At 48.0% G+C, this 71,186-nt stretch overlaps 1 protein-coding gene and 1 long non-coding RNA gene across 2 annotated transcripts; one reads left to right on the top strand and one right to left on the bottom strand.

The window, feature by feature from the left end:
• The first annotated feature begins 10,568 nt into the window (after nt 1-10,568).
• Nucleotides 10,569-25,337, top strand: LOC122455542. Its single transcript, XR_006273782.1, has 3 exons — nt 10,569-10,623; nt 15,459-17,055; nt 25,207-25,337. It is a non-coding gene; the product is annotated as an uncharacterized LOC122455542 (long non-coding RNA).
• TNFSF4 (TNF superfamily member 4) lies at nt 17,660-29,663 on the bottom strand. The gene is made up of 4 exons (XM_043490918.1): nt 29,288-29,663; nt 21,224-21,260; nt 19,527-19,978; nt 17,660-19,489 (listed from the first exon to the last, which is right to left on the bottom strand). The coding sequence occupies exons 1-3, from the start codon at nt 29,453-29,455 to the stop codon at nt 19,617-19,619; spliced, it is 567 nt and encodes a 188-aa protein (XP_043346853.1). The 5' UTR covers nt 29,456-29,663; the 3' UTR covers nt 17,660-19,489; nt 19,527-19,616.
• Nucleotides 29,664-71,186: the final 41,523 nt, after the last annotated feature.

Below are 71,186 nucleotides of genomic sequence, written 5' to 3'. Positions count from 1 at the left end.
TGACACTGTCAGAAAATACAACAGCTGTGTGAGGAAGCTAGTCTTTGTTCATACTTTTCAAGCCTATTATGCTTTTTCAGATACAAGTATTTTATCATATACTATATATGCTTTTGAAGTGTGTATTAATGTTTTGATTTCAATTCAAATTTCCAACCAATGACTACATTGGCAACACTGCATGTAACTAGTTGACCACTGTGGGAGTGTTGGGGAAATTCAGGGGAAGTGTAGATATAGAGAAATCCCTGGAATAACCCCCTCTTGCCCCCAGTGACACAGCAGCAGGAACCTCACAGGACACGGCTATGTGCTTGTGTGAGTAGAAGCACAGACATAAGGAGGGAACCATTTTCACTCCATTCCTTCCACCAGCCCCGATGAACTGCAGCAGATTGAATCGTATGACTGTCCGGATGTAGGCAAGCTTTACACTGCACAGCTCTCTAGCACGTTCAGGGTCAGGTTCTCGACTGGTGTAAAGTGAGCTGTGCTGATTTGCGCTGGCTGAGGCTCTGGCTCCTCATATAGAGAGAGGAAAACACCTTGCTAATACTGCCTTGGTCATGGTGTGACATGAATTAGCAGAAACACTGTTCAAACCTTCTTTCAAAGGTAAAGCAAACCCATCCCTCTGCACTGCCAGTAAAGCAGCAGGAATGTTGTTTATTTAAAGCCAATAATGTGAGTGATTGCTAAGAACACACAAGAGACTAGTTTCACCCTTGCTGGTTTTCCATTTGCTCCAAGATTTGACATGGATGAAAAACTCACTGAAACAGGGTGGTGACATAAAATTCCCCGAAGCTGGGGCATGTCCACTCTGAGAGCTAACTGGAGGTTTTGCTATTGGTGGAGAGGGAGGCCCAGCATGAGCTTGTCTGCCATTTGCAGCCACTGAGCCTTCCCATAGGGAAGGGAATCTTCCAGGTTATGCGTCAGGGCCAATGCCTTGAGAGAGCCAAGCAATGCCGTTATGCGCAGTATAATGCTGTGGCTGCATTAGAGGAGGAGGGCGGGGGGAAGAGGAAGGAGCAGATACAGGAAATGGATAGGCTCCACGCCATGCCTAGGGGAGCTCTGCTGAATCCCCAGTCCACAGACTGGGTCTGCTGGTAAGTCCCTACCGGGGAAGCAGCAAACTCCACCATGTGCCCAGCTGCAGGGGCTCGCTGGTGCATAAGAGGACCAGGTTATGGCCACATCTCTTCACCACCCTCTGTGGGTGTCTTGTTCCCTAGGGGGCACTAGGAGGATGTGGTGGTTTGGGGAAGTGCAGCAGCTGCAGTTATACTGAGCAGCATTGCAATAGCACATTGTATCTCGCTTAGGTACTTGAATGGCCACTATTCCAAACTGGGATTGTTTAGTCTGCGGAAGAGAAGAATGAGGGGAGATTTGATAGCTGCTTTCAACTACCTGAAAGGGGGTTCCAAAGAGGATGGATCTAGCCTGTTCTCAGTGGTAGCAGATGACAGAACAAGGAGTAATGGTCTCAAGTTGCAGTGGGGGAGGCTTAGGTTGGATATTAGGAAAAACTTTTTCACTAGGAGGGTGGTAAAACACTGGAATGCGTTACTTAGGGAGATGGTGGAATCTCCTTGCTTTGAGGTTTTTAAGGTCAGGCTTGACAAAGCCCTGGCTAGGATGATTTAGTTGGGGATTGGTTCTGCTTTGAGCAGGGGGTTAGACTAGATGACCTCCTGAGGTCCCTTCCAACCCTGATGCTCACGTACTATTCATAGAATCGTAGACTATCTCCCACTCTGTGCTGTATTTACAGCATCCCTGGGAGGCAGGGCAGGGCAGGGCTAGCGTACTCCCTTGACAGAGGGGAAACTGAGGAACAGAGAGGCTTGTCCAGGGTCACACAGGGAATTTATGTCATAACAGGGAACTGAGCCCATGCTAGGTCCCAGGCTAAAGCGCCAGCCACTGGACTCTCCTTCTCAGTGCAAGAGCAGTAAAGTTTTCTGGCATATTGCCCAAAGTTTGTGCCCCTCCCACCTCAGAGCAGCCAGGCTTAACGTGGCACCTGGTCAGTGATTAGCCCAAAAGAGCTATGACTCATCCAAGATTCCTCCCAGTGGTGGTTGCTGAATTTCACCATATGGCTCATTGCCAGTATGTTTCTGAGGGTTGCACGTCCTCCCAGGGGAGAGGAGGTAGCATGGCTTGGATGTATAAAGAGCACTTCATTTTTATTTGCATAAACTCTCCTAGATTATCCAGGGGCTTCAGAAAGAAATCAAGCCATTTTAGCACAAAGATTATTGAAATGGAGCTAATTGTGCTTTACAATCTGCTACAGCTTAGTGGGAATCTTGAAACCAGAAGGAGTAAAGGCTCACACCACTAAGGGCAAAGTGATTACAGTATTTACATGTGTATTGTGATAGACCCAGGCCAGTTGGGTACAGCAGAGGAGTCTTATTGGGATCCAGGAAGTGGGCAGGCAAAGCCCACCCACTGCTAAAGGATCCCCCCCAGCCCAAGAGGGGGGTCCACAGGACCTGGAAAGCCAAATAATTACGGGGGACATCTAATGAACAACAGGGACAAACGAAGGGAACCGGATGGAGACACCGAGCAGAGAAACTTGGACAGAGCCCACTGCTCCTCAAAGGTATAAAGGGAGTCAGCGGACACCGCCCAGAGGAACTCTATCCAGAGGGGTGAACAAACGGAGGATTGGAAATAGGTCCCACTGCCACAGGAGACTCCATCGGCCAACCTCCTCACCCTGGTTTTATAGATGGCCACTTTAGCCAGGGCCAGGAGGAGGTTGACCAGGAGGTCCCGTGACTTGGTGGGGCCATGGACAGGGAGTGCATAGATAAGAAGGTGAGGGGAAAAGTGCAACCAAAATCTTAATAAAATATTCGTGAGGAGCCGGAATAGGGGCTGCAGCTTGGCTCACTCCAGGTAGACATGCGCCAGGGTTTCCCTCACACCACAAAAGGGGCAGGTGTCCGGGATTGGGGTGAATTGCGCCAAGTACAGACCCATGCTCACGGCCCCGTGAAGGAGCCGCCAACTGATATCCCCGGCGGGTCTTGGGACCAAGGTGGAATAGAAGCCGGCCCACCGGGGCTCCTCACCCTCTAGGGGTGGCAGGAGGTCCCGCCACTTTGTGTCAGGGCAGGACATGAGGGTGAGGGCGTGAAGGGTGTGGAGCATGAGCATGTATAGATGTTTCCTTGGTGCGATCTGGAAACGGACCGGCTGCAGCTCGTGTAGCCAGCTCGCGGTGAAAGTGGGGGGGGGGGGGGGAAGGTTGGTCAGGTCCACGGGGCAGGGGCCCGATGAAAAGGTCCGGAGGGCTGGTGTGGAGGGTGGGCGGAGTACACCCTCCCTTAGGACCCAGTTGAGGTAAACCCAAGCAGCAGGCAGCAAGACAGCCCTCACCTCCTGAAGTACACACAGGGGAGTACAAGGTCTGGAGAGCCCCATGCGCTGAGCAAGCGTCAGGGGATCCAGCCAGTCTCCCCGGTCATAGTCCAGGAGGTCTCCGACTCTGGTGACTTCTGCCAGGACCAACCTCCAGTGAACCGAGGAGGACTCTGCCAACTGCACACAGAGGTGGGGGTTGTGTAGCAGTGGCTCCACAAGGAGCTCTTCCCCCATGGAGGCCACCATGGACCTAGTCACTGCGAACAGTTTCCAGGTACGGAGGAGGTCCTGGTAGAAGACCGGCAGCCCGGAGAGATCTCACGGAAGACCTCTCGGATGGAGATAAAGGAGCTGCCAGTCATAGCGGAGCCCCCAGAGACAGCATAGGAAGGCGTGTGCCAATACGCTCCACACCAGACTACCTGCACCATAAAGGAGCCTCTGCAGGGCCTGGAGGCGGAAGACATGGACCTGAGTGCGGAGACATTTCAGGCCCTGCCCTCCATCTTCCAGGGGTAGATGGAGAACCCCTGCAGAGACCCAGTGCAGTCAGTACCAGAAGAACTCCAGAATCAATGTCCGAAGCTTGGCCAGGAAATCCCGGGCGGGGACCAGTGTGTTGAGCTGGCACCAGAGCATGGACAGGCTGATTGAGCACCAGTGCCCTCCCTCGAAGGGAGGGACATCGGAGTAGTCCTGTCCATCTCTGGAGCCGCTCTACCACCCTGCCCTCTAAACCGTGCCAGTTCTCTGGCGGAGACGGATGCGTGGCAGAAAGATAAACGCCGAGATAGAGCAGCGGACCCGCTCTCCACCGGATGGCCTGAAGCGCGGGTGGGAAGGAGCTCGCCTGGCACCAGTCCCCTACTACCAAGCCAGAGCTCTTGACCCAGTTGACCCGGGTGGCGGAGGCTGCCGAGTAAATGGCCTGGCAAGCCTCCACCCGCGCCAAGTCGCCCGGGTCCTGGACCACGAGGAGCACATCGTCAGCATACGCTGACAGGACCAGCCGCAGCTCCGGCTCCCGCAACGCCAACCCCATCAGCCTCCTGCAGAGGGAGACAGGAAGGGCTCAATTGCCAGAGCGTACAGTTGGCCCGAGAGGTGGCACCCCTGCCGTACTCCTCGCCCGAAGCTGACCGGTTCGGTCAGGGTCCAGTTGAGCCTGACCAGACACTCTGCGGAGGCATACAGCATCTGGAGAAAACCCACAAACTGGGGTACGAAGCCAAACGCTCGCAGAGTGCTCAGGAGATACCCGTGATCCACCCTATCAAACGCCTTCTCCTGATCCAGGGACAGGAGGGCGAACGACAGACCATCCCTATACCCGAGTTCCAAGAGGTCCCAGACCAGATATAGGTTGTGGCCCGGAACGGTGTAGGTCTGGTCTAGGTGGATCACGTCCTCCAGCACGGACCCTATCCGCAGCGAGATGGCTTTTTCTACGACCTTGTAGTCCGTGCTGAGGAGCGAGACGGGACGCCAATTTCGTAAATCGCAGAGGTCCCCCTACTTCGGCAATAAGGCTAGCACGGCTCGCCTGCACGGAAGAGGGAGGACCCCGCTCTGCAAAGACTTGGCCCAGACGGTGACTAGGTCTGCGCCGAGGACGTCCCAGAACACACGGTAGAACTCCACAGTCAGCCCGTCCACGCCCGGAGATTTATTAGTGTGCATGCGGCAGAGGGTTTCTGAGAACTCGGCCAGAGTGAGAGGCAGCTCTAGCCGGTCTCGGTCGCCCGTGCTGACCATCAGGAGTTCGTCCCAGAGCACTCTGCAAGCGTTAGGATCGGTCGGATCCAGGGAGAAAAGGTGTGCGGAGAAGGCCCTGGCCCTCCCGCACATCTCCGCCGTATCCAGGAGGGGGGTGCCATCCTCCGCGAGGAGGCAGGTGATGTCCTTCTTAGCCCCCCTCTTTTTCTCCAGGGCGTAGAAGAAGCAGAAGCCATGATCCATCTCCCGAAGGAGGCGGATGCGGGATCGAACAAAGGCACCCCAGGCCCGATGGTCCTCGAGGGCCCGGAGCCCCTCCCACTTCTCCCAGCACGCCCCGCAGAGGGATGGATCCTCGGGGCTGGTGGCCAGATGCCTCTCCAGTTCTAAGACCTCCCGTTCCAACTGCCCTATCGCCACATCCCTCCGTCGGCTGGCACCCCGGGGTGTAGTCATGGCAGAAGAGCCGGGCGTGCACCTTCCCTAGGTCCCACCACCGCCGCACTGAGGGAAAGGCACGCCGCTGCCCTAGCCAGGCCAGTCAGAACTCCCAGAAGGACGCCATGAAGCCCACATCCTCCAACAAGCTGTTGTTCAAATGCCAATAGGCCGGCCCCGGCCTCTCTGCACTGAGAGAGGCCATCACAGTGGCTAAATGGTGATCGGAGAACGGGGCCGGCCAGATGCTGGAGGAGTGGGCCCGGGAAAGGTGGAAACGCGATAAGTAGATGCTGTCCAACCGGGAGTGGCGCGACCGATGGGCCTCCACCTGGACAAAGGTGAACATTGAGACGTCGTACGGGCGGTGGTCGCACCAGACATCCTCCAGGAGATAGTCAACCATCACTCCCTGGTGGACATCCACGGTGGCTGGGCACTGCTCGGTCCCCGAGCGGTCCCGCTCCTCGAGGGTTGTATTAAAGTCCCTGCACAGGACCAGGCACTCGCGAGGATCCAAAGTGCCGAGGAAGGCGGACGCCTGCTGAAAGAAATGCAGCCGCTCCAGGCCCGACATCGGGGCATAAACATTGACAAGATTGACCACGAGCCCCTCCATACGGACCTGGAGGTGCAGCAGGCGGCCCGGCACAGCCTCGGTGACCCCCAGCACCTCGGGCCGTAGGTCGGGGGAGAACAGGGTCACCACTCCAGCCGTACGAACGGTGAGATGGCTAAAGTAGACCCTATCCCCCCATCCAGCTGCCAGTTGTCTTTGGCGGCCAGAACCGTATGGGTCTCCTGCAGGAAAACCACAGAGTACCCCCCTTCCCGAAGGAAGGAGAGCACCTGGGACCTGCGGAGACTCATCCTACAGCCGCGGGTGTTCAACGTTGTGATAGTAAGAGGTGCCATGAGGAGGTCTGGGGGGGATCCTTGCCAGCAGGGACGCTCGCGGCTCCCGACGGGCCACGCAACAGTCCGTGACCTACCCCGTAGGTGAGTAAGGAGTCACGGAAGAGGCGGACCTGCTGGTAGGCCGTGGCGCCCTGCTTCCCGGTCCTTTTGCCCTCCCCCATGAGGGCCCTCGCGACCCGGAGGTTGTGATGGAAGTCCCCCCCCATCACTGGAGAGCGAGCTGCACCTTGTTACGGGAGCCACGAACGTCCTCAAGGAACTCCCGCATCTCCTCTTGCGGTGTATGGGGGCCGGGGTCACTAGCCCCCGGCTTTGCTCCAGAGGGACCGCCGATACAGCCCCGTGGCCCACCAAGATGGGCAGGCAAGAGACGGACCCCTGACGTGGCGCCTGATGGGCTGGCACCACATGGCCCCCCTCAAACCCCAGCTCAATTGGGGGCGGCGGAGGGAAGATAGCAGCCCCTGGTGAGTTGGGACTGGGAAATACAGAGGCCGCTCCCTGGCAGCTATCCTCTGGGGGCGAGGAGATGGTGGCCCTAGGGGCGGCAATGATATCACGGGAGGTGGAGGGAACAGGGACAGGGTTGACATCAAGGGCAGGGCAGGGATCCAGAGTAGGAGCAGGACAGGAGTTGGAAGCAGAGTCAGGGCGAGAGGCAAAGGCAGGATCCTGGGCTTCAGGAGCCATGCAGCTGGAGATTGGCCCCCCCTTGGTTGAGCTCAAGGGACTAGGGGGTGGGAAGGGGGCCCTCCACGATGCTGGGCTCTGGCACCATGGCCGGCGGAGTAGCCACAGCATCTCCAGCGGGGTCCTCGCCCGGGAAGGAGGTCGGTTGCCCTATGCCCACAAGGGACCCCGTGGGGCCTGGGTCCCAGCTGCACGGCACCGGCCGTCGCCTCAATGTGCTCGGTGGCCAACAGCAGGGTTCCACCCGCAGCTGGAGGAGCCCAGGCAACCCTCGGGGGCGGGAGCAGAAGCAGCAGTTAGGGAGGAGGAGCATGGAGAAGGGGGGCCGGGGTGAGATCACTCAGATCAAGGCCCACTGGCAGAGGGTCGTCCTCCCCCGGGTGACCTGGGTCAGACCCAGGGCCTCGATCTCCTTGTAGATGGAGGGGAGCTCCCCTTCCACCACCCCGGAGGTCTCCCCGCCAATGCCCGAAGTGACGCTCGTCTCGAGGCTCACAGGGGCTCCGGATGGTAACGGGGAAGGAGGGGCTCCGTCGGGGACCTTGGAGGGAAGAGGCTCCAATGGAGGGACAGTACTGCCCTCCCGTGCTGCCACGCCTTCCCCAGCCAGCACTGGGAGATGGAACACGCCCATGGGCAAGGCAGAGGGCTTGGCATCGGTGCCCCCTTTTCTGGTCTTCTGGGGGGCTTCTGCATCGGTGGAATGGAGCGGAGCTCGAGCCTTCTGCTTGCCCCACTTCTCCTGGACTTGGGCCCGAGCGGGAGCAGTGGTGGACTGAGTGGGAGGAGGGGCGGCAGGCAACCAGGGGCACCGGCGATGACAGGGCCAGCACCCCGCCGGGGCTCAGGGGTCCAGGATGCCCCTCCTTGCCGGACCAAAGGGCAGTCCCTCTGGATGTGCCCCATCGCCCGGCAGAGGTAGCACCAGGCCTCCCCTGTGGAATAGTGCACCCGGTAATGGGCCCCCTGGTAGGGGACCAAAAAGCACCCCTCCGTCACGCGCCGCCGGCGGCAGTTGAAGCTGCACTTGCCGGCGGAACAACAGGACGTGACGGAGGGCGGAGTCCTTGCAGCCCAGTGAGAGGGGGCTCAGGACGGAAATGGACTTCCCCAGGGTCGAGAGGGCGAGTAACAGGGCGGCATTGGGAAGGAAGGGAGGGACTGAGGTCAGGACCAGGCGGACGCCCAGGTTGTCCAGCGGCTCCAGGGGGACGAACATGCCCCCCACTGCCAGGCCCTTCTCCACCAACTCCTGGGCGGCAGCCTCCGATGCTAAAAAGAAGACGACCTTGCCGTACATTTTGGAGGCCGCCACAATGGCTGTGGGCCCCACCACCCTCGCCAACGCCCACACATAGGTCCCCACATGGGGTGAGGCAGGCACCAGGAGGCAACGGACGCCATGCTTCCTGGTCATGGTGGGAAAGGGGCCCCGGCCGCTATAGCTGGTAGCGGAGGCGGTGGGTGGGAGAGATGACATAGCGGCAAGGGGGGGGTCCGCCGCCACCTGGGCGTATGCCCTGGGGACTGAGGGAGGGACACCCGCAGAGCTGGTGGGAGGAGCAACGGGTAGGGACGCCGCGGCCGGTGGCGGGGCCACGGCAGTGGGGGCAGTCCCTGCCATGGAGGGCCTGGTCTTTTTGGTGGGGCCCTTCCCCTTCTTCTTCCCCTGGCCCTTCCCACTGGCTGGGGGGGTTCCCCCAGAATCCGAGGGAGCGAGAGACGTGGCAGTAGCGGAGGTTGCCCTGGTGCCCGCTGCTGCCGGCGGCCCGGCAGGGGCATTGGCAGGTGATTTGGCAGCGGCGGTTGAGGTAGAGGCTGGGGGGGCTGACGGAGGGGCAGGCAGGGGAGGGGTATCTGGGGCCACTGGAGGGGCCCCATCCGTCGTGTCCCCTGCCATAAGAAGCAGGGAGGGAGGGGAAAACACCAGAGAGAGGAAGGGAAAGGGGAAGCAGGTCGACCACTCCTCCCCGCTAGGCTGCAGGCAGGGGAGGAGGGCGCCAAAAAAGGGGGGGGCTGGATGGGGGGTATCAAGGGCTCGTAAGGGACAGTCACCGACTCAGGATAGGAATCCGGCTCCTCTAGCTGCACAAGGGGAGGGAGGTCATAACAACTTTAGGAGGGTGCAGTGAAATAGGGGCAACTCAAACAGGGGAAGAGCACAAGCGCATGGGCGCACTGAGTAAGGGGCCAATCAGGGAAGGGGTACCACGTGGGGAGGGGGGAGAAATAGGCTGGAGGCAGGACAGGGAACCAAGGAGCTAGCTTCAGAGGCTGGGTAAACAAACAAAAGCTGCAGAGGGAGAAGGGCAGGGCAGGCAAACAAAACTGAAGCCAGCAAGGTGCTGGGGTAAAGGGGAGGGCAAAAAGGCTGCAAGGGGCAAAATGGTGCAGGTAGCAAGGGACAAAGGTAGGAGCTGGCTAAAGGGGTCCAGTCCAAGGGGATGGGGGGCATGTGCACCCATATGCGCTTTCAAAGAGTCAGTGCGGGCTGACTGCTGCTTCAGGCCCAAAAGATGGGGAAAGGGCACGGCAGGCCAAGCAAGCAACGGAGTCCCAGAGGCAGGAGCCTGAGGCAGATGATAAGCATCCACTGGGGGTGGTGGAGGGGGCAGCAGCGACGACGAGGGTGGGGGGGGGTTGGGGGGAGACACGCAGATAGACTGGGGGGCAGGCTCCACACCACACCCCTGGTGTCCCCACAAACACAGTGAAAACCCCCACCACAAAAGCACAGTTCAAAAGTTACTCAGCCTGAAGGCCCCCTCCACAGTGGTCTGCAGAGTCCCTGTGCGCTCCCCCAGCAGCAGACGGCCTCATCCCCTCCTCTTTCAGGGTGCAGCAGCTCCCAGGCAGTAAAGATAGCAGCAGCCCAGTGGCCAGGCAGCAGAAAGGACCCCTCACAGGTGGTGGTGGTGGTGGTGTCCACAGCAGCAGTAGCAACAGCTGGAGTAAGGTTCCCTCACTCCTCCCTCCGGGGAGCGGACCAGCAGCCCCCCCTCCCAAGGGGCTACAGTTGGAGCAGTAGCAGCACCCAAGGGTGGGGGGGTCCAGCAGCTAGCCAGCAACCAGGTAGCAGAGAAGGGGGGTGGGTGATGTCTGGCCCGGCCTGGCCCAGCCCGGCCCGGCCCAGCCAGGGAAGTAGCTGGAGCAGTAGCAGCAGCAATCTCCCTTCTTCCTCCAGGCCAGTTGGGTTCAGTAGAGGAATCAGATCTATTAGCCACTAGATGAACAGGTTTCTGTTCCCTGAGTGACCAGGACAGGGGCTATTCTAGAGTGGACACATGACTCTAATTAACCTGCAAAGACTCAGATGAGGCCATTAAACTAATATGACCACCTGACTCTAATTAAGGCCCCTCTGATAATATAAAAGGGCTCAGTCCAATCAGGCAGAGAGGATTGGAAGTATGGCTGAAGGGCTGGTTAATGAAGATACTCTCAAGTCATTAGTAAGGGAGCCCTAAGGTAAGGGAGAAGTAGGAGAGCTGTTGGTAAGTGGCCCAGGAAAATGTAGCAACTCTGGCAGTAAAAGGTTGGTTGCCAACAGCTGATACCATTAGGATCCCTTGGCTGGAACCTGGAGTAGAGGGTGGGCCTGGGTCCTCCTCCCCCAACCCACCACTACAGAAACATCTCCTGGGAGGGGAAAACAGGCCCCTGTCAGGATAGGAGACTAAACTGTTTTGGCATGAGGCTGTAGGAGCAACAGAGACTGTGGGAATTCTTTCCCCAACTTCCATTGCTCCTTTATGATGAAAAGGGCTCAGTATACTATATCCCTGGCACTAGAGAGAGAAGGGCTATGTGGAGGATTGCAGTGAGCCTCTGAAGCTAGCATAAACTGCCTGGAAGAGTGAGACCCACGGGGACAAGGTTGGAGCTCTGCCACAGTATGCAATATGAACCTACTTCAAAAACCATAGAAGTCAATGGTAGTCTTTCAATGGTCCAGTCCTGTATCTATTCATGATTTCTGCTACTGGTATCTCTATCCCTATTGAGCATGATTCTCTTGACTCAGAGGCTAGGTCAAAGATTTGCTTGAGGAGAGAAGTTCTTAGATCTTCAAATGATGTAGTTCAGCTTTCCTCTGGGGACTGTCACTGCTAGTTCATCTCCATCCAGCAAGGATCTGTAGAGGGATGTTGGTGAAGGACAAGGCAAGGTTGCTGACTAAGTCATGGGATTTACTGGAATATATTGGTTGAAATTTTCAAAGCCATCTAGGGGATGTAGGTGTCTCCTATATCATGTCGCCCATTCATTTCAATGTAGTGTTAAGTTGAATGGAAGGTTTGTGTCTATATCCCCTGGATGGCTTTGAAAATCTCAGCCATAGTCCCTGCAGATGCACTCAGATCTCTTCCCACCTCCCTTCTCCTTTAGAACATGTTAATAGTCATTTCCATGCAGGTGGAGAGGAGATGAGTGGTGGTGGTGGGCTGGTTCCTAGAATACTTGTGCATGGGTGACATCTGCACTCAACTAGGGCTTTTTCACTCCTAGGAAAGAACCTCTGGCCCTGAGCCAAGGGCCTGGTGCAGCTCTGTACAGTATGGTCTCCAGAGGCAAAATTAATGAGCCACAATTACTTGGGGCCAGATTTGGACAACCTTACTCCTATGCAGCACACCTTCCTGTATTAGGGCTGCCTGAACCATAAGCCACAAGAAATGCAGGAGACAGGCTGCATTGTAGGAAGGAGATCTGTACTAAGTGACCTGAGAGGCCACTGTTACATCTGTGGGTCTCCTGCTTAGTGGGAGCAGCCTAGACCAGGCTTGCTTCCCTCAGCCCCAGTGTCACACCAAACTAGGACCCACCTGACCCTCACTCTCCAGTTCTAATCATCACACTACAGATGCTCCCTGACTTACGCAATCATTCTGTTCCGGAAAGCCTTGTGTAACTTGAGTTTTGTGTAACTAGGAAATGTATACCCATATGTTATGCAAAAATTTCCACAACTCGAAAAGCCAATTTCTGGCTTATGGAACTTTTTCCATAAGTGTGACTTTGCATAAGTCGGGTCTTGTGTAACCCATGGAGCGTCTGTATATCTCTCCCATTTTATAAACAAATTAATAACATAATGAACTAACTCTGAATGCCACATAGCACCCACATGCCAGAAGCTACTAGCAGTGGCGGATTAGCCACTTGGCCAATGGGCCCAGTGCTCTGGGGCCCCGGCCAATTGGTGGGCCCTGGAAACATGGGCACCCCCGATACACTGACCCCGCTCTGTGGCAGGAGCGCCAGGTGGGCGGAGCTGGGTAGGGAGGATTCCCACACCCCAACCCCACTCCCTGGCAGGAGCAGAGCCCCAGCCACCCCCTAGAGCTGGGGCCAGGAGCAGGGCCATGGCTCTGGGAGGGGAGGATGTAGATAAGAGTAAGGGGGCTGAGGCTGGGCCTGGGGCCACAGCTGAGGGTAAGCGCAGAGTCCCGGGTGCGGGGTTGGCAGCTGGGACCCTGCATGTGGGGTCAGGAGCAAAGCCCCATGTAAAACCTGGGGGTGCTGCAGCACCCCTGCACCCCTAGTTCCTGCACCTATGCAGAGCTGCAGTGTGTGTGTGGGGGGGGGGGATGAAATGGGGCAGGGGGAAGGAAAGAAATGGGATTGGGACTGGAGACGGAAGGGGTGGGGAGGGGCTCCCCACTTGCTCTTGCCCTGGCCCCACAAAGCCTCTGGGTACTAGCACTCAGACTAGTCACAACCACAGCTCTATCATGGACTCAAGTAAACATGTCATTGCAGAGATTGTGGTTTCTTCATCAGGTAATTGGACATGGATCTCAGTACTGTGTCTCTACCATCCATTTCTTCCTCTGGTAACCTGCATCCCTGCATAGTCTCTTCCAGTCCTGCAGGGTTGGTCTCAGGATTAGTCTTTGTCTCCACACCCTCTGGCAATTGTGGCACCTCAACAGACTCACATTGGGTTGCTTCCTGTTTTCCCCACTGTGTCTGTTGGATCACAGATGCCTGCAGTTTTAGCAAAGCACTTTTCCTTCCTGAGTGGTGACCTCATACAAGCTGGGAGCCATTGCATTACTTGTGATTCATTGAGTCTACCCAGCCCATAGACTCTCTGACTATAAGGTCAGAAGGGACAACCATGATCATCTAGTCTAACCTCCTGCACACCGCAGGCCACAGAACCTCATCCACCCTCTCTTATAATAGGCCCCTAACCTCTGGCTGAGTTACTGATTTCCTCAAATCATGATTTAAAGGCTTCAATTTACAGAGAATTCACAATTTACTCTAGTTCAAACCAGCAAGTGACCTGTGCCCCATGCTGCAGAGGAAGATGAAAAACTCCCGTAGTCTCTGCCAATCTGACCAGGGAAAATTCCTTCCCAATCCCAAATATGGTGATTAGTTAAACCCTGAACATGTGGGCAAGACCCACCAGCCAGATGCTTGGGAAAGAATTCTCTGTAGTAACTGAGTCCTCCCCATCTAGTGCCCCATCTCCAGCTGTTGGTGATACTTGCTAATAGCAGATATGGATGGGCCATATGCAAGTGTAGGCCCTCCTGAAATTTATCAAGTTCAGTCTTGAAACAAGTTCTTTTTTTTTGTTTGTTTTTTTTTGTCCCCACTACCCTCTAGGGAGGCTATGATGGTTAGCACCCTTTGTCGAATTTCAAGCCTAAACTTATTGATGGCCAGTTTATAGCCATATGTTCTTGTGCCAAACTGGCCCTTAACTTAACTTTCCTGTGTCTTTCCAATGGTTACAATTCACTCATATCTCTGGCAGGATAGCCACTGCTCCAGTAACTTTGGTGGGATTACACCTAGTGTTAAGTACTATGATTTGTGAATAAGGGCATCAGTTCTGATAAACAGCCTTACTCACTGCTTAGCGCTCTGCTTGTGAATAGATCTGAACATACTGAAGGCTGGAGCTGAACATCGCTTGTGCTCTAAGGCCTAGAAAGCCACTCACTCATCCCGGAGAGCACTTACTCCTACTAAGGCCAATAGTGTTACTCATGGGAGTAAATGCTCGCTCTTTATTTTTTCCCCCCTTCTGATGTTTTTCTTTGGCAAAGAGATGCCTGAACACCCTTGCAAGAATTCTCTCATGCTGGAATTCACCGGATCAGTCCTTGCTATGTTATTGCTAAACTCCTCTCTTCTGCATCCCAAGGTTTAGCTGAGCAGCACTCAATGTTAATCTAGCTAACATCAGGGATATTTACTTTTAAATCATGGAATCCATAACTCCCATGACAGATTAAAAGCAAGCACCTTCCAAGCCCATTCCTGCTGCCATTGGAATCAATTACCATAAATATAATTTGTATTTGGGAGAAAGATGATGACTCAAAGAACTGCCATGTGGGCCTGAATATTGTGGGTGGTTCATTTCAGAACCACAGAAGTCAGAGTTGGAAAAGGTCTAATAAATCGTTTCATCCATCCACCCCACCCCAGCCACCATAGGGTTATGCCCTTTTACACCACATTAGACAATTCTCCCTTCAGATGCCTGAACATGGTTAGTTGGGATAGTCTTTAGTTGCCAGTTGACTGTTATCTTGATTGGCTTCTGTTTACACTGGCTGGATTGATTACACTTTACTAAATGACAGGTTTCAGAGTAGCAGCCGTGTTAGTCTGTATTTGCAAAAAGAAAAGGAGGACTTGTGACACCTTAGACTAACAAATTTATTTGAGCATAAGCATCCGAATGCATCCGATGAAGTGAGCTGTAGTTTATGAAAGCTTATTTTCAACTTTGTTAGTCTCTAAGGTGCCACAAGTACTCCTTCACTTTACTAAATAGTCTTCAGCTCTCTCTCCCTTTTGCTAAGGGCTGCCCAAGGGGTATGACTCATGACCACTGATGAAATAAGTGGTCCTTGAAAACCACGAACGCATCCACAGTGATTGGTAACAGGTTTCTAGTAGAAAAGGAAATGACTTTTTAAAGAGCAAAGGCCATGTAAATGGGAGATTAGAAATAGCTGGCTAATCAACCTCTACACAGAGCAAACGCCCTATTCTATTCTATATAGGTTCTTGTACTGTGCACATCACTATAGTATTTGGGCATTTCCAGTTGTGCATTAAGTAATGTGACTAACATCTCCTCTGTTAAGAGAGCTGTGCCCTGGAAATGTCACTTTAATTCAGAAGCTAATTTCAGGAACAATGGGAACAGATCAGGCTGCCATCAGTTTGCCCCTCTCAGACTCTGTACTGTAGTCACTTGGGGGAAGGGGGTAGAGGGTACAACCTCTGATTATTAGTATTACTTATTATTCTTTATCTTACCATAGTGCCTTGGAGGTCCTCCCAACTGAGATTGTGCTAGGTGCTGTACAAACACCGAGAGAGATTTCCTGCCCTGCACCGCTTAAAGAGTGCTGACCAAAGTCACTGAAAAGTCCATGGTAGAGGCAGCAACAAATCCAGATCTCCTCCATCTAAACCCAGTGCCTTAATTGCAACTCCATCTTTCATCTCTCATTTGTAACTGCCACCCAACTACAGGGCTCCTGCCAGACCTTAAGACAGCTGATCTATACAGCTGGGGTAGATCTGTAAACCAGGGTCATTGTGGGAACTGTGACTGAAAATAGCAGCCCAGTCAACAGATATTGCTTGGTTGACTGTATCCTGGAAAGCAGTGGCTCAGGAAAGGAGTTGGGGTAACGGTAGATAACCAGCTGACCATAAGCTACCAGTGCATTGCTATGGCTAAGAGGTCTATGGCGACTGATGGATGCATAAGCAAGAGACTATTAAGTAGGAGTTGGGAGGATATATTCCCTCTATGTACTAGGCTGGCGAGATTGTTTCTGAACCTCTTCTAATTTGCCAACATCCTTTCTGAAGTGTGGACACCAGAACTGGACACAGTGTTCCAGTAACAATCTACAAGAGTGATGCAAGGTCTGGAAGTATGCTGTACCCTGAGGGACACAAGAGGCACAAGCTATTTGTTTCCAAAGAGATGGTTAAGAGGTGACTTGATCATGGTCTGGAAGTACCTGCACTGGGAGATGATTTCTAATTGTACAGGGCTCTTTAATTTTGCAGACAAAGGCCTAACAAGTGCCATGGTTGGAATCTGGAGGTAGCTAAAGATTGGATGTCTTTCTACAAAATATACTCTAGCTCAACCACAAGAACAGGGCTTGGTACCAGAATTACTGAGTGACATTCTCTGGCCTGTGCAATGCGGGAGGTTAGATTAGATGACCCTTTGATTCTTAAAGTTTATGAACCTATGAATTATTTGGGCACAAATTCACATACAGGCCTGTGCAAGTTTGTTGATGCCTAGTTCACACAAATCTGCCCGTGTATGCAGGCAGCAGCTGTGCCCACACATATCCATAGGAAACTCTGGTTTGTACACACTTGGGGAGCCAGGTTGGTGGAAAAAGTGTGTCCCAAGGTGTGGCCCTATCTGAAAACATACAGTAGAAAGTATATTCTCCCTAGCATTGCTCCACCCAGGACCATTCATCTCTAATCCCCCCTTTCCCCCAACAAAGTGAAATGCAAGCCAACTGGTGACAGGAATGTTTTATTATTTTTCAGTAATGGAAACACATTCACATTTGGCTCAAGGACTGAGGAAGGAGACAAGATGAGATATGATGCTCAGGTGGCTATTAGGCTGGCAGCAAACTCCAGGCATAGTGCAATTGGTACAGTATCTGTGAGGTGAAAGAACAAGGAAAGCCATGATGCCCCTCTGCCCTGACCCTCAGCAGCCTCTGCTATAAATCCTGAGAGATGAGGAGTGCAGCAACCTCCCTGGGGGTTTCACTGGGGCACTTGTCTGGACAACAGGAAGACTGAAGGGGGTTCTGAGAGTAGGAGACTCCTCACAGCTCAATAGGGCATGAAGGTCTCCCCGCTCAGGTAAGAAATGAAAGGTCTCCCTGGGGACTGTCTAGCTGGCTGGCAGAGGTTAGCGCAGCTGAACCTGCCAGACAACTACGCAGGAGAAAGGTCATTCTGCTTTGCTAGTGTATGTACTGGCCTAGTGCTTACTAGTCAGTGTCACTGGTAGGACAAAGGTGGTGAGAACTGCATTGTAAACCCAAGCTGAAAAAACTGACTCTTCTACACGTGAACCTGCCCTGAGGATTTGGATTTGGTTGGCACCCTGTAGTGGGGCTGGGAGCTTTAGCAGTTCATAGAGCCATATGGCCTTTCATGATGGGAAGAGGGACAGAGCCTCACCTGGGGGAAGGGAGGCTTGCAGGAGATGGGTCAGTGGAGGTGAGGATTGACTGAGGCTGGGTCAGTTCTACATTAACTGCAGTACCTGTGTGCAGCAGATACAACACATTCCATACAAAAGCAATGGTAGGCAGATGTTATGGTTGCACAGCTAAACACTCCAGTCAGTTGTACATGCAACCATAACTTTACCCCCTAACCCACCTGTATTACAATGCCACCTCCTAATTAAAAGTTCACATACTATTTCTCAGGTGTTGCAATATATCCTATGTTTTTACTACAAACTTAGTTACATGTTACCTATTCATAATAATATCTGCATTTTTTTTTATATTTACACTACTAATTTGTCATTCCAGTCCCTTAAAATGTAGCAAGCTTTTCAATGCCATTTAATGATTTGGAGGCCCTGTTCCCAGTACACTTATTGGGAAATCTGGTCCAGCTCCCATTAGGCACCTTTGAAAACCCAGCCTGTATCTTTATTGACGTAGGGGTTTTACAAGGTGCAGTCCTTTCTTCCTACAGAATGTATTTTAGTACTTTTGTCAGCATCTATATACTATCTTTTCAACCAGCAACCCAAACTTCCATTCGGGGATGAAATTAACTTAGCTGCAAATTTAATTACACACACACACACACACACACACACACACACACACACACACATATACACCCTAGTTCATTTTCACTTTTGCTCCATATTGCTATATTTACATTGGGTAAGTCCCATCTAGTATATACTTTTTCATGCAAATTAATTACACAAACTCATCTGGCATACACAAAGCACTAGAAGATGTTTCAAATGTATATCTAAAGTTGAAGAAAACGTGTATGATATGCAGTATTTGAGAAATAGTATGAGATCAGATGTTTAAAGACTTTATTGTTATAGGTATACATGCAAGAGAGCTGGGTTCTGTGGGTTCTGTTAGTTCAACACTAACTGTGGCATTCCCTGATATCAGTGATTAGCCACAGAGTCTCAATTTTTTTAACAGTTGTTGCTTAAATTGAATTTCCTGGGGTTGGTTTCTTTCTCTTTTTTTTTTTTTTTTTTTTTAAGATGAAAGATCAGGAGAAAGCACTCCACTTGCCAGGACTTCAAAGTTCTCCTGTCTTGCAACTAAGGCAATAGCACACCCACCAATTTTTTCCCCGTGTGTGCTCCAGCCCCAGAGCACCCATGGAGTTGGCGCCTATGTGCAGGAGGGAAACTTTTTCTTGCACACGGGATGTGTGAGTAAAGAATGCTAGGATCTGCAGTCACCAAGGTGCATCTCGGGGCGGGGGGGGGGGGGTCTTCCTCATGCACACCTACCAGGTTTGCAGCAGCCATCCCTAAACTCTGGGCACACAGGAGCAAGAACTTGTACAAACCCTGACCAGCAAAGCACTTATGCACATGCCTAACCTCAAACAGGAGTATCCTGTTGCCAACTGGACCACTCGCATGCCTGGACCATGCACATGTGCCTATGGTGCCACTGAGTTTGCAGATTAGACACTGCCAGCATTTTAATTTGTCTGTCTGTCTTTTTTAAAAGCCATTCCTAACAGTCTCTCACTGGTCCTTTCCAGCCGCCTTCTCTCACTTCCAAACACTTGTATCTTTTTCATTTCCTGAGTCTTTCAGAGCACATTTATCTGGATTACCGCAGGGGACACGTTGCTGCCATCTCCATCTTTTCCTTCACAACGAGGCAAAGATTGCGTGCTGGGTCCCTGGAGTCTTCTACTTGCCCAGGTGGCTTCAAGACAAACCAGGTCCCTTCTTGATTGAAGTGACTGTTTTCAGTAAATGTACACAGAATTTCAATTATATACAAATATTATCAAATAAATAGAGAATCCAGGATTCCTCTGACTCTGAGGCAAGCACTGGTAATTTTCAGTGGGGTCCTCTTCATTCTTCTTGAGGGCACTGTACATTTCTCCCATTTCAGCTAACAAATTAGCTGTGGTGAGCCCCAAAGAGAGGAACAGGACATGTGCTGTATAAAGACCATTTGCACATTGGCTTATTTGCACTAGCCATGAGAACTCTCTCACTCAGACATGCCACAAGCCCCTGAGAGGTGAGGCCAGGGTAGGTTTTTTTTGTTTTTTTTTTGGTTTGTTTTTTTTTTTTTTTTTTTGCACGTGTATAGCCTATTGGACATAACCCTCCCATGAGTTTAGGTGCTGGGTTCCAATTCCCAGTTTTATTTGATCGCAGGGGCATTACTTTACATTTTATCCATGTCATCTACGCAGTATGAGCGAGGAGTCAGTAAGAAGAGGCCCAATGTCAAATCTTTGTATTTGGCATCTATGTAGGCCTCCAAGTAGACTTCATCCTTATACCGCATCTCGGACACTGTCACCAAATCTACTACCTCCTCTGTGACCTTCACACCCAAGATGGAGTCCTGGGACCGCTTGTACACATTAAGGCTCAGTGAGACATTCTTCTGGCCCATTGTCTTGATAGCTCCCTTCAGGGAGACCAGGTAGAAGCCATCACAGTAGATCGGGATGGAGAGGTTACTGACGTTCATGGTGCCCCGATTCCAAGAGATATTGATGCGTTTCTCCTTGGAGACGTTATCTGGAGTGGAAGAAGCAAACAGAAACCCATGGAGATACGAGTCCTTCAAACCCTCTTGGAAGAGGATGATTTTATGTGGCTTGGACATAGGAAGAAACAAAGTGGAGAAATCTCGAAGGAAAGAGGGAGAACTAGGAATGAAGAGAGAGGAAGGTCTAGGGCAGAGGCTTCCCAGTTTTGCTCTGTGGCACACAGACTGCTGGCTCGGCACTGGCTCTTCTTGTTTCCACATGAGAGGAACAGAACTGATGAAGGCGAAAGATGAAATGAAGAGCCTGAGAATGGGAGGGAAGCACTGGGAGAGGACCACAAGATGCTCTGGGTTTGATTCTCAGTAGCATGATGGGCCTCTTCTTGCTCTGGCAGTGTAAAGAAGCCTTTCACAAGGGTGTAAAATGGCCTCAGTGGGAATGAGAATCTTAGCTTCTCTCTGTGAAGGTGGAGTTCACACTGAAAATGTAGTAGCAGTAGTGAATATGGATATTACAGTAACATCCAGAGGGCCGTGTCTGGACTGGGGCCCTAATGTGTAGGGCCCTGTACAAGCCTTGCCCTGATGTTCAAAAATCCCTGGTCTAGAGAGAGCAAAAGTGACAGGGATAGCTAGAGAGAGCAGAAGAGCAAGGAGGAGAGCTGGAAAGGGTGGGGATGGATGCATATTTGAAGGACCAGGGAATGTAAAGCAGAGGAGCGCAAACCCCCAATCCAAGGAAACTACTTCATTTGCATAAATATTTAAAAAGCTTATAAAGGCACACAGCTTTATTGTCTCCTGTTTCTCTCCTCTGAGGATTGGCATTGCTGGCTGTTGTGATTCTAGTCCTGGAGTTCACCATTAAAGACCTGCCCCTGGACCATCATTCCACCGCTGTCAATGGAAAGACTCCCATTGACATCAGTGGGCTTTAGATCAGGCCCTGCACTGCCCTGGAGAAGAAAACCCAGGGCAGCAGTTCAGGACACTTATACGCTGCACTCAGCATAGAGCATCCCACCGTCTAAAGCTGTGTCTTACCTGCGCCAGATGGGTGACAGGAAGCAAGGAGACTGAGTCTATGGGCACTTATCACTCATGTGGTAATATGAGGAAGAGTCGGTGAAAAATGTTATTTATTTCCCACACACATTTTCTTTAATTTTTCTTGAAATTTCCCACCATTGTATTTCTTTCCAGGGAGAGGGATGTTTCAATGAAAAAATGAGATAGAAACTTTAAAAAATCAGTTATAATAAACAAATACACACCTCTGACTGCAACTTCGATCCACTGGGATTTTGGAGTCTAAAAAGCAACAAAACAAAAAAACAAGATTAATAACCTCTACAAATATAGGGAGAACTTTCCAGCTTTCCTTACAGACGTGCAGTGAGGGGGGGGAAGAGCTTTTTGGAGTGCTTATTGCAAGTCTCATGATGATTGGTGTTTCTCTTAAATCCCAGCTCCTGCAATCCTGTGATTACATGAGAATCTTAGCTTTCATGGTTAATTTTTTATAAAAAAAAAAAAAAAAAAAAAGTTTCTAGCTCTCCAGGATGCAGGGGACATTCCCACCAGCGGCCAAGGAAGCCTGACCAGTCAGGCTAGGAGTGTCCAGGACCCTACCCGAGCCTCTCTTGATGCTCCTGCTATCATGCAATGGGATGGAGTGCATGCTGACCCTTTCTGCAGTAGATGTAAGCAGCTCTGGGCATTGCAGTCCCAGGCATCGTGCCTCTCCTTGGCTTCTGGCTCATAGCTGGATCTGCTGGGGCGTTTTCTGGATTGAACCAGATTTAATTATGCTAATAACGCCGAGCCCTCATTGAGCACTGTTTCATCAGTGGATTTGAAAGTGCTTTACAAAGGATGTCAGTATCATTATCCCAATTTTACAGATGGGAAAACTGAGGCACAGAGCAGGGAAGTGATTCGGGCCAGCAAGCCAGTGGCAGAGCCAGAAATAGAACTGAGCTCTCCTGAGTCCCAGGCCAGTGCTCTGTCTGCTAGACTACACTTCCCCCTGCACTGGAAGTATTTGTGAAAACGTGAGCACACTCTCTCCTTCCCCAGGTCCAAGTGTTTCCACCCACAGCCCCACTGGAGCAGAGAGGCTGGGATACTGGGGAAACAACAAGCTCTTCCTGCCAAGAGCACCTGGGTATGGTGCAGTGCCTGAAAACTTTGTTCATTCAGCTCCCCTGCCACACACACAAATCTCACAGCCTCACAGCTCAGCCGGGACTAAACAGGCCATTTCACCCCAGTGGAGTTCAGCTGGGGAGGGGGCCAGCGGGGAGCTGTGTTTGAAAACCACCGGCAGTGCCAGCTCTTGTTTCTGGTGTAGCTGGGACCTGCAGGCCCTTGTCTCCAGCTCTGGAGGGAGCAGCTCCATTCTTGCTAAAGGCCTGATAACCCCTGATTACCCATTTCCCCACTGTGGCCCGGGCTCCCGCCTAGTCCCAGCGCTATCCTGTAACCAGGGCCAGCGTGGGGGATCCTTGTTTTCCTGCTGCTCTGGTGATGCTGCACCCAGCGGAGTCTGCAGCTGCGATCTAGAAAGCGGCAGCGCCCTGGCACATGCAAATGCAACTGATGCTTGCTGGTTTCATCATCCGGCGGAGTAGTGCGTGTGAGTCTCTTTTGCTTTCAGTTTCATTTCCTGGTCCTTCGTTCCCTGTGCCTCTGTCCTCCCAGCCACCGCCTCCTAGCTCTTGTTCGCCCTCTTTCCCATTGTGGGACAGCCCCTTGCTTGAACAGCTGTATCCCAGGGCATGGTGGGCTGCCTGCAGAGAGCTGGAGAACCGGACGCTGCTGTTTGTGAGGGCAGGGAACACACAGAAGTTTGATGTCACCTCTTAGGAGCGTTTGCTTTTAAAATGTGGCCCCCAATCCTCTATCACTCATGCAATCTCTTCAGTGTGGGAGTAAAGACTGCAGGATGTCCTCCTTGAATTGTAATTTTTAAGACTATACATTTGTCTCATGAAGACAATGAGCCATGGTTTGGGATCTTTCAACTATTGTAATTTACAAAGCATTTAGTTAATCTTTTAAAAGGACACTGTAGGCTAAAAATAATAATGTGTAAAAAAAGAAAAAAAAATCTGTCCTTGTAATATTACTGCAGCTATGGATTACTACAGTGCAAAATGTGTTAAAAGGTCAAATTTATTTTTAGCTATTTGCGCTATTTGTTTGCTTTTGATAAGTCTTTCTGTCAAGACAGTTTCATGTCGATTCCTAGTCAATTTCACTTTCAGCTCTGATGGGCAGGTTCTATAGACTTTAATTTCAAATGATAACCTTGTCATAGGTTTTTTTTTAAGTAGCCTATAGAATAGTGAATTATTATTCCTGGTATGACATTCCATAAGATGGTTAAAAAAGAAGCAGCATGCCAACCCCAAATCCAAAAATCATGAGATTGGCTGAAAATTACTAGATTTTTTTTAAAAGAATTAATTTTTATTTTCCTTCTGTTTTTCAGCTTATAGGGTTCATATTTTCAAGCTTTTCTCCACAATCCTGAGAGCTAGAAACTTATTTTAAAAAAAAAGAAAGAAAGCTGAACTGCTCACATGATCACCTGACTCCAGCAGCTAGAGCTTTAAGAAAATTATCAAGTATCATGAAACTCATGCTAAAATAAGGAGTTGGCAACTATCAGATAGTTTCTATTAAATTATATGGGCCAGATCCTCAGCTAGTGTAAATTGGCATAGCTCCATAATCTTCAATGGCACTACATCACTTTACACCCACTGAGGTGCTGGCCATAAAGGTTTTTAGAGCTCTTTCTATAGATGTCGCTTCCATACCTATCCATCCCCATTGGTTTCATCCTTATTAAATTCTGTAGGATATTTCAGTTGGGGAGGTTTCCCACACACTGATGAAATTTTGCAAATTTCAGACATGGTAGACATTGTTTAAATCCAAACAAAAAGCTGTTTACATCAGAATTTTAAATAATATTTTTAAATCCTTTGAAGCATTCCTCGTTATTGGAGCTGGTCAGACTATGCATTGTAAAGAAATTATGTGATGAATTTAGCCCTTTCTCCTATTCACAGGTCATTTGAGACTCAATGGATGTATTTGTGACCCTGAATTTGCCAAATGGCTTGGCTGAACAATTTTTAACCTCTGAGGGGCTTGCAAACTATTCCTCATTTGTTATTTGTGGCCTATGAGTCAGCACCTCGGATGCATGGTGGTTCTGCTCCCTGACTGGATCACTGAAACTTTTGTAGAAGGGGCATAACAAATACAGGTGGTGAACAGTAAATAACGAATCATGAGCAGCAAAGAGCTTTATTGCCTTGAGTATGTTCGTATGAGGGAGAACTCACCCCATGCTCAGGGTAGAACAAGGCCCGTGCGCCATCTCACTACATTGATGCCATCCTCCCTTGTGTTTTATCACCAGGAGGAGCCACTTTATACTGCAATTGGGAGCCTCTTGGGCTGCAGTCATTGTAGGGATGGAATTACGCAGGGGAGGAAAGTTACCCAATTGCCTCAGTGCCTGCGGGCTTGGGTACTAGTTTTAGACCGGAGGCAGAGAATGAAGTTAACAGGCAGTGGGGTGAAGCTAGACAAGGACACCAGCGATAAGATCACAGAGTCTTGACCTTGGACCACAGAAGTCAAAGAGTTTTTTGTCTCTGACTTCATTGGAAGGAGTATCAAGCTCTTAGGGTGTGAGCCAGCAGGGGGCTGAGCACTCTGGCCCCAGACCTGCAAAGGACTTAAACATATGCTTGACTTCAAGTGTGTGAGTTGAGTACTCCCATTGAGTTCAGTGGGGTTTGGAACATGCCCATATGGCATGTGCACATCTTGATGGTCCAATAAAAAGTTCAGATAGATTTTATAATTTATAATAATTGACTTGGGCATTGCAGAACAAGCACATCAAACTCATTGTTGATACAGTAGCATACCAATAAGACAGGCAAAATATCAGTATTATACATTATCATTTGGGATCTGCACTCCAAATCTCAGACCCATCTTTGATCTTAACCACAGGGGACCCAAATTTGCAGTCTTCTCACAGCCACAAGTACTGGGAGTTTTGCTTCGATTAAAAAATGTAGGGCTAGGCTTAGGGGTGTATTTTTTTTTTTTACTTTACCCTTTCCTTGGCTTTTCTATGACAGGAATGAGCTGACCAGACGGAGGATGCACTGTGCAAACTCACTGATTTTTATGCATCTAATTGATTCTTTCTGATTTGTTATAGGAACAAATCATTCTGCTCACTCCAGGCACTTGGACAGTTGTCCAAAGAATTTAATACACAAGAAACTACACAACTAAAATTTCAATTTGAACTCCATGCCTGTGACAAAACCAAAGGGATCAACGTGTGGGAGGGATTGCTTCCTACAGCTGTGTGTACAGTCAGCTTGTATGCTGCAGCACAACTCTCGGAGATATGAAGATGTCTGTTGATCCAACCTTGGGAGTTCGGCTGTGACACTGGCACCCTCTAGTGTTACTTAATACCAGTCTCTCATTGTTTCAAGTCTAAGGCCCGATCCCACAAACACTTAAGTACATGCATAATTTTACTTGCATGAGTCGCCCCATTGACTTCAATGGGACTACTCACATGAGCAGTTACACGCTTAAGGATTGGGCCCCAAGCGTATTATTTTAAAGGGTTTTACTCAGTCGCTGATGAAGACTGAAATGTGATGGGCTGCTTTCAGCTCGGGCGCTATATTATTTTAATTCTACCTTATTTTATGTTTTACAAACTATGTGTGACATTTTGCACCTGCATAGCCACATTCATCTCAGGCTCTCAAAGCACATTACAAACGTTAATTACCCAACATAAAATTCTGGGAGGTTCGGGAGTGGGGATCCATGGGCCCATTTATAGAATCTGTAGCGATGCAATAAATCAGGAGAGGCTAGCAGTTCCTGACCCATTCTTTTTCTGTTTTGCCCGTATGACTGTGTACAGAAAAGGATTTAAGGAGGCAGCACTCCATAACTACTGGCACCCAGTAGGGTCACTGAAGGAACCTTGAGAGGTTGCTGTGTTACTAATGTACCTCAGTTAAAGAATTCCATGAAGTATTCACACAATCATTTAAGCCTGTTTAGAGTCCCCTAAATATCTCTTTCTATGAGACGCTATGTATGCAGATTCCCATGGACCTTTTATTGTTGTAATGTTTGTATTTTATTCATGGAGTAGCATTGCATGGCAGGTGTCCCCCTAGGAATGAAGTGTGTATAACACAAGGCAAACCCAGTGAGCAAAATCATAAATACATTGATTTTAAAGTAAGCAGGAACCATTATGATAATCTAATCTGCTGTCCTACATAAAACAAGCCATAGAACCATCTGTCCCCCACTGATTCCTGCACCCAGCCTGATAATGTGGTCGAGCTAGAGTGAGAGCTAAATAGAACTGGATAACACCATTTCATCACAGAATCATGGCTATTCTGTAACTCTGTCCTGTTCCTGGCTATGCTGAGCCTGTGGGTAATGCCTCTACTTACTGTATCTACACCTCCCTCAGTACTGATATCCATTAGCAAAAGAGTGCTGCAACAAACCTTCATGAGAAGGCTTTTAATGTGCAACACCATGAAGGCCATTTGTCTGACCAAATCAACCACTCTGGGAGTGTCACAAGCATTGGCTGGATGCATGGATCACAATGCCTGTAATCAGGTCTTTGGATTAGGTCTAGTCAAACTAGTGCCGTCTCCAGGGGGCTAACTCCAGCAAGGATGGGAAGTCACAAGTATTGCAGGTGCAGAGATTCTGCCTGATTGCAGCATGCTTATCATTTGGAAATTACCCCCGAAGCTTGTGCTTCAAGCACCAGAGCAGTGCACTATGAGGTAGATGCTTTGAGCATTCCCGGCTGCACTGGTACAACTGCAGTTGGAAGGGGGACTGTGTGAATGGATGTACACTAAACTACTGCAAGGATAAGCCAGACAACCAATATTTCATCCTTATGAAGGGCTCGATCTAATGTCAATGGGAACACTCCCTTTGATTTCTACAGGTGTTGGATCAGACCCATAATATAGATGTATCCTTGGGTTATGGAACATCCTTAGTAACAAACCATCCTATAGGTCATGGACCATTTTGCTGGGATGGAGGGACAGGGTGTTCATATTTCCTTTAAACAAAGCAGTACGCTCTTACAAGCAAGCTGTCTAGAGTGCAGCTCAGCTTTTGGTAAACACAGTCTAATGTTTGTGTGGATGATGTAATATAGTCCATGACTGTGTCACATGAATCCATGTAAGGTTATTCTGCAGTTGATTGGACATTGGATACAACAGGTTCATCTCATATAAGGATATGCGATTGTACAATAACTATAAAATAGCAATCAAAACTATGGTCATCAGAAATACATGATCTCTTTCCTGCAATTAGGTTACGTCTGGGCTCTCTGCCACTGGCAAACATAATGCATTCTGACTGAGAAAAGGCCCAGCTTCCTGGCTAGGCTCCAGTGCAGTTCGGAGTGCACCTGTCAGTCTGAGAATCTATTATAATCTTCTTCCTAATTTTCCCCAGCAGATTAAATCAGTGCAACTCTGTTGCCTCTTGTCCTAGATATCTGTGTTGTGTTTCTGGGTGTTCTTAACTAGCCAATGCCTTTCATCTCAGTGCAGTGACCCCTGTGTAGAATTCAGAAGGTCTGCTGGGTTCCTGGGCAATGCATGATGCTGTCTATACGAGAGACCATGATTATCTATTTAAAATAATGGGACCTGTTTTTTTTTAAATTGTGCTTAGCAAGTGTGCATTTAAAACTCAAAGGTCATCCAGCAACTTTGCCAAGGAACTGCCTCTTTAACATCCCATTCAAGTCTAGGTTCTGGTGAGGAATGGCAAGTCCAGGCATGCACTATGTCTCCTGCACATTCACTGCTGTCTTGTTTTCGTAAAGTTCACATGTGCCACAAGCACCAACCTTCTCAGTGCGAAGGGGCTTTGAATTAAAATATTACAGAACTAAGTGGTGCTAAGAGGCAATGCCAGAATGACGTGTATTTTTATGTATAATGTGATGCTGTTTCATTAACTGAGCAAAATAAATTTCCCTTTCCCAATGGCCCAAAAGTGGGAAAACTCTCTTCAAGAGACTGAGAGAATGGAGAAGAGAGGAGAGAGAAATGAACACACATAGCATCTGCGGTGTGCAAAGGATGAAATGGGCTGGGAGAGATTTTTGATAGTCTCTGGTCTCTGTTACATGACTCATAAATTAAGTGGAACTATTTTTGACATGCATCTGGCATAGAAAAGATGGATTTCACTTCAGCAGCAAGAGATATCGAGCATTAAAGCCAAACCAGTGTGGTTTATAGATCTGATTCATTTTACCTACAAAGTTAAGTGGGAGGAAAGAACAAAGACTGTAAGGTGAAGCATAACATAGTGAACACAAGCACCTAGGGAATGTGTAGGAGGAGAAGCAGCTATGGCATGATCTGTACTGAAATAACAACAAAAGAGTGCTGAAGACCCAGAGACCGTTAGCAATGAGAAACAAAGAAAATATTTGGTATAACTTTCCCAAAAGTCCCAGCAACAGGCTAGTTCTTATTGTTTTGAGTTTGGGGTTTAGTTCAAAATAAATGAAACTCTCTAAACACACATTTTCATTTATAGCTATAATTACATCCAAGGCTTAATGTAAAGAATCACTTCTGGGAACACTGAATTGTGTTCTACAGCTTTTTCAAAAGTTGCAACAAACATTCTCTCTTTCTTATATAGCCATATAGCATAGATTAAAGCAGCACATGAGATGTTTACTAATAATACAGAACCTGATTCTCCCACTTTGTTATTCCCGTTAAGCAGCAGTTATTCACCCAAGTAGTACAATGGAGTTGACTGTAACTACTCCCGTGTGTAATTGATACTCAACATGAGTAAGGCCAGCACAATTGGGCCCATAAACAATCAGTGAGGTAGTAATTCATTATATTTTTTTCATATGACCAAAATTCACCTGGGGGAACCAAGTCGTGCGGTCCTTCCTCGGGCAGAACTCCCATTGAGGCCAGTTATTGACTCTGTCACTGGGCCAGCAATTTTGCATAGGCAGTTCCACTGCCTGATAACACAGCATCAACCCGGCAGTCTGTAAGAACATACTTTGTGGTGGGGGATGCAGAAAAAAGGGCTCATAAGTAGAAAAGGGTTAAGAATTGGGTTTTCTGCTTTCCAGTATGCAAAGTGATGGCCTTAAATGCTTTCATTATACACAGAGCTTTACAGTGGGGAAGAAGCCAATGAGGTTTATCATATGGTCTTACCGTAGGGGGATGCAGGAAACCAAGACCAAGATAGACCAAGCAGGAGAGCAATACTATCCACTGGGCCACTGCAGACACCAGCTGCAGTCTGTTCCTTCTGACCTGTCTCCTCTCCAGCTCCAGCTGCTCTTCCAGCCTTTGGGCCTCCATCTCCAGCATCCCTTCCATCCCAGCCTCCCTGCCACCAACCTGCCAGCACAATTGGACGGAAAAAAAAATAGCCCTCCCCTGTCTCTGCACAAAGGGCAAATCTCTTGAGGGGAATGAAGCAGAAGCAGTAGATGCGTTGTCCCCAAATGAAATGAACAAAGTGTCTTCAGGAGTGGCTCAGGGTTTTATACACACAGCAGTAGCAGCAGCAGCAGGCGGGGAACTTCTTTGTGACTAATCTGAATTTCCCCTTTTCTTTCTTTCTTTCTTTCTTTCTTTCTTTCTTTCTTTCTTTTCTTTTCTTTTCTTTTCTTTTTTCTTTTTTTTTTTTTGGGTGAATGTGGGGGCTGATTTTGTGGCATCCCAGTTCAGTTTTGAGTAAGGACCTGTGAAAATGCATGTGTTTATGTCCTTAATCACTACATCTACAAGGTCTTTTGCTAGGTGATGATTCAAATGATCATCAACCTTCAGCTAGCCCCTGCAGCCTTCTTTGGATAAAACTCCCATTCAGGCCAATGGAAGTTTTGCAGGATTTGCATTCCTTTTACTTAGCACTATATACAACACTGGTGTAGCTCATCTGCTGCAGAGAGGTGAGGAATAAATGGGGTCCTGAGACAGGTCAAAGGAAATATTTTCTGCAAACACGCTGCACAATTAGCCACTGGAACTCATTGCCACAAGATACCACAGATCCCAGGAGCTTAGTGGGATTATAAATGGATGTTACAGATAATATAAACATCCAGAGTTAGAGTAGGTAACAAAAATAGAGTTTTGGGAGCAGCATAAATGCCTGCTGCTTCAGGGCATAAACCAACCACTATGGGCTCCTCTACACTGAAAATGTACATCAGCATAGCTATGCTGTGTTGACCTAATCCCCAGTGTAGCCATTCTTCTGTCGCCCAAGCTACTCCCTCTCAGGGAGGTGGATTAACTATAGCGCTAGGAGAACCCCTCCCATCGCTGAAGTGCTACAGCAGCACAGCTGTAAGCATTTCAAGTGTAGCCATACCCTAACTAATGAGAGTTGTGAAGACATTTCCTTTGGGTGCAGGCAATCCCATAACTGCCTATTGCAAGGTTCTCCCTGCTCTTCTGCAGCAGCTGGAGCTTGCCACTCCTAGAGCCAGGGTGCTGCGTTAGCTGGGCCATAGGTCTGATGCAGTTCCTATGTATCTGTGCCCAAATGAGTGTGTTTAATCCCCCCTCCTCCAGTTTAGATCGCCAGCTTTCTGAGGCAGGGACTGTCTCTTTTGCTTATTTTAGCACCTTTTGGGGGATCCTCCAAAATAACTCATCAATATTTGTTTTCATTTGAGGCACTGCATTTTCAGGCAGATTCTCCACCATCAAATTAGCGTAACTCCACTGGAACCCATGGCTCTTTGCAACAGCCGAGGATTCGGACCTAACATGATTGTACGAGCCTGTTTCAGGGATAAGCAGCCACGGAGGTCCCCCTACAATGGCCGTTGTTCACCTTTGTCTAGCCCTATGTGCCCAGGAGCACGTGTGCTGCAAAAAGGAGGAGAAAGAGGTGGCAGGCAGCTTTTCATGTGTTTCCCAGTTCACCAAAGACACTTCCTCATAAGCATAACCACAGGTAGGAGGCGGCTTGACCACCAGTCAAGCAAATGCACATGGAGATCCTTTTCCTGGAAGTGGTTAGACTTTACTCTTGAAAAATAGTCTGGGAAGACTGAGAGCTAGCACTCACTCCACAACAAACCAGCTGGTTTTCAGAAACAAAAAGAATGCCACGAAACCGTGTCATTAGCATGGAACATTTTCGGTTTTCAGCAGTTTCTGTTAGTTCTTTTTGCTTGCTGCATTCTGTGAAGCTTCTTTCTCTTATTTTTTGCTTTATTCTGTGATGCTTGTGGTTGGCAGCATCTTTCATTCAGAGTCCAGGTAACAAGCCCAGGAAGCAAACAGAAGCAGCCCCCTGGCTATGAAGGTATTTTGGGTAAACGGTGGGACAGTTTGGGACAATCTCTGTGTCCATTTATGAATTCTAGGCACATTCTTTTGTGCCTAGAAGTTATGATTGTAAGCCTCAGCATGGATTAGAGACTCAGTTGTATGGCAAGAATGGGCCCCTAAGTGGGCGGGCTACGTCTGCGATGGTGAAACAGGCCCATCAAGGGGTCGTCGACCCCGAATAGGTCTGCTCTGGTAGGGTTGCTACTGGCAGGGTCATTGACTTTGAACAACTCTCTGCCCAGCAACGGGCAGTAAGTTGGAGCATTGAAAATCCCCAGAGATAGAAAAGGTGTCAGATGCTGCTTTGAAAGAGATGTGCCCTGTAAGCAAAGGGAGCCAGGCCATCGCCAGAAACAGAAGACCAAGGTGGAGCAAGGCTTTGTCTTCCCCCCAGCACACTGACCAAACCAGGGACTTGCCAGGGCACTGAGGACTCTGATGGAGGACTGCATTCAGGCAGTTTTTGTTCCCTATATATCTGTGGGTCTCCTGTGCTGGCTGTGGGGATGTCTACACTGGAGCTGAAGCTGCAATTTCCAGTATGTTAGACATACTCTGATCGAGCTAAAACGGGCAGTGGGAAGAGCTAGCCGTCCAAGTACGTACCTAAGGTCTTGGATGGGAATGTGCTCGAGGTGGTTAGCTCCCTCCTGCCGCTCACACTGCCATGGCTACTTGATATTTATAGCACAAAAACTCAGTAACCTGCCCTAGAAGTGATACCTTGAGCTCCAGTGTAGACATACTCTAAGAGTGAACTGGGTGCATTTAAGAAATGCCTTTGCTAAGCCTGTGTTTCTTGTGCTCCCCAAGGGGTTAAAATCTGAACCAGAGCTGTAGGCACTGACTCTGGGTGCTCCAGGGCTGGAGCACCCATGGAAAAAAATTAATGCATGCTAAGCTGTTCTGCGGTGTGCAAGAAGCACATGGGAGGAGTGAGGATGGGGCAGGAATGGGGTCTTGAAGGAAGTGGTGAAGTGGGGGTGGGGTGGGGTGTGGGATGAACAGTGGCAGGAAGAGGCGAGGTGGGGTCTTGGGGGAAGGGGTGGAGTGGGGGTGGGGCATGGAGTGGGATGGAACAGGGGCAGGAGGAGGCGGGGTGGGGCCTTGGGGAAGTGGTGGAGTGGGGGTGAGGCATGGGGTGGGATGGAACAGGGGCAGGAAGAGGCGGGGTGTGGCCTTGGGGGAAGGGGTGGAGTGGGGCGGTGCCTGGGGTGGAATAGGGGCCCAAAGAGGCGGTAGGGGTTTAGGGGAAGGGGTGGGTCTGGGGGGCGGGGCCTGGGGCTGAGTGGGGGTTGATCACCACTGGACAAAGGAGGAAGCTGGCGCCTGTGACCAGAGCATCCAGAGCAAGGTGGGACTTTGGAGAACGTGCATAAGTGACTGGGGAGATATAGGAGGTTTCAGCTTCGGGGTCTAGGGCAGCTAGACTGCAGAGTCCCTCGTCCCAGGAAGGGCACCAGACGAAAGTGCTGACCTGGGTGAGTGCCAGTGGTGCTGCCACACTAGAAGCCATGACTCGACTTAGGCCAGACCCAGCTGGGTTGGAAGCACATAGGGTCTAAGAGTTGGGTCCAATTACAGCAATCTGGTAACTGTCCACCAGGGGGACTCAGCCAGATCTGTGACACGGGCTGGGTGCCCACAGTGCACACCACGTCTGGGGCAGGACAAGAAATAGCTGGGCACACCAGGAAGGATCCAGATTGCAGATGACAGAACGAGGAGTAATGGTCTCAAGTTGCAATGGGGGAGGTTTAGATTGGATATTAGGAAAAACTTTTTCACTAAGAGGGTGGTGAAACACTGGAATGCGTTACCTAGGGAGGTGGTAGAATCTCCTTCCTTAGAGGTTTTTAAGGTCAGGCTTGACAAAGCCCTGGCTAGGATGATTTAACTGGGACTTGGTCCTGCTTTGAGCAGGGGGTTGGACTAGATGACCTTCTGGGGTCCCTTCCAACCCTGATATTCTATGATTCTATGATTCTATGATCAAACAGAGAACGCAACAGCACCAGCATCATAGGTCCAGAGCAAAAGCACCCACTATTGCTCAAAGGGGTGCTGTCCTCTACTAGCAGCCAGCAGATGCTAGTGTAACACCGACAGACCCTGGTCATCGGTGGGCAGGATCGAACCTGGGGCCTCTGGAGCTTAGGGTATTAGCCTCTACTGCATGAGCTAAAAGCCATATGCCTGTTAGCTAAGGCTGTAGAGCAGATTCATTTTATCTCTCTCTTTAAGTGGTCTCGGTGCCACTAGATGGGGCAGAACACCACACCCAGCAGGTGTGTGGGTTACAATAGCAAGAGCATTTTGAAGAGACATAAATTTGTTGCTGACCACAGCCTTTGTGAAGGTGCTGACTGTGGAGATGCTGTGGCAGGTGAGGACTTCAGGGCATCTGCTGCTCCCGTTCCTGTGACTCCGAGGTAGACAGAACCCAGTCAGTCCTTCTTCTGCAAGAGGGCCATGCCAGAGCCATGTCTTGCTGTGCGGAAGGTGGTTTGTGATGCCTGAGCTGATGGGAAGACACCTCTCCCACCGCAGACACATAGGCCTGTGATCAGACCACAGTCACCTCTCACAGCACACTGACTCAGCAGCAGCCACCCTGGCAGTCAAGGAGGAGAACAGCAGCTGGCAGCAACTGGGAGCTGTTACTGGGGAGTGGTTGGAGCCCCATTCACAGTGGCTTTGTGGCTACAGGCAGCAGGGTCAGGGTCACAAAGGCAGTGCATGGTGGGGGGAGACTCACACCTTGTCTTGCCCACTGACTCAGCCTTGTTGTTGAGAATGCCTGGACAGGGACAGGGAATGATCTGTGGCCACTTCAGTTGGTCTTGCCCAGCTGTGAAAGAGACGTCTTATTCCCAGATGAAGCAGGAGGTGGTGACAAAGTGGAATTCTACCTTCCATATGCTAGCCCGATTGTATGAGCATAGAGCTACCACCATGCAGGATTTCTGTGTCCAGAGATCTGCACAGGTGCAGTCAGATACCAGCCCGCAGATGACCATCAACATAGAAGCCAGGAGCTAGGATTCACGATGTGACAGAGAGACTGCCGAGACTCATCAAGCCCTCGGATTGCTACTCCTTCCTGCTTCTCCATGTGGGCACCAATGATACTGCCAAGAATGAGCTTGAGCGGATCACTGCAGACTACGTGGCTCTGGGAAGACGGATAAAGGAGTTTGAGGCGCAAGTGGTGTTCTCGTCCATCCTCCCTGTGGAAGGAAAAGGCCCGGGTAGAGACCATCGAATCGTGGAAGTCAATGAATGGCTATGCAGGTGGTGATGGAGAGAAGGCTTTGGATTTTTGACAGTGGGATGGTATTCCAAGAAGGAGGAATGCTAGGCAGAGACGGGCTCCACCTAACTAAGAGAGGGAAGAGCATCTTTGCAAGCAGGCTGACTAACCTAGTGAGGAGGGTTTTAAACTAGGTTCACCGGGGGAAGGAGACCAAAGCCCTAAGGTAAGTGTGGAAATAGGATACCGGGAGGAAGCACGAGCGGAAGAGCGCAAGAGGGGAGGGCTCCTGCCTCATACTGAGAAAGTGGGACGATCAGCAAGTTATCTTAAGTGCCTATAAACAAATGCAAGAAGCCTGGGAAACAAGCAGGGAGAACTGGAAGTCCTGGCACAGTCAAGGAATTATGATGTGATTGGAATAACAGAGACTTGGTGGGATAATTCACATGACTGGAATACTGTCATGGATGGATATAAACTGTTCAGGAAGAATAGGCAGGGCAGTAAAGGCGGGGGAGTTGCATTGTATGTAAGGGAGCAGTATGACTGCTCAGAGCTCTGGTATGAAACTGCAGAAAAACCTGAGAGTCTCTGGATTAAGTTTAGAAATGTGAGCAACAAGGGTGATGTCATGGTGGGAGTCTGCTATAGACCACCAGACCAGGGGGATGAGGTGGACAAGGCTTTCTTCTGGCAACTAACAGAAGTTACTAGATCGCAGGCCCTGGTTCTCATGGGAGACTTCAATCATCCTGATATCTGCTGGGAGAGCAATACAGTGGTGTACAGACAATCCAGGAAGTTTTTGGAAAGTGTAGGGGACAATTTCCTGGTGCAAGTGCTGGAGGAACCAACTAGGGGCAGAGCTCTTCTTGACCTGCTGCTCACAAACCGAGAAGAATTAGTAGGGAGAGCAAAAGTGGATGGGAACCTGGGAGGCAGTGACGGTGAGATGGTTGAGTTCAGGATCCTGACACAAGGAAGAGAGGAGAGCAGCAGAATAAGGACCTGGACTTCAGAAAAGCAGACTTTGACTCCCTCAGGGAACTGATGGGCAGGATCCCCTGGGAGAATAACATGAGAGGGAAAGGAGTCCAGGAGAGCTGGCTGTATTTTAAAGAATCCTTATTGAGGTTACAGGAACAAACCATCCCGATGTGTAGAAAGAATAGTAAATATGGCAGGCGACCAGCTTGGCTTAACAGTGAAATCCTTGCTGATTTTAAATACAAAAAAGTAGCTTATAAGAAGTGGAAGCAGGGACAAATGACCAGGGAAGAGTATAAAAATATTGCTCAGGCATGGAGGAGTGAAATCAGGAAGGCCAAATCACACTTGGAGGTACAGCTAGCAAGAGATGTTAAGAGTAACAATAAGGGTTTCTTCAGGTGTGTTAGCAACAAGAAGAAAGTCAAGGAAAGTGTGGGCCCTTACTGAATGACGGAGGCAACCTAGTGACAGAGGATGTGGAAAAAGCTAATGTACTCAATGCTTCTTTTGCCTCTGTCTTCACGAACAAGGTCAGCTCCCAGATTACTGCACTGGGCAGCACAGCATGGGGAGGAGGTGACCAGCCCTCTGTGGAGAAAGAAGTGGTTCTGGACTATTTAGAAAAGCTGGATGAGCACAAGTCCATGGGGCTGGATGCACTGCGTCCGAGAGTGCTAAAGGAGTTGGCGGATGTGATTGCAGATCCATTGGCCATTATCTTTGAAAACTTATGGCGATCGGGGGAGGTCCTGGATGACTGGAAAAAGGCTATTGGAGTGCCCATCTTTAAAAAAGGGAAGAAGGAGGATCCTGGGAACTACAGGCCAGTCAGCCTCACCTCAGTCCCTGGAAAAATCATGGAGCAGGTCCTCAAGGAATCAATTCTGAAGCACTTAGAGGAAGGGAAAGTGATCAGGAATAGTCAGCATGGATTCACCAAGGGCAAGTCATGCCTGACTAATCTAATTGCCTTCTATGATGAGATAACTGGCTCTTTGGATGAGGGGAAAGCAATGGACATGTTATTCCTTGACTTTAACAAAGCTTTTGACACTGTCTCCCACAGTATTCTTGCCAGCAAGTTAAAGAAGTATGGGCTGGATGAATGGACTATAAGGTGGATAGAAAGCTGGCTAGATCGTTGGGCTCAATGAGCAGTGATCAATGGCTCCATGTCTAGCTGGCAGCCGGTATCAAGCGGAGTGCCCCAAGAGTCGGTCCTGGGACTGGTTTTGTTGAATATCTTCATTAATGATCTGGAGGATGGCATGGATTGCACCCTCAGCAAGTTTGCAGATGACATTAAACAGGGAGGAGAGGTAGATACACTGGAGGGTAGGGATAGGATACAGAGGGACCTAGACAAATTAGAGGATTGGGCCAAAAGGAATCTGATGAGGTTCAACAAGGACAAATGCAGAGTCCTGCACTTAGGTCGGAAGAATCCCATGCACTGCTACAGACTAGGGACTGAATGGCTAGGCAGCAATTCTGCAGAAAAGGACCTAGGGGTTACAATGGACGAGAAGCTGGATATGAGTCAACAGTGTGCCCTTGTTGCCAAAAAGGCTAACGGCATTTTGGACTGTATAAGTAGGGGCATTGCCAGCAGATGGAGGGACGTGATCATTACCCTCTATTCGACATTGGTGAGGCCTCATCTGGAGTACTGCGTCCAGTTTTGGGCCCCACTGTACAAGAAGGATGTGGAAAAAATGGAAAGCATCCAGCGGAGGGCAACAAAAATGATTAGGGGACTGGGACACATGAGTTATGGGGAAAGGCTGAGGGAACTGGGATTGTTTAGTCTGCAGAAGAGAAGAATGAGGTGGATTTGATAGAATCATAGAATCGTAGAATATCAAGGTTGGAAGGGACCTTAGGAGGTCATCTAGTCCAACCCCCTGCTCAAAGCAGGACCAATCCCCACCTAAATCCTCCCAGCCAGGGCTTTGTCAAGCTGACCTTAAAAAACTCAAGGAAGGAGATTCCACCACCTCCCTAGGTAGTGCATTCCAGTGCTTCACCACCCTCCTAGTGAAAAAGTTTTTTCCTAATATCCAACTTAACCTCCCCCACTGCAACTTTAAGACCATTACTTCTTGTTCTGTCATCTGCTACCACTGAGAACAGCTTAGACCTAGATCAAATCCTCTTGGAACCCCTTTTCACATAGTTGAAAGCAGCTATCAAATCCTCCCTCATTCTTCTCTGTTCAGCCAGTTACATTCTCAGTCTGCCTCCTGGAGAAGAAAACTGAGTCACATGCAGATCGCATACCACCAGAAGGACATCACTGGGATATTTCTGGTAGGGAACATGTTATCTCTGGTAATTGCCACATAAACACCATTAGAGGGAAAGCACATTTCCTTGTGGCCATGTACCTTGACCTCTGATTTAAATCCACCATGGGTTCCTTCCCCCCTGAGAGCTGGGGAGGCAGACCTCAGCCAATTACAGCCTCGGCTGGCAGATCTGGTGGTTGAAATAAGGGTACCCAGCATTCCCAAGAGATGGATAAACTAGGGAGTCACCAACACAGCAGCAGGAGCAAAAAGTCCTTGCTTGTGATGTCGGCTACATTCTTGAGGACTGTGAACTTGTCCCCTGTACTTCTGAGGAGCCTGCTGCTGTGAATACACAGAGAAAGCAGGATATGCCATGATCCCATGCTGATGGCTGCACCTCCATTTGTCTGCTCACTGGCAGTTGAGGAGACATAGGTCTGGCCAGCGCTGTATCAGCTAGAAGTGAACTATCCGTCATGTACAGCTAGCAGTGTCTGCTCAGGCCTTGTGCAGCACAGTCAGAGCAGAGCGGCTGACAGGCACACCTGACCAAGTACGCTGTGCCTGAGCAAGTGGCTATCAGCTGCCTTCCTGCTGAATATTAGCCCCATGGGTGAGGAAGAAAAGGAATGCATGCAAGGGGTACGTCAGCACCAGCTGGCTGAATCTACCACCTGTGCCCTCCATACTCTGCTGCCTGCATAGAAACCAGCATGCAGGCTGCAATGTTCCCATCAATGAGCGACTGTGGGTACCGACACATGCCAGTCAAGTTCAGCTCAGTCAACAGGTATCAAATTTTTCATTGTGCAATGAGGGAACCAAAGACAGAGAGCAGGGCCGTGGTCAGCAATCATCCCACCACTTGTCTGCCTTCCTGGAGCAGCAGGCAATGCACTGCATCAGTGGTTTTCAACCTGTGCTCCACAGACCCCAGGGGGTCCACAGACTATGTCTAAGATTTCCAAAGGGGTCCACACCTGCCTTAGAATTTTTTAGGAGTCTGCAAATGAAAAAGGTGGCAAACCACTGTACGACATCAAACACCTTGCCCGTGTGGGGGCACTCTGCCTCTCACCCTCTCCCTCTGTCTGTAGGGGTGGAACTACTTGCTGCTCTTGGGTCTCTTTTGGAATAGTGGGGGTTGCCAAGGGAACTTCAAATTTCATAGTTAGTAGCACATGTGTGGCGGTGCTCATGGTTCATTCATTATTTGCTGGTGTCTGAACTATTCAGCCTCTGCTTCCTCACTTTTGACCTTGTGCTGGGCCTCATTACTCACTGAGTGTTCCCAGGTAATGTGAGTGGAAGGGGGTGGGGAAGTATGTCTGAAATCAGTTTGTCATCTCTGTGCTTTCCCAAGTGTTTCACAAGCCAGGCTGATGTCAATGCTTGTAGCACAGTAGTTGGGTACTGCGAAGCTGCACCTCGAGTGACATATCTGGCGTTGCATCAGTCAGAAGAAAAGGGATTGCTAATTTACCAAAAAGAAAGGAGTAGTTGTGGCACCTTAGAGACTAACAAATTATTAGAGCATAAACTTTCGTGAGCTACAGCTCACTTCCGATGAAGTGAGCTGTAGCTCACGAAAGTTTATGCTCTAATAAATTTGTTAGTCTCTAAGGTGCCACAAGTACTCCTTTTCTTTTTGCGAATACAGACTAACACGGCTGCTACTCTGAAACCTAATTTACCAGGTGACTGTTGTGGATGGGGCAACTAAGCTTGTGCTGTCCTTCCTAGTTTTAAAGGCTTAATGTCCATCTGCTGCTTTGCCCATGAAATCCAGGAGTGACATACAAAGCCGGAGATGCTACTACAGCTTCAGCTAGAACAGGGGCTTGCATGCTATCAGCTTATTTTCCCCCCCATGATTTTTGTTGCGCGGTCCTGGCAGTGTGTCCAGGTGCAGGGCAGTCTCTTTTGTCTGTGCATTGGTCATTGGCACTGAGATCATTGGGGGGGTGAGGCTGAGGTGAGAGGACTGGGGGTATGTCCACACTGAAGCTAAAAGGTGTAATTTCAAGCTCGAGCAGACATACCTGCGCTAGCTGAAATCTAACTCACATGCTAAAAATAGAGTGTAGCTGTGGCAGCATGAGTGGTGGGTGGGACTAGACAGCCCAAGTATGATCCCATCCAAGACCCTAAGTATGTACTCGAGTGGTTAGACCCTCATGCCACCGTGGCTACATTGCTATTTTCAGCACTCTAGCTGGATCACAGCTATCAGGGGTATGGCTCATTGAGCTGGAAATGGAACTTCTAACTCTGATGTAGACAGACCTTGAGAGGGCGGGGGCAGGAAGGGTTTGGAGAAAAGAGCCTGTTAGCATGTTTTTAAATACCACTTAGCACCTGGTGAAGACAAAGACAATGATGTCTAGAAATGCATTATAGGTCATAGTCAACCCTAGGATCAGCCTGTGCTGATTAGTGTTCCCTCTAATTTTTAACAGGCTGTGTGTGCAAAACATTTCTTCTGTGCCGCCGCCTAAGCAAAAAAAAGAGCTGGAGTGCCGCCGCCAAAGCCAGTGTTTCGCCGTGTGCACGGGGTTTAAGATCTGTGTGCGACATGCACACACGCCACAGCTTAGAGGGAACAGTGGTGCTAATTAACATGTGCTAACATGCCACTCATTTTGCCTGCCTAGGACAAGCCCTAAGTGAAGGCGGGATGTAGCCATACAGCACTAGCCTAAGTTCAGCCATTTATTGCAATGGGAGTGACATCTGGGATGAATTTACCCATGTACTTTGAAACGGATTTGTCCCTTGTTTAAAGTCTGCTCATTGATGCTGTCACTGGTTTTGGGCCTTATACAGTTCATTTAATTGGGTTTATCTGAAGAATGCATGTTTATAAATTATCAACATTATAAATGGTTATTAATTAATTTTTGGGCCTTATACAGTTCATTTAATTGGTTTATCAGGAGAATGCATGTTTATAAATTATAAATATTATAAATGCTGGAGGCAAAGTGAGGTTTGGGGTGGAGGCTGACAGCTTGCAACACCCCACGTAATAACCTCGTGACCCCCTCAGGGTTGTCATGACCCCCAGTTTGAGAACCCCTGTACTAGACTGTAGAGATTACAGAGCTCCAGGACCACTATGGCCGGGGTGAACTGCAAGACTGTCTTATTTTCTATTTACACAGACCTCCTTTCTGTATGACAACCATGAACAGTGAGTCTAAACATTCACAACAAACCTTTCTGAAAAGGGAAGGGTGAGATCCGAACAACAGTAACAGGACTGAAAACAAGAACACAAAAACAAAGAAGAAACAGCCCTATGAAGGATGGGGTAGATGGCCCAAAGCTTCAATTCTGCCCTTTTAAGCCATTTTGCCACTAGGCCTTTGACTTCCTTGAATTCTCAAGATCTTATGTAATCCTCCAGGAATGCAGGAGGCCGTCTGTCTCCAGTCAAATATCTGCTGTCAGGGAGAGGCTGTGGGGGACATGCTGGTAGTTCCCCATGGAAGGGGGGGGCGAGGGGGTAGGGTGATATTCACAGGTTCTGTCTTGAAGTAGCAATCCAGGTATATTGGCAGTCCACCTGGTGACGCAACAAGATTAAACCAGTTTCAATGGATGATTCCCACTGACACACCATTGCACTGCTCCTTTTTCTTGAGAATCTTTCAACCAAATGTGATTCAGACATCTAAAGTATTCGATGCTATGGTCCCTATCAGAGTCCCTCTTCTGAGAGGTTTTATATTGATGTCCCTTCTTCTGTAGTCTAGCCAACAAGGGTATAGTGGGAAGAAGGGACAGCTGGCATAGTGGACCTCAACTTCCTTCCCATCAGAAGTTTCAGAGGCCAGAAGTCATGTGCTAGAGGTGTTGATTGGTATGCCCAACAGGGCAAGATGAGGAGCTAAGGATTTAGAAAGAAGATGTTTTATTGTCTTTACAGCATGTTCTTGTTTCCCCATTACTCTGCAAGAACACTCGGTTGGATATGACAGAAGTGGAACCACAGGTCTCTGCAAACCTCTTAGGGTTTGTCTACACTGCAATAAAAGACCCACAGCAGTGAGGCTCAGAGCCTGAATCAATGACTTGGGCTTGCAGGGCTCACAACTGTGGGGCTAAAAATAGAGGTTCGGGCAGGAGCCTGGGCTCTGAAATCCAGCAAGGGGGAGAATATCAGAGCCCGAGCTCCAGCCTGTTATTTTTAGTCCTGTAGCATGAGCCCCATGAGCCTGAGTCAGCTGACCCAGGCTCTGAGACTCACTGCCAAGGGTTTTTAATTGCAGTGCAGATGTATCCTTAAAGCTCTCAGAGGAGAGCTGAGGCCCATTGTCAGAGATGACTTGCTCTGGAATCCTGAAATGGGCAAAGCTGGGTTTTATGCTCTCCATCACTGCTCTTTGTGTGGTGTTCTGCAAACTGCTAACTTCAGTGAACCTTAAGGAATAATCCGTCGTTGGAAGATAGGCTGTATTATCCAGCTAGAAAAGATCAGGCCTGACTGCTGCCCTGTCTGGTAGAGCAGATGAGGGGAATGGTTCTCATGTGAGCATGAGTAGCCCATTTCCCAACTCTTGGCTATGCTCAGGTCATCTAACAGGCAGTTTAGCTCTCTCCCTGCATTTTGTAATGCCCTTGGGTCTCTGCCAGGGGTGTCCTGTTGCACTGATGTAGAGATAACCAGGCTTGACCCCTTCAACAACCAATCTTGCTTTATAACATCCCCCAGAAACCGCCCAGAAACTGCCTAGCATGGTTTAATAGAAGTTTCTGACTTTTCCTGCTTTCTCCAGCTCTCTTTACAGTGAGTCATGACTCAGCTCAGTAATTCATTGGCCCCCTGTTTCTTTCTCAGTTCTCTCAGACATTTTTCTGTGATTTGTAAAGCAGTAAGTACTGCATCTTTTAAACCTGCCTCAAGCGGCTCCCCATTTGCTCTCTTGCTGAGGTCTAGGATCAGGGCCTCTGGGATCAGGTTCTTCCCATTAGCAATCAAGAACTGAAACCTTATGAATATCATTCAAAACTATTGTATCATAGGTGGTAACTGGCTTTTTTTAGCCTAGACAAGCAACTAGCAGTTTGTGGTCAGTTTCCATGTGAAATGTTATGCCCACTAGAAAGTCTCTGAAACATTCCCATGCCCATGTAGTGGCTAGGGCTCCTTCTCTGTGTGCATAGTGCTGCTCTGTATTGATGAGTGCTCATGAGGCATACACAACTGGGCACCACCATGAAGGTGATTGATCCCGATTGAGCCATGCCATCGGATGAGGCATCGGCTGAAAGTAGTGTTTTTATTTGACTTATATAAACTGCTGGAGTGCTCAGTTCTTGCTTTGTTTCTCTGAATACCTGGCTCTGCTTTGTTCCCCAATACAGAAATTTTGTGGACTCATGAGATATCACAATGGCTTTGACGTCTCTACTAGATGAGGTAGGAATGTTCCCACGTGTCATCATGCCTATGATGTACTTCACTGTCACTCTAATGCTTCATCGCCTGGGTTGTCACTTTCATTTTCTCTGGATCTGGTCTTACTCCTACTCCATCAATGATCTAGCCTAAAAATTTGATTCTGTCTTTTGAGAATTGACACTTGTCATTAAGTGTTAGGCCTGCTTTCTCCGGTCTTTCCCGGACTGCAAAGAGACATTGGTCATGTTGGGTTTGAGTTGATCCATAGATAAAGATATCATCCATTTGGCAAAGAGCCCCTTCCAAGTCCTCCAGGAATTGAGACTTTTTTTTGGAAGTGTTTCGAAAGAAATGCTGTGCTGGTAGTTGATTGAAACAAAACCTTCCAAAAGGTGTGATGAAGTTTGTTTGTAGTGCAGATTCTGTAGCAAGTGCCAGAACCCAGATGGGACATCCAATTTTGAGAAGACTTTTACTTCAACACATGGGAGTACTTGTCACTTTCTACAGATATCCTCATTGAGCCTGGTAAGGTCTACACAGATCCAAACCGTGTTGTTTGGTTTTGGGACCACTACCATGCCTGCATGCCATTCAGCTAGGATGTCTCTTCTGGAAATGACAACATCTTCTCCATGCAGCTGAGCTCTACTTGCACCCTGGGCAATGGAGGGACGGAGACTCTCCTAGGTATTGACAGAGCAAACAGCTTTGCATTTGGTATGAGTTTAATGTGGTATTTTACCTCTAGTTTCTCCTGCCTTGGAATAATGTGGTGAACCTCTTCCTGATCTCGGGTTCTAAGTCTATGGTGACTGGTTCTAACCCTTATAACCAGGCCTAGGGCTGTGATTGCTAGGTGGCCAGGTAGAGCAGTGCATAGGCCATCTACAAAATAGAACTCTTGGGATGTAATCTAGTCTACTATTTTTAGAGTGGCCACAAATTTTCCTTTCATGTTTAAGGAGACTCTTCTGGGCCTTTCAATATCCTTTTTGACTCTTGATGTGTTGGTGCTTTCATCCTTCTATAAAGTAATTCTGGAATCCCTATTACATCAGCATGTTTTGAAGTCTATTTTCTACTTTTCCAAGATGATCATGGTGATCCATGGTAGTTCTTTTTGATTCTCTAATATGGCTGTAAGTTGTATGATTCCAGTTTGTTTAAGTCTTCCTTAAAGAGATCTACTATGCATATAGGCCAACATGCTGTTGCATAATATCCTCTCTTTAGATATTTCCTGCATGTGGTGTCCCTTTCTGGACAAAGCTGCTTGCTGCGAGGTTTGTCGCACTGTGGGAATTCTTTCATGCTCTTGTATTCCTTTTTTTTACTCTATGTTAGCATAGCCCTCTCTGGGTCCCTTTGTGCTCATTCTGACCTGGGTAGGAAATGTTTTTTGGCATCTGGAGATATTTTCCTCTCCTTGTCCATGGTTTCTACAGTGGGCTCCTCCTCAAAGTTATTCCTGAGAAGACTCTGTTGTTTCTTTATGCACTAACTTTATTCTTGGCTGTCTCTTGTGTGAGGTTAGGATCATTTTGGAGTCTTTATGATGGTTGGCTGATCCTCAGCTCTACAACGAGCCTGTCTCTGATGAGTTCTTCACTCATCTCCTCATAGCCACAGGGTAGGATTAGGTTATACAGGGCCATTATGAAATCATTCACTGGCTCCCCCTTCTCACGTTGGCGAAATGAAATCGTGCCTGCTAAACCACATTTTGGCTTGGCATTAAAAACTCATCCAGTTCTACTTTAGCTGTATTGCACTGTTTCATCTGCTCAGCTGTGAGACTTCTGAAAAGGATAATGTCCTCCACTGCAGGTCCTATTGTATAAAGCAGGGTATTCACTTGTTTCACCTCTGATTGCTGATCTGAACCAGCTAGATGCCTGGCAGATCCTCTGGAAGCTGCTTACCAAGAGTGGCCGTCCCTCAGGGAGCCAGAAATCAAATTCTGCTGGGGATGATAATTGAAGAAAGGCTAGGTCAGATGTAGCTATGTCCGCTGTTTTACCAGACTAGAAGATTGCCGCCCCATCCCCTTTTTCCTTTGTGTGGTGTGATTCTTTCAGGAAGCAACCTGGTGTTGCTGTGTGCCTCACCTGAGCTGCAGTGTCATTACTTTCCTATCCTCATCCCCTGATGTAGCCTAGATTCCCCATAGCAGTTCTCTCTGGATTCACTGCTAGTTATGCAGCTAGTTCTGTGCAGATGTGTGGCTGCTCTGCCTGGGCTGGAGGGCTTTCTTGTCTGTGGTCCTTTCCCCATTTCCCCTTTTGCCGGGGGGTGCTCTGACCTGTGGGATCTATTCAATCCCACTCTGACTCCATATAAAGACATCAGAGGCCCAGGACACCATGGTTGGGGTGAATGCTATACAAGATTGTCTCTACTATCTGTTTATACAGACCTTCCCTCCTTGTTTTGTGCCCCCTACTGGTCACCCTGAATAGTGGCAATAGTATAATTGAGGTCAGAACATGTAGGGATAAAGTGAGACAGGCTAAAAGTCGAGTAGAGTTGGACCTTGCAAAGGGAATTAAAACCAATAGTAAAAGGTTCTATAGCCATATAAATAAGAAGAAAACTAAGAAAGAAGAAATGGGGCCGCTAAACACTGAGGATGGAGTGGAGGTTAAAGATAATCTAGGCATGGCCCAATATCTAAACAAATACTTTGCCTCAGTCTTTAATAAGGCTAAAGAGGATCTTAGGGATAATGGTAGCATGACAAATGGGAATGAGGATATGGAGGTAGATATTACCATATCTGAGGTAGAAGCGAAACTGAAACAGCTTAATGGGACTAAATCGGGGGGCCCAGATAATCTTCATCCAAGAATATTAAAGGAATTGGCACCTGAAATTGCAAGCCCATTAGCAAGAATTTTTAATGAATCTGTAAACTCAGGAGTAGTACCGAATGATTGGAGAATTGCTAATATAGTTCCTATTTTTAAGAAAGGAAAAAAAAGTGATTCGGGTAACTACAGGCCAGCTAGTTTGACATCTGTAGTATGCAAAAAATGTTGAAGGAGAAATTAGTTAAGGAAATTGAAGTCAATGGTAAATGGGACAAAATACAACATGGTTTTACAAAAGGTAGATCGTGCCAAACCAACCTAATCTCCTTTTTTGAAAAAGTAACAGATTTTTTAGACAAAGGAAATGCAGTGGATCTAATTTACCTAGATTTCAGTAAGGCATTTGATACCGTGCCACATGGGGAATTATTAATTAAATTGGAGAAGATGGGGATCAATATGAACATCAAAAGGTGGATAAGGAATTGGTTAAAGGGGAGACTGCAATGGGTCCTACTGAAAGGCGAACTGTCAGGTTGGAGGGAGATCATCCCCCAGTTGTGTGAATAGCAAGGTGAAGGATGCGATATTGGAAATGGAAACAGAGGAGTGGCGGAGTCCGTGATTTCTGAAGGGGTGCACAAATAAACAGTTCCTGGTGCAAGATTAAGAGAAATGAATGTGCTCCCTGTCTCTGGACTGCTAAAGGTCTCTGTTTACTGTTAGAGTTCATTGTAAGGGAAGGAAGTGGCTCCCACTAATGGGCACAAACTGCGTATACATTGGTTTGATGTGTGGTACACCATGTGCCAGACAGAGTGCAGGAACTGAAAGAAAACTACAAAGCCAGTTCTATCCCAGAGTCTGCCATCCAGACCACTCCAGTGGCATTATTTTAAGACGTTGGTTATGTGCCAGATTTGATTTACTAGCTCATACTTTCTGAGGGCATTTGACGAAAGAGAGCAAACAGGGCAAAACCCACAACATAAACCTCCCCCCCAGTTTCTGCCCAGGGCAGAGAGTAGAGAGGAGGGATGAAGTGCGGGAAAGGGGTGGCAAAGCAGTTATTGGGACCAGTATGGTATTTAGAAGAAGTAAAAGAGGAAACAATGAAGTGGCTTATTGATCAACAGTTCCTAGATAAAAGTTCAGTGCGGTTACAGGATGTGTCCCCTGACGTGAGCACAGAAGGGTGTGGGTTTTGCTGGCCAGAGGAGGAGGTGCTGGAAGAGGATGCCTGAGATAGGAGAGTGAAGGCTCCTGCCAGGGCTGAGCCAAACAGTATCCATAAGGAGCAGGACAAAGGTCAGGTGTCACTTCCCCCTCCCTGGAAATACCGGCAGCTGCACAACTGCACATCTCCCTTAAGGCTAAACCAGTGATTTTATTTAATTTATTTATTGTTTGTTAATTAAGGAATTTACTGAGGAGCAGGATGTTGTATTGAGGACCGTGTTGGAACTGCAAGCTCTCACTTTAAGAATGAGAGCGTTCCTGATCCTGCATGCAGGCTAGGGGGGGTCTGAGGGAAGAGTCCTGGAGACACAGTCAGCCAGCAGTCAGCCAGCCTACCTTATGGTACGGTGAGTTGTGCCTCTCTGGTTTTTAGGACTAACTCAAGAATTGCCACTCCCCTTCTGGGTTCTAGGATTAGCTGCTCCAAGAAGCAGCTAAGTAAAAATAAAGGCCAGCATTTTCAAAAGTGTCTGATGATTTTGAGGGGGTCTCTGTTCTTGGGCACCTAAGCTGAGGCACCTTAAAGGGGCCTGATTTTCAGAAAAAGCAGAATAACCACCCAGTGCAAATCAGGTCCCTTTACTGTGTCCACAACTGGGGACAAAAATCGCTCTTCGTTTTTGAAAATCTTGGCATAAAGGAATATTTCCAATAAAAAGAATAAATCAGCTCAAACAAAAGGCAAAAAATCAGCAACATTCTTCAGGCACGGCTGTAAGAGGGAAAGGAAATGATGCATTTGCTTTTTCACAGGTATTTTTTCATAACCAGCAAATGCCTTTTTGTTGTGCTGAACCACTCTGAAAATAAAATGGCAAGCAGGCATGGTTCATACCCCTTCACAGACTCCATATAGAGGAGTAACATGAAAGTCCTATAGCTCTTCTGCGATTATAAGTCTGTTAAGATGTTGTTAGCTGACTATTATCTTACTGATAATATATTGACAGGTTTCAGAGTAGCAGCTGTGTTAGTCTGTATTCACAAAAAGAAAAGGAGTACTTGTGGCACCTTAGAGACTAACAAATTTAGTCTCTAAGGTGCCACAAGTACTCCTTTTCTTTTTGATAATATATTGTTTGCTAAAGGGAGGGGACTTAATGGCAGAAAGTTCATAGGCTGTGTTTGCACAGCAGCTAATATGGATATCTGGGGCAGGAAAATAACAAGAGTTCACATATACCAGTAAAATGATTTGTCTGTGCCCTTGTAAAGTGTGTGTCCCTAAAGTCCAACTAAAGTGCCAGAAACAGGATCCTGTGCCAGACAGCCTATGGGTCTGACCCAGGATAACCGGTCTTATGTTCTGATTCAGGGCTGGAACTCAGCTGGGGTGTAAAACTGGCTTAGCTATGTAAGCTGAGAATCAGGCCCTGAGTTCATATGTCTGCACATTCGGGTCTGGATTATGGTTTGTGGGCAACCATCCTGTATTGGAGACAATGTGGAGGGAGATGCAATGCCCTGTGGGGAGCTGGCTGGTAGGCACACAACCTGTGTGTGCATACCATGGCAGAGATGAAGCTGTCCTGACATTCCTCTCATCACAAGGGCTGCAATTCTGCCAGACCTTTACCCCAGCCACCCACTCAAGAGAGGATTCTTGATCCCTCTGCAACCATTCCACTCCTGCATAAAGGCTGGACACAGCCTAACCCTGGTGAGGTAATGGTGCTATAAAGTGCCCAAGAACATAAATAATGAAGGGGACATGTCACAGTTTCCAGAGCGATCTGCATCGCTTGGGAAACTGGGTGCAAGCAAACAATAGGTGCTTTAATATGGCTAAATGTAAATCTGTACATCTGGGGACAAAGCATCCAGGCCATCCCTACAGGGTGGGGGACTCTATCCTAGGAGGCAGTAACTCTGAAAAAGATTTGGGGGTCATGGTGGATAATCCAGTGAACATGAACTTCCAGTGTGACGCTGAGGCCAAAAGGGCTAATGTGACCCTGGTATGCATCAACAGAGGAATCTCAAGTAGAGAGATTATTTTACCTCTGTATTTGGCACTGGTGTGACTGCTGTATCCAGGTCTGGTGCCCACAATTCAAGAAGGATGTTGATAAATTGGAGAGGGTTCAGAGAAGAGCCACAAGAATGATTAAAGGATTCGCAAACCTTCCTTATAGTGAGAGACATAAGGAGCTCAATCTATTTAGTTTAGCAAAGAGAAGATTAAGGAGCAATTTAATTATAGTCTGTAAGTACCTACATGAGCAATATATCTTAATAAGGGCTCTTCAATTTAGCAGAGAAAGCTATAACATCATCTACAAGCTGGACGTAGAAGCTAGACCGGGGTGGGCAAACGTTTTGGCCTCAGGGCCACATTGGGGTTCCGAAACTGTATGGAGGGCAGGGCAGGGTAGGGAAGGCTGAGCCTCCCCAAACAGCCTGGCCCCTGCCCCCTATCCATCCCCTTCCATTTCCTGCCCCCTGGCTGCCCCCCTTAAACCCTTGACCCATCCAACACCCTCCCCTGCTCCTTGTCCCCTGACTACCTCCTCCCGGGACTTCCCACCCCTAACCGCCCCCCTGGGACCTCAACCCCTATCCAACCACCCCTGCTCCTTGTCCCCTGACTGCCCCACCCCCTATCCACACACCTGCCTCCTGACAGGCCCCCTGGGACATGTCTGTCGAACCCCCGCTGTTCCCCGTCCCCTGACCTGCCCCCCAGAACCTCCGCCCCATCCAACCACCCCCTGCTCTCTTTCCCCTGACTACCCCTTAACCAATCCCCCCACTCCCCGCCCCCTTACCATGCTGCTCAGAGCACCAGGACTGGCAGCCGCACTGCCCAGCCAGAGCCAGCCATGCTGCTGCGCTGTCCTGCAGGAGCTCGCAGCCCCACCGCCCAGAGCGCTGGCAGCACAGCAAGCTGAGGTTGTGGGGGAGAGGCGACAGTAAGGGAGGGGCCAGGGACTAGTCTCTCTGTCTGAGAGCTCAAGGGCTGGGCAGGACAGTCCTGTGGGCCAGAGGTGGCCTGTGGGCTGTAGTTTGCCCACCTCTGAGCTAGGCAAACTCAGACTGGAAATAACGCATACCTTTTTAATGGTGAGAGTAATTAACCATTGGAACAATTTACCAAGGATAAGGGTGGATTCACCATCACTGACCATTTTTAAACCAAGACTGGATGTTTTTGTAACAGATCCACTCTAGAAACTCTTTCGGGCAGGTCTCTGGCCTGGTTTGTGCAGGAGCTCAGACTAGTGATCACAGGGTCCCTTCCGGCCTTGGAATCCCTATGAATCTAGATGAATCTATGAATCTGTGAGGCTGTCTCTGGCAAGCTGATCCGATTCTGCTCTAGGAAACCCTCTTTCAGCCACAGAGCCTGACAAATGAGAGAAGGGCTTGGTGGGAAGAACAGTGCATTCAACTCATGGAAGCAAAAGAGGAGTGGCCCAATAAATATATACACAACCACCTTCCTTTTTGCCACATGTTCCACTCTCCCTGATAGCGAAGGCACATAGCTTTCAATCAGGGTAAAGGCTACAGGGAGCACGCATCACACCTTTGCTGCCAGCAGAGCACTGGAAATGTCAGTTTTCTTTGTGCTTGTCTACACAGGGACTCATTCTGCTGAGCTCCGTGTGGATGCTCTTATTCTGGAATAAAAGGGCCTTAATCCAGAGTGGATTAAGATAATTCAGAATAAAATTCTTTTATTGCAGAATAAGAGCGTCCACACATGGAGTTCATCAGGAACAGTTCATCTGATTTCAGTTCACACCTCACCTTATTTTGGATTAACTGTCTTGAGTAAATAAGCCCCTCTGAAACAGCCATGCATGCCAAAGGACAATGAATCATTAGTGAGGGGCATCTGCACTGTGCCAGGTTCAAGGCAGGGTGGCTCATGGCTCACTAAGCAAAACTTCTGTGAGTCTTAGCAAGTTCACTCAGGCAGGGGGCAAAGGGTCTATGCAGACAGTAGCAGCCACTTGAAATTGACTAGACCTGGGCTCCTGTTCCCATCTGGGAAAGTGACAGTGATCACCATATGTGGGGTCAGGAAGGAATTCCCCCCCAAGTCAGACTGGCAAACTGAGTGTTTGTTTTTTGCCCTCCTCGGCAGCGTGTGGGCGCTGGTGGCTTGCCAGCATTATCTGAGTATATCTCACTTAATCCTTTCTCAGCCATTGTGGGTGCCATGGGCACTTGGTGCACCTCAGTACCTCCTACTCTCTGCCTGTGGCATGTAATTGTCTAGTCTTCTGTGGCTGTAATACTTTGGCTTCATTTTGATTTAGTTGGGTTTAGTGTACGGTTCTGGGTGGGGCTGGTGGCCTGTGATATACCAGAGGATCTGGTGGCTCCTTGTCCTTAAATGCTGTGACTCTATGTGGACTGGACATTTTACCTTCAGAATGGTATAAACCACTAAAGGTTATGGGCTTGACTGTCTACTGACACACAACCTGAAGTCATTTATGGGAGTGAGTGTAAGATGCTGCCACCAATGTAAGTGAGTGAAGGCTTCTGATTTGGTCATGTTGCCCAGCATATCGAGAAAAGTAATGGAGAATGACGCACTCTACAACTCCATCGCTGGGAGGAGTTTCTAATGATGCAGTTAAAAGTAACTGTTTCCTGCCTATTTACTGTTCTAATCATGTGACGCTCTAACAATTACAAATCTTTCTCTTCTGCAAATCACCGGCTAATAATACTGCGTAGTGCATATGAATAAAGTCTTTACAAAATTGTTGCCTAATTAGCTGGAATCAGATGACTTTATTGTGCTTTCGTCATATAACCACAATGCCCCCTTTGCAAATTCTCAGAGCTCACTAAACCAAACAACCTTCACATTTATATGACAGAAAAATATGCCCAAACCTATGTAGGACCACTTTGTGCAACCTTCAAGAAGAGGGTGGCTTAAATTACATTATTAGCCTGTAACAATGAGTTTCCTAAAAGCTCGTGCTTTGAGGTTTCAGCTGGCCACCAACAGGGGTCAGGAAGGGATTCCACCCCCTTCCTCTGCTCCCCATGTATTCTGTTTTTTTTTTATTGACTTCCTCTGAAGCATCAGGGACTGTTACAGCTGGAGATGGGACACTGAGCAGGGAAGGCCAGGGCTCTGAGGTGGCACTGGGCATTCTCTTTTTCAGGTGCTTGGCTGGCTGTTTCTTGCTCACATGCTCAGGGTCTCACTGATCACCACAGGTGGGGTTGGGCGGGAATTTCCTCCAGGTCAGATTGGCAGTGTTTTCAGGGTTTTTTTCCACCTATCTTCAGGGGTGAAAGTGGGTCGGTACGGGCTGGTATGGCATACCAGTAAGAAGCTGGTACCGGCTCGTCCCCACATGATGTTAAAGAGCCGCCACAGCAAAGGACTCACTTTAAAGTGCTGCCACGGCAGCTCTTTAACATCGCTGCCCCCCATCGGTGGCCCTGCCAGCAGGTGGGGGCAACAGGGGCAGCTGATAGGCAGCGTGGGCCAGGCAGCATGGATGGGCTGGCTTGGGGAGGCTGAACCCCAGCCCCACCCCTTCCACCCAAGGCTCCAGCCCTTCTGGGGGCCCAGAGTTGGGCCCCCATACCAGTAAGAATTTAATATTACTTTCACCCCTGCCTGTCTTGGTATCGTGTGGGTATGGTTCACTTGCCAGGATTAGCTGGTTATATCTCACTTCCTGCCGTTGCAGGGGTTTCGGGTACATGATAGTCCAGTCTCCTGTGAGCTATAATATTTTGGTCTCATTTTGGTTGTTGAGTTTAGTGTGCAGGGACTGGGCGATGTTGGTGGCCTGTGCTGTACAGGCGGTCAACCTAGATGATCTGGTGGTCCCTTCTGGCCTTCAACTCTTTGACTCTAGCTCTCTTTCCTACTGATCAGCATCTTTAATGGCTGCAAATGGAACAACACTAGAACCCCCCAATGGACTGTAGAGGGAAGGCCAGTCTTTGATTAAGGCGCTGGACTAGGACCCAGCAGTGCTCTCTCACTGACCTGGAACATAATCTTGGGGGAGTGACTTTGCCTCTCGTCACCTTTGTTTCCTATCTGTAAAGTGGGGATAAGACTCTTGTCTATCCCTCACCTCATCTGTTTCACTTGTAAGCTCTTTGGGGTAGGGGCTGTCTCTGTCTCATAGGGCACCTGGCACAATGTGTCCCTGGTCCTAGTTGGAACCACTAGGTATTCCTGTAGTACAAATAATATTAGGTGAACACCCACTTGCTTTGGCAGCATGCTGTATTTAATCCAAAACCAAAAATGAAAACAGACCCTTGTTTCCTTAGACACTCCAGTTCAGTCCCATGTACTTTTGAAATGCTTTGCTCAAGAAGGGCAAGGTCAGTGATAACTGACCTTATGTCTCAACTGAAATTAACTAGATGAGCCCAGTTATTCAATAAAAGCAAATTGTAAAGCCACAGAGCTTTCAATAAACTATATTGCTATCTTTTAATACATATATATATGAAATATTGCTGAATTAGAAAAAAATCACCAGGGCCATTTCTCCAGGTGGGGAGAATTAGTGATCATAGCTCAAGGATATACAGAGGCTCTGTAACCTTATCTTATATGCAGTGGGTACACTTAAAATATCATTCCACTTCTGTGACTTTTCTCAACCAGCGTACTCATCCACAGCAGCATATGAAATGGACGGAAAATTTATTCTTCATTCAGTAAACTTCTCGTTATCATGCCTGTGATCACCAAGTGACAGCACCATCTCCAACTCACATTTCCCACTCACTTCTTCTGTTCCTTCAACCCTGCCTGGGATGCAGACAGAGGGGTGCCTGGAGAGTCTTTTATAACAACCAGAATTTAGACTGTGAAGGACGGCTGAATGCATGAGCGCCATTGTCCAGCCATCCCTTAGTCTCTGCTGAGGCTGCTGTGATGGTAGCTTATGTGATGTGAACATCTGTCAGCTAGGAGCTGTCCACTGAGACCATCCCTGCATATTACACAGCCATCCAACAGCCAGCACGTGGGCATTATTGGTGACTACAGCCTGGAGCCCTGGGCTCAGCCTGGAAACTTGCAATACAATTCCAGGCATTATTATTTGTCATACAGTCATGCCAAGAGGCTCTAACTGAGATCAAGGATGCCCCAAAGACCTTACAAGCTAATTAGATAAAATAACCAAAAGTTGTTTTTTGCCTTCCGGTGACCCATTGTGCAGTAGCAACCCTGCCAGGAACTGAGGAAGAATCTGGATCTCCAAAATGACCCTACAGTTAATAGTGTTCACCTCCGGAGAGCTCAGTTTGGTTTTTCTGACCAAGGAAAAGCATGACCCGTGGATACTGTTAATTTTACAAATCATCTGATTCATGACCAGGAGCATAAGTATTTGTTTAGACTGAGAAGTTCCAGAGCCTGCTGCAGAGGGGTTGAAAAGAAAAACACTTAACCAGCTTGCAAAAGCTTGTTTGCTCAGCAGGTCCTGTCAGACACAGAGCAGAAACCCAATAGTGCCATGTTAAGGGTGGGGTTTTAATCACACAAGGTGAGGTTTCCACAGCAGGTTAAACTCTCCCTCGGGGCGACTAAACAGATGGGAGAGGGGGATGAAAATGTACAGTGTCAGATGGAGCTCATCCCCATTCTCTCTGGAGAGCATCAGATCATATTAACTGGCAGGTATTTTTCCAATAATAAACTTCAAAAGCAACTATTCCCTACCCTCGCCCTGATTCTTTAATGAGCATTCCATCTTCACTCCACCCCTCCATCTGCAAAATGACTTTGTTAATATCCTGCCACTAACTCCCATTTGTGCACAGCAGGAAGATCTTTCCATTATCGGACTGCACAGCAGTATAACACGAAACGCTACCTTATACAAGGATGTGCGTTGAAGAATATGGGACAGGGTGCAGTGTAATTTACACAGGGGCCTGAATTGCAGAGTTATGATTTGGATGGCTTTCCCCAAGATCAGGGGTTGGGTTTAAACCCAGTCCCATCACCAGTTTAAACACATAGGGGCAGATTCTCTGGTCCAATGAAGCTGCATTTGGCACAAGACCAGAGGGAGGTTGCAAAGGTAGCATACAGCCATGTCTACCTTCCCCTGATGCCAGGGCCACTGAGTGCTGACCTGATCCACAACATACAGTGAAAGCAGACTATGGCATTCAAACTGTGATGGGTTCGGTCAGAGACCCTTGGGACTGTCACCTGATGTGCTGAAACTACAGAAATACAGAGATGCTTGGGACTGTCACCTGATGTGCTGAAACTACCTCTGAGCCCATTTTCCCTGTCAGCCTGGGACTCCAGAACCCTGCCTTGTTAAGCCAGACATGCTAGCCTGCTGCAACGCAGACCCAGGGTCTGAACAATACTCCCAAAGCTGCAGATTAATTGAAAACAGCTCAGCAAGTACTCCTGTCTCCAGCTCTCAGACACCCAATTCCCAATGGGATCGAAACCCCAAATAAATCCATTTTACTCTGTATAAAGCTTATACAGGGTAAACTCATAAATTGGCCGCCCTGTATAACACTGATAGAGAGATATGCACAGCTGTTTTTTCCTCCCCCAGGTATTAATCACTTACTCTAGGTTAATTAATAAATGTATTAAGTATAAAAAGTAGGATTTAAGTGGCTTCAAGTAATAATAGACAGAACAAAGAAAGTTACCAAGTAAAATAAAACAAAATACTTCAATCTAAGCCTAATACATTTAAGAAACTGAATACAGGTAAATCTCACCCTCAGGGATGTTCCAGTAAGCTTCTTTCACAGACTAGACTCCTTCTTACTCTGGGCCCAGTCCTTTCCCTGGTACAGTCCTTGTTAGTTCCAGTTCAGGTGGTCACTAGAGGATCTCTCATGACTGGCAGCCCCTTTGTCCTGCTCCACCCCCTTTTATAGCTTTGGCACAAGGCAGGAATCCTTTGTCTCTCTGGGTCCCCACCTCTCCTTCTAAATGGAAAGGCACCAGATTTAAGATGGATTACAGTATCATGTGACATGGTCACATATCACTTTAAGACCTCATTCTTCATTACCCACCTCAGGTAATGCATCCGATGAAGTGAGCTGTAGCTCACGAAAGCTTATGCTCTAATAAATTTGTTAGTCTCTAAGGTGCCACAAGTACTCCTTTTCTTTTTGCAAATACAGACTAACACGGCTGCTACTCTGAAACTCAGGTACACAGGAAGGCTTGCAGGTAAATAAACTCTTCACAACCAATTGTCCTAGTCAATGAGTGCCATCAAGATCCTAAGCCACCATTAATGGCTCACACTTTGCATAATTACAATAGGACCTCAGAGTAATACTTCATATTTCTAGTTTTAGATACAAGAATGATACATTCATACAAATAGGATGAACACACTCAATAGATTATAAACTTTGTAGTGATACCTTACAAGAGACCTTCTGCATAAAGCATATTCCAGTAACATTATATTCACACTCATTAGCATATTTCCATAAAACATATGGAGTGCAATGACACAGACTACTCTACTAACAAATTTATTAGAGCATAAGCTTTCGTGAGCTAAAGCTCACTTCATCGGATGCATCCGATGAAGTGAGCTGTAGCTCACGAAAGCTTATGCTCTAATAAATTTGTTAGTCTCTAAGGTGCCACAAGTACTCCTTTTCTTTTTGCGAATACAGACTAACACGGCTGCTACTCTGAAGACTACTCTACTGTATCCCACCTACCCCTAGTCTCCACTGACCATTCCTGTAGCCAGGGACACAGCTGCATCCTATCCACACCTTCTTTCTCCCGGGCACATCCTCAGCACTGCTGGCCAGGAGAAGCCAGCACAAGGCAAATTTAACACATCCAAGAATTGGGCCCACCTTACTTTTTGGTTCAAATGTGCAGAATTCTTCCTAGTCGGGAACTGATTTTTTCTCCCCTTGAAAAATTTTAATGAAAATATTTTGTTTTGTCACCAATCTTCTTGGGATTTTTTTTGGGGGGGGGTTCATCAAAAAAATGAAACCTGAAAATTTGGCAATTGAAAAATATCAAGTTTTGGCTTTCTGATTCATGCCCTCCCACCCCCTCCCAATTTCAAATCTTTGATTTTCAATCAAAAACTTTTTTATCACAACACCGCCTCAACCAAAAAAAATTATAATAAAAATGAAAATCTTTAGGCAAAAATATCCATTTAATCAAAAAAGGAATTAATGTCCCCCCAAACAAAATTTCAATGAAAAATTTGTAGCCAGCTCTATACAGTGTTTCAATAGAACCCATACAGAAAAACATGCAGTTTCATTACCACTACATCATACATACACAGTGTATGTGCCACTTCAGAGTTGCATGATCTTGGAATGAAAGTCTGTCGTGTAATGGATATATGTAAGAAGGCAGAATTAGAGTTATTATGGCAAGATTAATGTGATGGAAATGGCAATCTGCCACATCAGTGCATACTCCAGATTTAATGGTTTGGATGAACCAAGCCAGCCACCCTGCAAAGAATGAGCTATTATAATAATGGCAGAACACAAGGAAATCCCTTCAGGCCTGTTGGAGATTAGTGATTAAATAACTGTAAGACAAGCACACAATGGCATCAGCCAGTTATGTTTTCACTTCCTTATCTGCCTGCCTAGGCAAGAAATATTTATTTTCCTACATTATCGCTGACATTCCTTGTCAGATTTCAGTTTAGATCAGTGACCAGTTCCTTCTTATTTTTATTGGCAGCACCTATGATAATCTATTTCTCTTGTGTCTTCCGTCCATCCCAAAGCACATTACAAAGGATACAGATGAATATATAGTCTAAAGCAAAGGTTTCACCTCCAAGACAAAGGTGAGGTAACAGCCGCTTATTACACTGATCATAATCATCTACTTTGTACGCCCTCTCTCTATTGGCTCCTGTTGGTTCTCTCCATATAGCTTAGATGGTTGCATGCCCTTTGGAACAGGAGCCATCTTTGCATTATATGTATGTACAGCACCTAGCGCAATGGGGCCCATCATTTCTGACAAGGGCATTAGGTACTACCACAGTACAAATAATAATAATAAATAATATGGTTAAGATTTTTCATGAGCCATTAGCCACAAATGCAGATTTAATGGGATATTTAAAAAAACTTACCCTCACACACACTTGCTGCTTGACAGCTCTCCGGGGGTGAGTGGCTTGTTTGCCATCATTGTGTCTAGCTTTGGAATCTTTTGTACCCGGATTATTGGTGGCATTAGTTGCGAACATTTATAGATTCATAGATACTAAGGTCAGAAGGGACCATTCTGATCATCTAGTCCGACCTCCTGCACAGCGCAGGCCACAGAATCTCACCCACCCACTCCTGCGAAAAACCTCTCACCTATGTCTGAGTATTGAAGTCCTCAAATTGTGGTTTAAAGACTTCAAGGAGCAGAGAATCCTCCCTCAAGTCACCCATGCCCCATGCTACAGAGGAAGGCAAAAAACCTCCAGGGCCTCTCCAATCTGCCCTGGAGGAAAATTCCTTCCCGACCCCAAATATGGCGATCAGCTAAACCCTGAGCATATGGGCAAGATTCACCAGCCAGATACTACAGAAAATTCTTTCCTGGGTAACTCAGATCCCATCCATCTAATATCCCATCTCAGGGGATTAGGCCTATTTACCCTGAATATTTAAAGATCAATTACTTACCAAAATCACATTATCCCATCATACCATCTCCTCCATAAACGTATCAAGTAGAATCTTAAAACCAGATAGATCTTTTGCCCCCACTGCTTCCCTTGGAAGGCTATTCCAAAATTTCACTCCTCTGAAGGTTAGAAACCTTCGTCTAATTTCAAGTCTAAACTTCCTGGTGGCCAGTTTATACCCATTTGTTCTTGTGTCCACATTGGTGCTGAGCTTAAATAATTCCTCTCCCTCTCCTGTATTTATCCCTCTGATATATTTATAGAGAGCAATCATATCTCCCCTCAACCTTCTTTTAGTTAGGCTAAACAAGCCAAGCTCCTTAAGTCTCCTTTCATAAGACAAGTTTTCCATTCCTTGGATCATCCTAGTAGCCCTTCTCTGTACCTGTTCCAGTTTGAATTCATCCTTCTTAAACATGGGAGACCAGAACTGCACACAGTATTGCAGGTGAGGTCTCACCAGTGCCTTGTATAATGGTACTAAAACCTCCTTATCTCTACTGGAAATACCTCGCCTGATGCATCCCAAGACCGCATTAGCTTTTTTTCATGGCCATATCACATTGGCTGCTCATAGTCATCCTATGATCAACCGATAATCCAAGGTCCTTCTCCTCCTCCGTTACTCCTAATTGATGCGTCCCCAGTTTATAACTAAAATTCTTGTTATTAATCCCTAAATGCATAACAGGTTTCAGAGTAGCAGCCGTGTTAGTCTGTATTCGCAAAAAGAAAAGGAGTACTTGTGGCACCTTAGAGACTAACAAATTTATTAGAGCATAAGCTTTCGTGAGCTACAGCTCACTTCATCGGATGCATTTGGTGGAAAAAACAGAGGAGAGATTTATATACACACGCACAGAGAACATGAAACAATGGGTTTATCATACACACTGTAAGGAGAGTGATCACTTAAGATAAGCCATCACCAACAGCAGGGGGGGGAAAGGAGGAAAACCTTTCATGGTGACAAGCAGGTAGGCTAATTCCAGCAGTTAACAAGAATATCAGAGGAACAGTGGGGGGTGGGGTGGGAGGGAGAAATACCATGGGGAAATAGTTTTACTTTGTGTAATGACTCATCCATTCCCAGTCTCTATTCAAGCCTAAGTTAATTGTATCCAGTTTGCAACTTAATTCCAATTCAGCAGTCTCTCGTTGGAGTCTGTTTTTGAAGCTTTTTTGTTGAAGTATAGCCACTCTTAGGTCTGTGATCGAGTGACCAGAGAGATTGAAGTGTTCTCCAACTGGTTTTTGAATGTTATAATTCTTGACGTCTGATTTGTGTCCATTCATTCTTTTACATAGAGACTGTCCAGTTTGGCCAATGTACATGGCAGAGGGGCATTGCTGGCACATGATGGCATATATCACATTGGTAGATGCGCAGGTGAACGAGCCTCTGATAGTGTGGCTGATGTGATTAGGCCCTATGATGGTATCCCCTGAATAGATATGTGGACAGAGTTGGCAACGGGCTTTGTTGCAAGGATAGGTTCCTGGGTTAGTGGTTCTGTTGTGTGGTGTGTGGTTGCTGGTGAGTATTTGCTTCAGATTGGGGGGCTGTCTGTAAGCAAGGACTGGTCTGTCTCCCAAGATCTGAGAGAGCGATGGCTCGTCCTTCAGGATAGGTTGTAGATCCTTGATGATGCATTGGAGAGGTTTTAGTTGGGGGCTGAAGGTGATGGCTAGTGGCGTTCTGTTGTTTTCTTTGTTGGGCCTGTCCTGTAGTAGGTGACTTCTGGGTACTCTTCTGGCTCTGTCAATCTGTTTCTTCACTTCAGCAGGTGGGTATTGTAGTTGTAGGAATGCATGATAGAGATCTTGTAGGTGTTTGTCTCTGTCTGAGGGGTTGGAGCAAATGCGGTTATATCGTAGCGCTTGGCTGTAGACAATGGATCGAGTGGTATGATCTGGATGAAAGCTAGAGGCATGTAGGTAGGAATAGCGGTCAGTAGGTTTCCGATATAGGGCGGTGTTATGTGACCATCGCTTATTAGCACCGTAGTGTCCAGGAAGTGGATCTCTTGTGTGGACTGGTCCAGGCTGAGGTTGATGGTGGGATGGAAATTGTTGAAATCATGGTGGAATTCCTCAAGAGCTTCTTTTCCATGGGTCCAGATGATGAAGATGTCATCAATGTAGCGCAAGTAGAGTAGGGGCATTAGGGGACGAGAGCTGAGGAAGCGTTGTTCTAAGTCAGCCATAAAAATGTTGGTCTACAGCCAAGCGCTACGATATAACCGCATTTGCTCCAACCCCTCAGACAGAGACAAACACCTACAAGATCTCTATCATGCATTCCTACAACTACAATACCCACCTGCTGAAGTGAAGAAACAGATTGACAGAGCCAGAAGAGTACCCAGAAGTCACCTACTACAGGACAGGCCCAACAAAGAAAAACAACAGAACGCCACTAGCCATCACCTTCAGCCCCCAACTAAAACCTCTCCAATGCATCATCAAGGATCTACAACCTATCCTGAAGGACGAGCCATCGCTCTCTCAGATCTTGGGAGACAGACCAGTCCTTGCTTACAGACAGCCCCCCAATCTGAAGCAAATACTCACCAGTAACCACACACCACACAACAGAACCACTAACCCAGGAACCTATCCTTGCAACAAAGCCCGTTGCCAACTCTGTCCACATATCTATTCAGGGGATACCATCATAGGGCCTAATCACATCAGCCACACTATCAGAGGCTCGTTCACCTGCGCATCTACCAATGTGATATATGCAATCATGTGCCAGCAATGCCCCTCTGCCATGTACATTGGCCAAACTGGACAGTCTCTACGTAAAAGAATGAATGGACACAAATCAGACGTCAAGAATTATAACATTCAAAAACCAGTTGGAGAACACTTCAATCTCTCTGGTCACTCGATCACAGACCTAAGAGTGGCTATACTTCAACAAAAAAGCTTCAAAAACAGACTCCAACGAGAGACTGCTGAATTGGAATTAATTTGCAAACTGGATACAATTAATTTAGGCTTGAATAGAGACTGGGAATGGATGAGTCATTACACAAAGTAAAACTATTTCCCCATGGTCTTTCTCCCTCCCACCCCACCCCCCACTGTTCCTCTGATATTCTTGTTAACTGCTGGAATTAGCCTACCTGCTTGTCACCATGAAAGGTTTTCCTCCTTTTCCCCCCTGCTGTTGGTGATGGCTTATCTTAAGTGATCACTCTCCTTACAGTGTGTATGATAAACCCATTGTTTCATGTTCTCTGTGCGTGTGTATATAAATCTCTCCTCTGTTTTTTCCACCAAATGCATCCGATGAAGTGAGCTGTAGCTCACGAAAGCTTATGCTCTAATAAATTTGTTAGTCTCTAAGGTGCCACAAGTACTCTTTTTCTTTTTTCTCAAAGAAGGAGATCAGGTTGGTTTGGCACGATCTACCTCTGCCTTTAGATCCATAAGTTCTTCAGTCCAATCCACTTCCCTAATTATTTTCCTTAATTTTTGAAAGTCAGCCCTTTTGAAATAAAAAACCCTAGTTGCAGATTTATTTTTGTTAATCCTTCTGTTCAGTTTGAACTGAATTAACTTATGATCACTTGAACCAAGATTATCCCCTACAACCATTTCTTCTATGAGGTCCTCACTACTCACCAAAACCAAATCTAAAATGGCATCCCCTCTGGTCGGTTCAGCAACTACTTGATGAAAGAATCCATCAGCTATCGCATCTAGGAAAATCTGAGCCCTATTATTATTACTAGAACTCGTCCTCCAGTCTATATCTGGGAAGTTAAAGTCTCTCATGATCACGCAGTTTCCATTAGTATTTACTTATTTATTTATTTATTATAGTATTTATTTATTAAAAACATTAAAAAGGCTCTATCCCATATCCAAATTAGATCCCAGAGGTCTATAGCACACCCTAAGCACTATCCCAGGGGAGGCTCTAATAATTTTCTTCCCCAATGTAATTTTTGCCCAGACGGACTCTGTCTTATCCATTGTATCACTTCTTATTTCTTTATATTCTACCTCATCACTGATATACAATGCTACTCCACCACCTTTACCTTTACTTCGGTCTTTCCTAAACAGCACATACCCTTCAATACCTGTAGTCCAGTCATGACTACTATTCCACCATGTTTCTGTTATCCCTATAATATCTGGTTTCACTTCCTGCACCAGTAGCTCTAGTTCCTCCATTTTGTTACCTAGGCTCCTTGCATTGGTTTACAAACATTTAATTTTTGCTGTTTGGCCTCGCTCACATTCTGTACCCTATTAGGCACGGTCATTCTACAGTCAGTATAACCTATTAGACTGGTATCCACATTGCCATTCCTCCTTATATACATTCTCCTACCCACGCTGTATCCTTTCTTACTGCATCTTCTTCCCTCTCAATGCTAAAATCTGGCATGTAGACTACCTGGACATTTCCCAACCATCTCCCCCAAAATTCCTAGTTTAAAGCTCTCTTAATCAATTGTGCCAGCCTCCTTCCTAGAAGTCTATTTCCTTCCCTACTCAGATGAAGTCCACCCCGAGAGAACTGTCCTCTGTTCATGAATGCCTCCCAGTGGCCATACATCCCAAAGCCCTCCTTATAGCACCACTGCCTAAGCCATCTGTTGATAGTCATAATCTTGTCACACCTTTGTTACCCTTCTCTAGGAACAGGCAGAATCCCACTAAAGATCACCTGAGCCTCGATTTCCTTAAGTGTCTTCCCCAGCCTAGCATAGTCTCCCTTAATACTTTCTAGCGAGAATCTAGCCATATCATTTGTTCCCACATGAAGGATAATTAGGGGATTCTTTCCACTCCCTTTAGGATCCTTTTCAACCTCAGGTCGACATCCCGTATCTTAGCACCTGAAAGACAGCACACCCTTCTATTTCTCCTGTCAGCTCTGGTTACAGGCCTGTCATTCTTCTCAGTAAAGAATCCCTGATCACAAGACCTGCCTTTTCCTGGTGATGGTGCTATCTCCAGTCTGTCCCCTGTTCCCTCTGGCCTGCAAGTTCTTTCCATCCTATTCTCCCTTGTATCCTCTTCAACCCATCCGTATCCTCCTGGGACTCATATTTGTGTAGTCTCCATAGACTCTTCCCCTTTTCCTATGAGACTAGCCGCTCTTCTCTTCTTCCTTGCCCTTCCACCTTCAGCGACTACCTGCTGAGCCCCTTCTTCATTTTCCAACTCTGCAAATCTGTTCCTAAGCTCTATTTCTCCTTCACTAGCCCATCTTTTCCTCTGCCTATTTCTTTTAGTCACATGCTTCCATTGACCACTTCCTCAACCCATAATACAGGTTTCAGAGTAGCAGCTGTGTTAGTCTGTATTCACAAAAAAGAAAAGGAGAACTTGTGGCACCTTAGAGACTAACAAATTTATTTGAGCATAAGCTTTCGTGAGCTACAGCTCACTTCGTCGGATGCATTCGGTGGAAATACAGTGGGAGATTTATATACACACACATGAATGAGATTTATATATACATGAAATATGTTTCATGTTCTCTGTGTGTGTATATTAGAGGGATTGCCCTGAGAAAAGACAAGGTGCATTATCTGAATGGTTTTTGGCAACACGTACCTCAAGTTCTTGATGTGATGTAGTTGTTGGTACGCATTTATGGGTCAGAGTTAAGGTTGCTTGTCCATTTTGATTTCTAATTTATCCTTACATGTGAATGTAGTGACTGAAAATAGAATATACGAGAAAATCATAGAGTCATAGAATCATAGAATATCAGGTTTGGAAGGGACCTCAGAAGGTCATCTAGTCCAACCCCCTGCTCAAAGCAGAACCAATCCCCAACTAAATCATCCCAGCCAGGGCTTTGTCAAGCCTGACCTTAAAAACTTCTAAGGAAGGAGATTCCACCACCTCCCTAGGTAACGCATTCCAGTGTTTCACCACCCTCTTAGTGAAAAAGTTTTTCCTAATATCCAACCTAAACCTCCCCCACTGCAACTTGAGACCATTACTACTCGTTCTGTCATCTGCTATCACTGAGAACAGTCTAGATCCATCCTCTTTGGAACCCCCTTTCAGGTAGTTGAAAGCAAATATCAAATCCCCCCTCATTCTTCTCTTCCGCAGACTAAACAATCCCAGTTCCCTCAGCCTCTCCTCCTAAGTCATGTGTTCCAGTCCCTTCATCATTTTTTTGCCCTCCGGCGGAACGTTTTCCAATTTTTTCCACATCCTCTTGTAGTGTGGGGCCCAAAACTGGACAAGTACCCCAAAGTGAGGCCTCACCATATCAATAGAGGGGAAGCGATCACGTCCCTTGATCTGCTGGCCATGCCCCTACTTATACAGCCCAAAATGCCATTGGCCGTCTTGGCAACAAGGGCACACTGTTGACATCATCCAGCTTCCCGTCCACTGTAACCCCTAGGTCCTTTTCTGCAGAACTGCTGCCTAGCCCTAGTCAGTCCCTAGTCTGTAGCAGTGCATTGGATTCTGCCGTCCTAAGTGCAGGACTCTGCACTTGTCCTTGTTGAACCTCATCAGATTTCTTTTAGCCCAATCCTCTAATTTGTCTAGGTCCCTCTGTATCCTATCCCTACCCTCCAGCGTATCTACCTCTCCTCCCAGTTTAGTGTCATCTGCAAACTTGCTGAAGGTGCAGTCCACGCCATCCTCCAGATCATTAATGAAGATATTGAACAAAACTGGCCCGAGGACCGACTCTTGGGGCACTCCACTTGATACTGGCTGCCAACTAGACATGGAGCCATTGATCACTACTCGTTGAGCCCAACAATCTAGCCAGCTTTCTATCCACTGTGACAAAGCTCTGTCCTTGCCTCTGTGGGTCCCGCGTTTCCTGGCAGATTTCGCTAGCCTCAGAGGCTCACTGTAACCCTCCATGTAACCCTTCTTTCTCTAGAGACAAGGGTCACAGTCTACTGAGCCATTTTCATCATAAGCCAACGAGGGAGGTGAGGAGAAGTTATCTTTCCTTGCACAGTCTCTGTTGTCTCCCAGTCTCAGTGATTAAACAGGGGTCAAAGATGAGGGGGGGAGCCCGGGCCCACCCTCTACTCCGGGCTCCAGCCCAGGAACCCTAATAGTGTCAGCTATGGTAGCTGACCTTTTAGAAACATGACATGTACAATTTCCTGGGCTACTTCCCCCACAGCAGCTCTCACTTCCTCAAGCTCCACTTCACCCTTACCTCAGGGCCTCCTTCCTTGTGCCTGATATGGTGTGTACTACTCAGCATCTCCAACACAGCAACTTCTTCCCACAGCTCCTGACATGCACACCCACCTGACTGACTGGGAGGCTTTTAACTTTTAGTTTCAGCCAGCCCCTGATTGGCCTCAGGTGTCCCAATCAACATAGCATTCTCCCTTCCTTCTGGAAAGTTCTTAATTGGCCCCAGGTGTCTTAATTGACCTGGGGCAGCTTCCATTTCACTTAACCTGGTACCAGGGATTTGTTTAGCCTGGAGCTAATATATCTATCTCCCACTACTTTTCTATAGCCATCTGGCCTTGCCCCGTCACATATCCTCCCCCACCCCCCCGCTCTGCTCAACACCATAGAGTTGGGCAACTTGGGACGCCAGGCAGTATGCTCATGACAGACCATCAGTGTTGCCATGGTGGCATCCAGCCCTGTGCCATATGCAGAACTGGAATGGTTGGAGGAATAAGAACCACCTAGTGATCCTTGCATTCTTTTCCTTATTCCGCTGCATCCACTGGAGGGGTGCATGGTCCTTCAGAAGAGTAAATCGCCGGCCTAAGAGGTAATAACGCATTGTCTCCATAGCCCATTTGACAGCAAGGCATTCTCTCTTGACTACTGCGTATTTCTGTTCTCTTGGGAGAAGCTTTCTGCTTAGGTAGAGGATCGGGTGTTCCTCTTCTCCCACCATTTGTGACAGAACTGCTCCCAACCCCACCTCAGAAGCGTCTGTTTGTAAAATAAATTCCCTGTTAAAGTCAGGGTACAGTCTATGAGTACGGAATCATTACAGAGGGCCATTTGAAGGTCTTTAAATGCCCCCTCTGCTGCGTCGATCCACTTTACCATGTCTGGACCTCGGGCCTTCACCAGGTCTGTTAGGGGACTTGCCCTAGTGGTGAAGTGGGGAATAAACTGTCGGTAGTAGCCTACCATGCCTAGGAATGCATGGACCTGCTTCTTTCGGGTTGGCCGGGGCAAGTTTTGAATTGCATCTAGCTTATTCTTTTGGGGCTTCACTATGCCCCTTCCCACAATATATCCCAGGTACCTAGCCTCTACTAGCCCTATGGCGTATTTAGCAGGATTAGCAGTGAGGCCAGGCCACCTTAAGGTGTGCAGTACTGCCTCAACTTTCTCCAACTGGGTTCCCCAGTCTGGCATATGGATGATGACATCATCTAGGTATGCAGCTGCATAACTAGTATGGGGGTGCAGCAGCTTATCCATGAGGCACTGGAATGTGGCTGGGACCCCATGTAGCCCAAAAGGGAGGACAGTGTACTGGAATAGCCCATCCGGGGTGGAGAATGCTGTCTTTTCTTTAGCTTCTTTGGTCAGAGGAATATGCCAGTATCCTTTTGTCAGATCCAGTGTAGTCAAGAATCGGGCACTACTCAGTTGGTTAACCAGTTCATCGATGCATGGTATGGGGTATGCATCAAACTGGGATATTTCATTCAGTCGGCGAAAGTCATTAATCTCATTAATCTCTCAGAATCTCATGGTACCATCAGGTTTAGGCACTAGAACAATTGGACTGGACCACTGACTGTAAGATTCTTCAATAACCCCTAATTCTAACATTTTCTTGATTTCCTCTCTTTTGGCTGCTGGGATTCGGTAGGGTCTCAATGTTACCTTGGCTCCAGGGATCGTGCGGATATGGTGATAGGTCTCAGTTGTCCGCCCTGGTTTTGTAGAGAACACACCTCTGTTGCGATTAATCATGTCGGCTGCCTCAATCTTTTGGATCGGTGTCAAGTCGGATGATATCCTCACTTGCTCGTGTAAGTTATCTTCCTGGGGAAGGGTCTCCTGCATGACTAAGCATGTCTCTTGATCGTGCCAAGGTTTGAGAAGATTGATGTGGTAAATTTGCTCCGATTTCCGGCGGCCTGGCTGCCGCACCTTATAGTTCACCTCTCCCACGGCTTCGATTATTTCGTAGGGTCCCTGCCACTGGGCCAACAGTTTACTTTCTGCTGTGGGCACCAGTACCATCACCCGATCCCTTGGTTGGAACCGTCGAAGCTTCGCTTGGTGGTTATAATGGGTTCGTTGGGTCTCCTGTGTTCTCTCCAAGTGTTCCCGTACAATGGGCATAACTCGGGCTATCCGATGTCTCATCTGCAGTACATGGTCAACTATGTTCCTTCCGGGATTTGGCTTCTCTTCCCAGGCTTCTCTGGCTATATCCAATATGCCCCGAGGGTGGTGCTCATATAGTAGTTCGAATGGAGAGAAACCCATGGAGGCTTGCGGAACGTTCCAGATGGCAAACATGAGGTAAGGCAATAGGGTATCCCAATCTTTCCCACCTCGGCTCACCACTTTCCTGATCATGGCCTTGAGGGTCCTATTGAACCTTTCCACAAGGCCATCTGTTTGCGGGTGGTATACAGAGGTCCGTAGGGCCTGTACATGGAGCAATGAACAGAGATCTTTCATCAACTTGGACATGAAAGGTGTCCCTTGATCAGTCAATATCTCCTTGGGTAGCTCAACCCGGGCAAAGATCTGTACTAGCTCCTTCGCTATTGTCTTGGAAGCTGTGTTGCGCAGGGGAACAGCTTCCGGGTACCGGGTTGCATAGTCCAGTACAACAAGCACATGCTGGTGGCCCCGAGCTGTCTTCTCTAGGGGCCCTACCAGATCCATGGCTAGCCGTTCGAAAGGAACCTCTATTATTGGAAGAGGTATCAAAGGAGCCTGCAAGTGTGGGCGAGGGCTATGTAACTGACACTCCAGACAAGAGGTGCAGTATCGCCGGACATCTTCATGTACTCCTGGCCAGAAGAATCTCCACAGGATCCGTGCCTGGGTTTTCTCTACCCCAAGGTGTCCTCCAAACAGGAGACTGTGGGCGAGACTCAATGTAGCTTTTTGATGTTTTCGTGGGACCAGAAGTTGTTGTATCTCTTGCTCCTGCATTTGCACCATGCGGTACAGGAGATCTTTCTTCACTATAAAGTAAGGGTCCTGGACCTTCCCATCCACGGGTATCCCATCGATCTTGGCCACCTCTTTCCTGGCGTTATCATTTCTGGGGTCCTCCGCCTGGTCCTGCCCAAAAGTCTCTCTCCCGTGACTAACCTGCCCAAGCTTCCAGGGGCCGGCTTCTGCTTCTTCCAGTGGTTCGCCGCCATCATGGCTGGGGGCAGCTTCTGGCTCACCTTCTGTGGTGGAAGTTTCTCTGTTGTCTGCTCACGTCCATCTGCCTACTAGGGAGGTCTTCTGGCCCTGGGTCAGGATCCACGTTCCCAAGGCCTTCGCGGCCTTCCTCTCTTTTTTTGTCTTCCGGGTCTTTTGGGGAGCTGAGAACAGATCCTGAGAAATCTCAGCGAACATCGGGGGTTGACATTCCCCCGGTGACGAGTCGCTGTCCTCAGGGTCCCCACCTCCCTCCAGCCTCTCTGTGGGGAGTAAATTATCAAAGCCTGGATAGTCCCTCCCAATGACTACAGGATATGGGAGTTTAGGAACTACGCCCATGGTCACCTCAATGGGGTTTCCCTGAACCTCTATCTCCACTGGGATGGTGGGGTAATAGTTCACGGCCCCATGCACGCACATCACTGCTACGCGTTTGGCGTGTAGCAGCTGACTATTTTTTACCAGCTTACCTGATATGAGGGTGATAGCACTCCCAGAGTCCAAAGGCACTGTAGTCTCTGCTCCATTTATCCTCACTGGCCTGGTGTAATTATGCGGGGCTAATGCGACCCCCACGAGGTGGATAAGGGAGCATGGGACCTCTCAATCCCCTACGTTACATTGCATAGGCTCCTTGGTGCTGGGACACTGTGCTGCTATGTGTCCCCACTCCCCACATGCATAACATCTATAATTGCTTTTAATCACTCCCCTATCCCGGGGGTTAAGGGGTTTAGTCCCGGGGTTCCCCCTACTCAGGCCAATCCCTTCCTTCTGGGGTCCCCGCTGGTTTTTGCCCCCCCCCTTCCACCTAGGACTTCCTGGGGGGTTTGGCTGCCCAACCTTCCAGGGTTGGGGTCGGGTGCTTGCTTCGAAAGGGGCCTTCCTTTGGTAGTCGGGTCAGTTCCCTGGCTGTCCTTCCGTCTTTCTACCAGTGTGATCATCTCGTCGTACGTGGATGGATTGTTCTGGCCTACCCATTTGCAGAGATCTGGCGGCAGTCCCCGCATGTAGTAGTTTATGACCAGGGTCTCCAAAATCTCCGGCCTGCACACCTCGGGCTTTAACCACTTCCGTGCGAGGTGTATGAGGTCAAATAGCTGGGATCTCGGGGGTTTGTTCTCCTGGTATTTCCACTCATAGAACCTCTGAGGCCTTACTGCTGCCATTACCCCGATCGCGCTAGGATCTCTGCCTTCAGATGGGTATAGTCAGTGGCATCCGTGGCAGGCAAGTCAAAGTAGGCCTTCTGGGCCTCTCAACACAAAAAAGGGGCAAGAATGCTGGCCCATTGCTCCTGGGGCCACGCCTCACACTGAGCAGTCCTTTCGAATGAGAGGAGATATGCCTCTACGTCATCTCCTGACGTCATCTTTGGCAGACAACCAGTGGCCCTCAGGGTTCGTGTCCCATCGGACCCCCTGGCCTGGGTGGTGAGGATCTTCAGTTGGTCCACCGCCTCTCTCAGGAGGGCACGATCTTGGGTCGCCTGGCTCATCAATAATTGATTGGTTTCCTGTTGTAGACGCATAGACTCCTGTTGTGCCATTGCCTGAACCCGGGTGGCCTCCTGCTGGGCTGCCGTGGCTTGTACCAGAGCTCTTACCGCCTCCTCCATCATGGTATAAAGCAAACAAACAAAAACAAAAACAAAAAAAAATCCAAAACCCAGTGCACTTTTTTTTTTTAAACCTCTTTTAAACCAGCCCAGGGACCCTAATAGTATCAGCTATGGTAGCTGATCTTTTAGAAACATG

This window comes from Dermochelys coriacea, chromosome 8 (assembly GCF_009764565.3).
Source record: "Dermochelys coriacea isolate rDerCor1 chromosome 8, rDerCor1.pri.v4, whole genome shotgun sequence".
NCBI lineage: Eukaryota > Metazoa > Chordata > Testudines > Dermochelyidae > Dermochelys > Dermochelys coriacea.
The sequence above is the reverse complement of the archived record's forward strand: the minus strand, read 5'-3'. Positions and strand labels throughout refer to the sequence as shown.

Coding starts and splice junctions, on each gene's coding strand:
- TNFSF4 (XM_043490918.1), bottom strand. CDS start 29,455: ATGGAAGGGATGCTGGAGATGGAGGCCCAAAGGCTGGAAGAGCAGCTG. Junction 21,261..29,287: donor GTTTCCTGCATCCCCCTACG/GTAAGACCATAT, acceptor GTTGCTTTTTAG/ACTCCAAAATCCCAGTGGAT. Junction 19,979..21,223: donor GATCGAAGTTGCAGTCAGAG/GTGTGTATTTGT, acceptor CTTCCACTCCAG/ATAACGTCTCCAAGGAGAAA.